Genomic DNA, 72,089 nt, shown 5'->3' with positions numbered 1-72,089 from the left:
CGGAAGGAAATAAAAAATTGTGTTTGCAATGAAATTAAACTTTTATTTGTCTAAGAGAAGTGCCTCAAATTTTAAAAATGATAAAAACTTCCATTTTTACGCAGAAAATGGGTGGTTTCATGGTAAAACCACTATGCAATACTGCAGAACACAATATCTTCAGACTTATTGCGAATGATACAAAAGAAAATAGTTTCTAGTTTCATTAAGGCAAACTGCCACTTCACATGTGTTGCGTGGTAATTAGAAAGGAAAAGAATGGACCTTCTATCCTTCCACTTGAGCCAGGACACTCCAGCATATGACGTACGGCTATCACTCTCACTCACCACGTTTCATGTCGCGGCCTCTTCTTTCGTCGTGTGGTAAACCAATACGCCCATGTCTAACTGTGCCACATGCATACATATTTTGCTGCCTTAGAGGTCATCAGATTCAAACTTGTGAAAAAGTTGTCAAAAACACTTTGTGATTGTCACCAACCATCTCTTCCTTGTAGCCATGATGAATAAGCTGACACAAAAATGGAACATTTCGTTGGATATGGTAAGCATAACTACCCTATTTGCATGGTGGTTACGTTTTGAAACCACCACATTATTTCTATATTGACGCCACATGTGTCGAAGAAATTACAATCTTGTTACTGAAATATGTTCTAAAAGATCGAAAGACAAATAATACTAAATAGAAACTTACGTTAACTGTGATATTTTTAACATACAGCTGAAATAAAAACATGTAGCGAGTCTTCCACACCCCAACTATACACAACATCGGCCATCTTAATGAACAGGCTCAGCAACACAAATATAGGGAAAATAAAAGACAAATAATACTAAATAGAAACTTACGTTAACTGTGATATTTTTAACATACAGCTGAAATAAAAACATGTAGCGAGTCTTCCACACCCCAACTATACACAACATCGGCCATCTTAATGAACAGGCTCAGCAACACAAATATAGGGAAAATAAAATTCTTCTACAGTTACTAGGGATCAGTGAACGCAGCGCAGTAGTTTTGAAATAAAAACCACTCTGTAAGTAGGCGGGAAACTCAAATTTAAAAGGTGGTTATGTACTGTAACCACTGCGCTTCAAAGGGTTAAAAATACAATTACAATTAATACAGTGAAACCTCTCATTTACGGACATCGAAGGGACGTAACAATCTGTCCGTATCTGGGAGGTGTCCTTAATTGGGAGGGAGGCTCCCCAATTTAATAGTAAATGTATAATATGCATTATGTATCCCTTCACGCTTTAAATGAAATATATTACTGTAGTTTAATTCTAAATACAGTATACTTTACTACAGTAAATTCTTTGCAACTTTGAATTACAGTAGATAAGACCGAAAAAGGAAAATACAGTACTGTGCAAGTAATTTTTATTCTAAGTTACAGTTATGCAGTACTGTAATTTACAGTTTTCAAATTAACCTTTACGTTCAGGTGCCATGTCTCTCGAAATAGAACAACCGATTGAAGTGAACAGAATAATCCTATTAACCCTGTCATGTGTCGAATACAAATTCACGATCTCGGAAACCTTGGCCCCATCAGACAGGTTAAATTTTATGATTTTGTTTATTCACTCTCTTCCACCTAAAAAGGGCTGGGCTAGTGGTAGCCTACGAGACTCTTATTGTCTTCTTTCATGTTGAAGAATTTCTGTACAGTTCTCAAAACTAAATTTTCCATTTTTGTAACACATTATGTCTTGAAATCCAAGTTCTGTCCGTAGTCAGGAGGTAAAGCAAGCTTTAGGACTGTGAAACAGCTGTCCGTGTCCATGAGTGTCCGTAAACGAGAGTTAAATTCATTATTATTTCTATATTATTTCAGTTGGGACATAAAAATCTGTCCTTATATGAGGAGTGTCCGTATCTTGGGGGTGTTCGTAAGGAGAGGTTTCACTATAGAAAATCGCCTGCGTTATTGTAGGTTCCATTGCAGTCAATTGGAGCAACTTTTTGACAGTGTGGATAATCTCGTACCTCTCTTAATTTCTTTTCAAGTAATTGGTCTGTTGTGTACAATGATTACATAACGATAGATATTAATTTAACTTATATATAACGTGAAACTAATTTCTTACGGAATCACTCAAATGTAGCTTATCTTCTATACTAGTCTATATCTATATTAGTAATAAATCTATAGCCGAAATTTTTCTGGTAATTTTCGATTTTCCAAAAATAATTGGTCCTAATGTAAATAATTAACCACCCTGAAACCGAAAATCGCATTTTTGAAATTTTTGTTTGTATGTCTGTCTGTACGTTTGTTACCTTTTCACGCGATAATGGCTGAACCGATTTATATGAAAATTGGAATATAAATTAAGTTCGTTGTAACTTAGATTTTAGGCTATATGGCATTCAAAATACTTCATTTAAAAGTGGGGTTATAAGGGGGCCTGAATTAAATAAATCGAATTATCTCGCTTATTATTGATTTTTGTGAAAAATGTTACATGACAAAAGTTTCTTTAAAATGATTTCCGATACGTTTTATTCTTTACAAAATTTTGATAGGATTGATATTTAATGAGATAAATGAGTTTTAAAACTAAAATAACGCCATCTAAGACGTTGCAATGAATTAAGAACAAATGACTTCGTCTATAAGGGGCCCTGGACAACAACAATCGAAACAGGGACCTTGGACATCAACAATCGAAAGCTATTAAACATGGCCTACAGAGAATGTTTCTGTGTTTGTATGAAGTAATATCAGAAGCTAAATTAACCGATTTGTATAATTAATTATTATTTCACCATTGGAAAGTGTAGTTTCTCTAGATGGACATAATGCTATAATGTTATTACAGTAACGTCTGAGTAAATCGAGGACAGATAAGATTAAAATAGCTTCTTATGCACAGAAAATTTGATAGGCTATTTTGTACATTCGTTTTCAGTATTTCTTAAAATAATATTTATGTACACTCATTTTAATCTCAGAGAATTAACGAACGAGAGTGTATTGATTTAGTATGCAGTAATAGTACGTTAGCTTAGCAATCCATTATTTTATAATTCAAATTTTAACTATGCTCAATTGAATCGTGACATAAAATATATACGTAATAAATGCAATGCAAAAAAATTGGGTAATGAGCGAAGCAGATTATCTTGCGCTGTTGTAAAAGGTGTTCCCTGGATCAAACGTCCTATTTTAATTATGTAATTACTTTATATTTATTTCTAACAGGTGCAGCGAAGCGCACGGGTACGGCTAGTAATAAAATAATATATGTACTCTTCATGAAACGCCTTATTTTCGTTTCAGAATTAATCTTAGTGAAGTTTCCTTCGGCTATTTAAAGGTGATTGACCTTATCCTTTTAAAGTACTAAGCTTAACTTTTACCATGTATTTTCGTTGGACAATTTAAAATATTGTGATCACGTCTTAAATCTGTATTTATTTTATATTTTGTGTAGTGCCGTAAATATCAAGAGATGATGCTGATGTGTAAAAATACTGGTACATTCGAATATTAGCAAATGGGACAGCATACCGCAAGGTCTCAGTATAACAGTAAATATTAAAAAGATACTAAATCTTTTAACTATGCGCTGTTCAATGCAATAAGAGATTATAAAAAAAGATAATAAACATTGGTGCCTGCAAATGTAGTGAAGTAAACATAATATTAAATACTATGTAAAATTTTATTGTTGCAATCTAAACATGGGGGCATGAGATAGTTAAAAATTCACAAGGTAAAAAAAAAAATAAAAAAATAAAAATAAACTTTCTAATTAGTCTCAGTTTTCTTGAACACATTGTGTATGAAATTACTGAACACTTCAATTATGGAATTCACCTTTTGAAAAAAGCGTTATTTGCATATTAGCAAACAAAATATTTGTCCCATTCATTATTTAATGTGTTTTCTGTGGCTTTAAGCAATGAGAAGGCAACGTATCGAATTTAGTGATGATGGAAGAGTGGAACGGAGAAAAATTCTCTCCGGCACCGGGATTTGAACCCGGGTTTTCAGCTCTACGCGCCGACGCTCTATCCACTAAGCCACACCGGATTCCCATCCCGATGCCGGATCGAATTCTCTCAGTTGAAGTTCCACCTCTTGGGTTCCCTCTAATGGCCTACCCTCATGCACTGCGTCATAGATGTATAACAGTGGCACAAGGTCCAGAGGTGCACTCGTTATGAGTGACTAAGTGGCCGGGATCCGACGGAATAAGCGCCGTCTTAATCACAAAGTGATTATTTTTCGCATATCATAATATTGTACAGTATTAAATTTACAAATACAATAAAAATCAAAGTACTGAAAGATTAACTGATTAATAAGGGCTAGACTTATTGTAGAAGTTAAGAACAAAGAAAGATTTGTTTACTTAAGTAAACATTAAATCAACTCTACGCAGTAAGAAAATGCTTAATGAGTTTGTTTTTGAACACTGTTAAATTCCGACAGTCTCTGATGTCACTAGGTAGGGTATTCCACAAGCGCGATAGCGAAATTGTGTATGATGATAAATATGATGATATCTTATACTATATGTTGGTATGGCTAGTACGCGTCTATTTTGCTTGCGTGTGACGAGATTGTGATACGATGACACGTAACTAAAACGGGAGGCAAGGTAGGTAGGTGTAGAGGTGTGAAGGACTTGGAAAAGAAGAACAGGAGAATGAACATTTCTACTTTCGTTAGAGTTTGGAAGGATGGGGTAATGTGGTCAGCGCGACGGACATCGCAGACGAAGCGAACACAAGAATTATGAACACATGTTGCACTCCGTGCAGCAATGAAAAATTATCTACGGCGGCGCATGATAATTAATGGAGTAATGGTGGATTGTCCGTAGGGAAAACGGGAGAATTCAGCTCAAACCACCAAATACAGTCTCTGTCCACCAGTCTCTGCATTGTACGTTTTCTCCGAATGCTTTGGCTTCACCTATTCAATGTTCTTCCGTTGTTACTCTATTACTGCTACATTCTTCTTCTTCTTATTTCTCTCAGTTTAACTTCTCCCTTCTAGGTGCATTTACACGACCCACGCCACCCAGGCCTTACAGGGCCGCGACCTGTCGGGAGAGGTATTAAGGGGGGACTGAACTGAAAAATAGGCATACTAAATAGGCCTAAAAATGCGATTTTCGGATAATTTTTTTTGTTCCGGTCCAAATTTTAACTACAATTTTCAATATATATCAGTACATAATTATGTTCATAATTTATATTTATTGAAAGTCTCATGTTGAATTAGGGACAGGACTTGTGGCAATTTCTGAAAGTCCTATGTGTAATAGAATAAGAAAAAACCAAGTTAATACGGGATATGACACGAAGTGTCCTTGGTTGTCTAGTAGTCACCGTTGGGTCTGCCAATGACAATAGAAATCCTAGCATTACTTTCTACGGGAAAGAATTCAAGAATTAAAGCTATGGGTCCCGTGTCGTACATATAAGCTATCTAAAAGAACTCTATCTCTAATACAGGATTCCAAGAAAATTTTGTCGGTGATTTCTCTCCCCCGTTAAACTAAGACTATGAATAATCTCTGAAGTTGAAAGCGGTGTTGCATTCAATACTATTACAATATAAATGCAATTCTTTACTCTTAATTTATCGTTCTATGGATTATTCAGCTGTGATAAGGTGTTACTTATAACTGTAGAACTATATTTAGGCCTACATTATCATATAAGCTACACAGGTTCTAAATTGGTAAATAGTGGTATAATTTAAAATTTTTATGTTCTTTTCCAACTTTAGAGTTCATCCGAAGACCATGAGGTGATAACCGTCATTGAATACATTTCTTTACGTTCCTTTTTAATTATCACTAGTCGACAAATTGAAATTTTTTTGGTGTATCTGGTGTGTAAATGGGTGGATTTACCTAATTTTGGGATGCTGAATTCAGCGGAAAAATCAGTTTCTTTCTATCACGTCACATTTTCTAGATCTTAGTAACACAAAGACAGTAATAACATATTGGTAAATATGGACCATTTTAAATTCAAGCATAATGTAACAATTAGAGTGCCACTAAAGTTTTCTCGACAACAAAAGAACTCTTATAAACCACCAAATGACGTTTCAGCACGCACTAGACTACAGGGCTGACGTCGCTAGCGGAGTCGCTTCTGCCAGGCAAAGCCAGCACACTTCTGTCACAACTAAATACCTCTGACTCTTTTGAAAACTTTTTCCACTATGTATTGCATCAAAATGAAGAGTTTAACCATCATAATTCTGATTTACTATACACTATCCCTGAAAATATGACAACATTAACAATGTAAAGATATTTAAAAAATCCACATAAAATCTAAAATATCTGAAAACCTTTACGCGATACAGCAATTCCCACGGCCGTTTTCGATTCTACAACAAAAATTGATATGAATTCATATTATATATATAGGCCTATTATATTACACACCAGATGCAAAATGGCTGTTAAGCAGTGGTTATACAGACTTCTCATTATATATATATATATATATATATATATATATATATATATATATATATATTTCTCTCACTATAACATAGCTCTAGTAAACTTATATTAAGCTATGGATCACATACATACTTTTTTGACCACAAAAGGACATGGAGGGCCTCCCCGGATGAGGGTTCAGCTCAATGCCAGGGCCACCTCCGATACAACACAAACATTTAAAACATTACACATAATTCATTCACACATATGAAAGGATTAAGGGAAGGATCACCGTCCATGGCCGGACTTTCAAGAGGTACAATCCCGCCATTTGCCTGGAAATAACTGAGGAAACCATGGAAAACCTCAGTTAGGATTGCCGGCCTCTGGGATCGAACCCCAGACCTCCCGAATGCGAGGCCAGCCCTCTACCACGCCGCTAGCCCGCTCGGTTCTATTACTGCTATATAATCGCTTTAATTACAGCGTCAGTGGTTTAAAAAGTCTCACAATCTTGATACTTACTTACTTACTTACTTTTAAGGAACCCGGAGGTTTATTGCCGCCCTCACATAAGCCCGCCATTGGTCCCTATCCTGAGCAAGATTAATCCAGCCTCTACCATCATATCCCACCTCCCTCAAATCCATTTTACTATTACCTTCCCATCTACGTCTCGGCCACCCCAAAGGTCTTTTTCCCTCCGGCATCCCAACTAACACTCTATATGCATTTCTGGATTCGCCCATACGTGCCCATCTTAAACGTCTGGATTTAATGTTCCTAATTATGTCAAGTGAAGAAAACAATGCGTCCAGTTCTGTGTTGTGTAACTTTCTCCATTCTCCTGTAACTTCATCCCTCTTAGCCTCTAATATTTTCCTAAGAACCTTATTCTCAAAGACCCTTACGCCTATCGTCCTACTGCGATAAATAATTAATTCCAACTCAATGGTGTTGCAACCTCAGAAACGGAATTCTTCACACTGCCAGATTTGCATAGACCAGGAAGATCTAAACAACAGTGTCTGGAGGTGGTGACAGGCACCCAACCACAGGAGCCACAAACCATCCCTCTAACCCACAAACCAACGCGCCGATCTATAAATTATCTCGCGAATCCACAAACCAACCCAACCACTAACCACAAAGGATCCTAATCATGATTAAATAATTTTTCCCTTGCATTTATTATGGTCTAATTTTTACAGTTTTAAAGATAGTCCATTTTATGTTGGTTTCCAAAAGCGAAAGAACCTGTGTCGTATAGCCTACGTTGTATAACTTATATTAGTCTTTATAAGCAAGTTTCCAAAACGAAAGCTGCAATTTAACTTAAATATGGAAGTTAGGTCATATTTAATTCGTTTGCATTTCACCAAACTAATACGCACTTAAAATAAAGTCAATTAATTTAATTTCCAATTAGCTAAGTCATCACGGCCTTCGGAATCATTGTAGCTAAAATCGTAATTTCAAAGGTCATGTGCCTTGTTAATGTAAGCAGTGGCAGAGCCATCTTCAGTTACAAGCCGGAGCACGGGTAGGTTTGGCAACGCTGAGTGGAGGCGGGCGGAGGCGAAATAAACGCATGACGGTTGACGTTTTAGTACTTTGATTTCGTTGTCACATGTACATTTTCGACATTAATTGATACAGCTAAGTGCATATTATCAAGATTCAGTGTATTGACGTACGTAATTTATTACGGAATCAGAAATGGTATTTTATTTGAGTTTCAGAATACCGCGTAAGTACTTGCATACAGCCACTTATAACTTAAAAAAAATTAAAAGCATACGTGTTTTTTATTGATGGTACAAGGGAAAACAAATAAATAATTAAAGAAATGTTACTTGTACCAAAAATAAATAAAATAACGACGTACTTTCGCAGTACCCTATTCCAATCAATTAATCATTATGTAGGTACTAAATTGATCAAAGAACAACCTAATTAAAATTATCAAACTCAAAATCATGATATTTCCTAATTTACGTAAATGAATGAACTACTTTTATTCCTCCTATAGTAAATGATTTGTTTGTACAGGGACATCATTTTTATTTGTACTAACATTTTTAATATTAACCTGGCTACACCTTTACAGAACCGGAAATACAGTTTGCTATCACCTTCCACGACTGTAGTTCGATGATACTGACGTAAAACAGAAACAGATCACTCTACTAGGTACAGGAGGGAAGAAAAGTAGTTCATCCATTTACGTAAACTAGGAAATATCGTGATTTTCAGTTCGATAATTTTCATTAGGTTTTTTTAAATCAAAATACAGTACTGTATTAAGAATAAGTGTTTTTACTCACGAACTGAGTTATACATGCGAGCGTATTCATTATGCAGTGTATATTATACTGTCTACAGCACATTAGCGTACAATATAGAGGAAAAAATTAAATTGAAAAATAATCATAATATGAATATTTAAACACATTTTTGAAAATGATGGCCGTTCATTTCGATACAGGCTTCAGTTCTTTTGTGCATATTATCGCACTATAGACTATTGCATCTAATTCCAATTACCAGTTTCGTCCTTCGTACTAGTAACTCATGTTGAGATAATTCTGTATCTACTATATAAAAGAATACCTTACGTACTGTAAATTCAATCTTCACTTCTGCCAGACCCGCACAGATAAAATTACTCAGACATGCTACCTACTGTCCGTCCAATTGGTTATACCGCAGGATCGTAGAAAGGGGGAAATCACGTGACAGTTAATTACTTAACGAGACCCTTTTATTTAAGTTATTTTAAACAGTTGTATAATATTACGTAAACGTCCAATTCCTAAAAGAAATTAATGTTTTCAGAAAAGAGCTAAGAAAGCCCAGCTTTTACAGAGGGGCGAACAGAAGCAGGTGAGGGAAATCGGGATGCGACGTAGGCAAACGGACTGTGCGAAATTTGATTCAATATTGAAAGCTCTTTCGTCACTGGAAAACGCGAACATATTTCTGGAACGTACTATACTCACTAACTCAGTACTGCTTACTATTTGCGGCCTTGGTTCTGTGTGGAGGACAGTTGGAACTTCATTAGTAGAAAGGGTGCGAGTGAAGTACATTAAAAAAACTCAGGTACAATAAAAATTGAAGTAAAAATAAAATTATGTCCCTGTATTTTACGCCAGTATCATCAAACTCCGGTTATGGAAGGGGGTAACAAACAGTGTTTCCAGTTCTCAACCGTTAATCCAAAGGTATAGCAAGGTTAATACTAGAAATCATCAATAATCAATAGCTATCAGGGTTTAGGCCATTTGGCCTGTTCCGTCTCAGGTGAAAAGCTGGTCTCTCCATCGCTTCTTCGGGCGTCCACGATCTCTGTATCCAAGGGGTATGTAATTTAATAATCTCCTGGGTAGTCTATCATTTGGCATCCGTAGAACATGCTCATGCCAGTTGCTCCGATACTTGTGGATTGTCTCTGTAATGGCTGCGATATTTAGTTCTTGTCGGATGTCTTCATTATATTTATGGTCATAGAGTGTGTAGTCTGCTACCGGTCTTAGTAATCTCATCTCAGCTGCTTCTATTCTTTTCAGTTGACTAGTAGTCCAAGTTTCTGATCTATATAGCAAAGTTGGAATGGCCATTGTTTTGTAGAATTTCAAAATTGTGTCTTGCCGGACCTTCTTAACCCTTTCTTACCTATAGATACCATACGGCAATAATTAACTTTATAGCATTTATATACTTGTGTGTTACATATGAAGGTAAATTTTGCTGGATAACTTCTATTTCAATACATTTTCATCAATATAGTTTTGTTTCAAACGTTGCCACTCCCGTAACTTGGTCCTAATACAGCTATTTGTTTCAACATGGTAGAGGTGGGGAAAAAATAACGTAACAGTTATTTTGGAACCGTTCCTTGTTTGGAACTGTTCCAAAAAGTAACAGCACCTTGGAACACTATGTTCCAAAATAACAGTGTTGCTCTGAGCTAGTACGAAATACTTGCGGTTACAAATTCACTTTGGAACTACATTATGACAACGCCTGTTCCACAGAACGGAACATGTTTGGTACTATTCAAAGCAGTGACGCCAACTTTTGGAAAACAGTGCGTGGGCTCAAACATTTGACGAGCTTAAGTTAAATAAATCTCACAACGTGTCACAACACGATAAATTATTGGGTGGGCTCGGCTTCCACGAGCCCATATAAGTTGGCGCCACTGTTTGAAAGCAGAATTGCGAATCCTTTCGTCGTACTGAAAAAAATGTTGGAAACTGAAGTAAAAGATAAATAGTAAAGATACGAAGATAATCTTCAAAAAATGTACACATTATCTTGGAACTTATATTAATTAAGTATAGGATTCTATCAAGTAATATAATGCCTGTATTATAGTAACTACATTGTGAATTTTATCAAGGGAGATGAAAATATATAGGTTATGTTTTATTTCCAAATATTTTACAGTTTTAGTTTCATTACCAATTCTTGAAATTAAATTAAAATCTGTTGAAACATGACTATTATTGAAGTTCTTTTGTTTAAAAAAAAGTACAACGGTAAATTTTCATATTTCATTACAATGAGATAATTATTCTTCATGACGGTACATTATTAATATGAATTTTAGCACGGCCGAAATGATTATAGCTTTTATTTACGCATTTTTGGAGAAATTGAACACTACTGTGACCTTCAGCTAAGCAGAAGAGGAAGAATAGGTTAGGTTTTATTTACCACTGGGATCCATTTCGATTTCGTGGCCAATTTACAAATAATTTAAAATTACATTACATTTCCTGCTTCGAACAAACCTGATCTACGAATTCAATTTAGCATTAGAAAAGATTTCATTTCCAGGAATTCACATCTTCGACTCATTATGACATCGTACTGCATCACATGCCATACAGGGAAGTATGTGATCATTTAGCGTCCGTACATGTTCCTAAATACCACTGTTACGTTACGTACTAGTAGTACGTGGCTCTTCCACTGTTACATTAAATACTCCTGTTACAAAAAATACTTGCTGTTACAAAAAATAACTCGCTGTTACAAAAAATAATCGCTGTTATGGAACTACATTATGAGTCAGGCCTGTTCCAAACCATCACTGTTACATTACATACTAGTAGTACTGTACCTGTTATACAAAATACTTGCTGTTACATGTTACAATATACTCGATGTTATGGAACACGGCCGACTTGATGCTCTCTTCGCTTTCAAAGCTGAAGCGAAGCTAGCATCAAGTTGGCCGTGTATGGAACTACAATATGACAACCAAAGACGTTGACAACCGTTGCTGTTGTGTTATTAATTTAGCGACTTTGTCACTAGATCTGGTTACTTTTAACAATTTTCAGGGACAAAATCAATACCAACTTTTAATCCTGAACTGGCGTCGTGCATAAATATAACGTAACTGGTTTCGTGGTGTCAATACTGTCAGTATGATTTCTGGACTATAAATGTATATATATATATATATATATATATATATATATAATGTAAAAATTAATTTCTGATCCTACAGAATTTATCTGTTATGGTAACAACATGAAGTTAGGCCACAAAGGGAAAAACACTGGAGGAGGGATTCGATCCGGTGCTGTGGAGCGAACTTCGGCGTAGGCTATATAATATATGGTGGTACTGTTATTTTGAAACTGTTATTTGGAACCTAGTATTTTCATGGAACTGGAACAGTTGGAACTGTTACGAGAAAATAACAACTTTTCCCATCTCTACAACATGGATTGCTTGTAAATTTAATTTGGGTTAGAAAGGGTTAAACAGTGTATTTCTAATTGTTCTTAGCAGCTGTTGAAATTTGGCTAATTTATTATCTATATCTCGAGAATGAATATAGGAGAAATTACAGCCAGATAAGTAAAAGCATTTACTTGCTCTACTCCAGAGTTATTGATAACTATTTTTGTTGTTATAGAATTTTTACCAATAAAGACCATGGTTTTTGTTTTGCGTATAGAAGTTTCTAAATTGTACTCTTTTGCTTTTTGATATAACCTATGAATTACCATTTGTAAGTTGTCTTCGGTGTTAGCTAATATAATTACATCATCTGCGTACAGCAGAGTGTTAAGGGGTTTGTTATCGATCATAAAATGTGTGGCCAGATCAATTTCCCAGTCCTTAATAAGTGCATTAATATATATATATATATAAAATAAACAAGGATACAGCGGACAACCTTGTTATAAGCCTTGATTTGTTATCCTAGTCGTTAAACTAATCTTGTTATTAATTTTAATTTTAATCTTTGTGTTTTTGTACATGCTTTGAATGGCATAAATTAAATTTTGAGGTATCCCTTCTTTCTTTAAAATGTTAGTAAAAAATAAAATGATGTCCCTGTACTTCTCAAAAAAAATACGGTATCAAATAATAAAAAAATCATTTTATACAAATATAACTATATTATTTTTCATGATGTTGATATTTTGGAAACAACAAGTCTGTCACTGCAAATTATCTTTCCTACTCTACATTCGGATCTTCTTTTTATACAATGATATAAAGACAATTCTCACATGTTCGCCGTCGCTTATTTTGACTAAAGAACAGAATGAATTCAAACGATATTACTTTACTATTCCGGACAGATCATTTTGCAGTCTTTTGACTGTACACATCTCTAGCATAACATGTTGCCTAGATACAAGTTCGGGTGCGAAGCTAATGATTCCGGAGCTAATTGGGTGTATAATCTTCTTCCACGAGTTTGCGATTAGGAGGCGTTGCAAATGCTATTGATTTCTGATCCGCATCGCTTCAATTATTAGCAGTGCAGACACTCTGGCAAGCCACCAACTTCCTTCGCACTGTCACTCCCTTCGTCCTTGACTCTTTGCACTAGGCTCCAATTAAATTTAATTATGCTTTAATTTGTAGCCTGCTTTCCTACAACAGGAGAAGGGCTTATCTGATTATTATACTTGTGTTTCCCATGCTCTTTCTGCATCCCTTATTAATTTCACACCACATAATAGTTATTCGTTACACCATTTGCATATGAGACCACTTACCAACTGCGTTCAAGAATCTCTACACCTTGCTTTTTCATAAATCCCGAATCGTATTCGGTGATGATTAGATGATAATATGGGCATTACGAAACAACAACGGAATAGAAAAGTGTAAGAAGTTGAATTACGCTGAGGAAATCCTTTCACCGTCCGCCTCTTTTTGTTTTAACTAGAAGCAATATATATTATTTCAATGTACCGAAGTACATATGATATTTCCATGCAGATATTCTGCGTCATCGATGAAAGAGTAATGGAACGGAGAAAAATTCTCTCCGGCGCCGGGACTTGAACCCGGGTTTTCAGCTCTACGTGCTGATGCTTTATCCACTAAGCCACACCGGATACAACCCCGGCGCCGAACAGAATTGTCTCCGATTGAGTTCCAACTCTTGGGTTCGCTCTAGTGGCCGCCCTCTGCACTACGTCATAGATGTCTATGAACATAGGACCGAAGTCCTGAGGTGCACCTCAGCACATGTGTGGACTTCGGTCCTATGTTCATAGACATCTATGACGTAGTGCAGAGGGCGGCCACTAGAGGGAACCCAAGAGTTGGAACTCAATCAGAGACAATTCTGTTCGGCGCCGGGGTTGTATCCGGTGTGGCTTAGTGGATAAAGCATCAGCACGTAGAGCTGAAAACCCGGGTTCAAGTTCCGGCGCCGGAGAGAATTTTTCTCCGTTCCATTACTCTTTCATCGTAGAAGCAATATAGACAGGGTAATAAGTTACAGGTCGAATTAGCAACCTACATTTTTTAATGAGCAAACTGAAGCTTCTTCTTCTTCTTCACTTGATGGATTAGGCGAATTGCCTGTACCGAATTCACAATGATTCCCTCCATCTCTTTCTAGGTCTTCCCACATCTCTTGCTCCTCTTGGTTTATATTGATATGTCCACACCTGTGGAGTAACGGTCAGCGCGTCTGGCCGCGAAACCAGGTGGTCAAGGTTCGAATCCCAGTCGGGGCAAGTTACCTGGTTGAGGTTTTTTCCGGGGTTTTCCCTCAACCCAATACAGCAAATGCTGGGTAACTTTCGGTGCTGGACCCCGGACTCATTTCACCGTCATTATCATCTTCATCTCATTCAGACGCTAAATAACCTGAGATGTTGATACAGCGTCGTAAAATAACCTAATAAAAAATTATATTGATATGCTATCTTGGGCAATCTTGTTTCTTCCATTCTCTGAACATGCTGTTCCCAACCGACGCGGTGTTGTTGAATTTTATCATTTACTGCAATTATTTCCAATTCTCTTCTAATTTCTTCATTTATTATATGGTCTAATTTTGTGCATTCTTTGGTCCTTCTTAGAAAGTTCATTTCTACACTTTGTATTTTACTCAACCTCCTATTATTTGTTACCCAGGACTCGCTACCATATAGAAGCATCGGTATCGCCATTGTTTTGTAAAATTTCAATCTTGTATCCTTCCTTGTTTTCTATCTTAATGTTTTATGAATGGTGCTACATATCATATGGAATTCTGTTAATTTGTTATCAGTATCATTTCCTGTTTCATATCCAGAACACAGTTCACAACCTAGATAATTAAAATTTAACACTTGTGATAGAGGTTTATTTCTAATATTACTTTCGACCTTATGGGCGATTTTTCTAAACAAAAAACCATTATTTCTGTTTTCTCTGTAGAAATTTTAAAATCATAGGCCTACTCTTTACTTATTTCATTTAAACAATGTAGAGAGAATTTTAAGTCATTTTCTGTGGTTTGCATTATAACAGCATCGTCAGCACAATAAAATGTTAAAATTTGTTGTATTATTTAATCGTATTCCCTTCGTAATAATTTTTCTCCAGTTTTGCACTAGGTCGTTAGCAAAAAGAGAGGGCGACATGCTACACCCTTGCCGAACACCTGTATTTGTTAAAATTTCTTCTGTTCTTTTCTGTGCTGTGTTGATTATGATTTTAGTTTTGTGGTATATGTTTTTTACTACTTGTATTAAAATGTTTTGGATAGCCTTGGTTTTCCATTATGAGCAATAATTTGCTTCAATTTAATTTATCAAATGCTTTCTCGAAATGAACGAAAGTAATATGTGTTTCTAAATTATATTCTTTGCGTTTCTCAAAAGTCTGAAACTATTACAGCAATTTTACAGTATTGTACAAGAGTCAAGGAGGTCGATGTACGCACAAACGAAACAAAGAAGCAGCAGTTGTAAGGCTCAACTCACACGGACCAAAACTTTGCGATTATTTTGCAGTTTTTGTGTGGTTGTGCTGTCGGTGGAACCGACCACACGCGGACGTCTTTTTTTTTTTTTTGTCGGCTTAACTCACACGGGCCACAACTTTGAAATCCATATTGACCACAGATAGCTATATCGCAAGCTTAGTACCAAAATAGACTTAGAAGAGGAAGCACTGTTGTGGCTTTTGTTACGTCGTAGAAGGCGGAAGTGTTATCGGAACAGATTTTTTTTTTTTTTTTTTTTTTTGGAGTTCATCCTATTAAAGAAAAATATGAGAGCCAGTTTCACTTGAGGCAGTAGAGCAAGTGGACAGCTTCAAATACTTGGGATATATTATAAGCAGTTAAGTCTTGGCATGCGAGTTGCGAGGTGCGAGGCGGCACAAATCCGGACTACACGAAAGATAGTGAGTCGTTTCTATGACTGCGAGGTACGCAGACTTCGCATCTCGCAGTTATAGAAACCACTCACTATCTACGCAACTCGCATGCGTCGGTTCAGAAAAACCAAGGCTTAACATGAGATGCTTCCGGGAAGTCAAAAGAAGCATAGCAATGGCCAAGGAAGGTTTTAGTAGAAAAAGAAGCATCTTCTGCGGACCTCTGGAAAAAGAACTAAGGAAGAGACTAGTGAGGTGCTTTGTATGGAGTGTGGCATTGTATGGGGAAGAAACAAGGACATTACGACGAAGAGAAGCGAATAGAAGCATTTAGGCTAAGGAGCGTATACATTCCTCAACAATCCACTGCGCTGACTGTACCAGCGGAGTGACTTGGGGAACGCTGAAAATGCCTCCTCTAGGCGTGACGACAATTTTATTTACCAGGCTTGTTCTTACCTTCAGCGGTTTGTGAATGGATTCAAAATATTTTGTCAACTTTTTACTGTAATACACTATTATTTTATTTTTATTATGTTTTTATTTAGTTTTAGAGTTTTTAAAACGACAAGTTAAAAGGTTTTGAAAGAAACATCTTTTTCTGAACAAAATTTGAATATACGAAGCATAATTTAATCTTACTCTCATCATGTTTTCCATACTATATCCATGTAGACTAATCATGCAATAAATAAGATGAAATAATGAAAATACTGTTTGGCAAGATTTTCACAAGCTTTTTAGTGAAAGTTTCCTTGTTTATTTCGAACTTATTAATGAAGTTACATTGTAAAAAGATACAACATTAAACAGTTTTTAAAGTAACAGTAAAACAGTGTATACACACACACACACACACACACACACACACACACACACACACACACACACACACACACATATATATATATATATATATATATATATATATATATATATACACAGGGACATCATTTTATTTTTACTAACATTTCTAATATTAACCTGGCAATACCTGTAGATTAATGGTTTGCTACCCCTTCCACGACTGGATTTCGATGTTACTGGCGTAAAATACAAAAAAATCATTTTACTAGGTATAGGAGGGAAGAAAAGTAGTTCATCCATTTACGTAAACTAGGAAATATCGCGATTTTTAGTTCGATAATTTGCATTAGGTTTTTGTTTAAACAAAATACAGTACCGCATTAACATTAAGTGTTTTAACTCACAAACTGAGCTATCCATTCGAACGTATTCATTATGCAGTGTATATTATACTGTCTACAGCACATTAGCGTACAATATAGAGAATGAAGTTAAATTGAAAAATGATCATAATATGGATATTTAAACACAATTTTGAAAATAGTGGCCGTTCATTTCGATACAGGCTTCAGTTATTTTGTGCATATTAACGCATTATAGACCACTGTACCTATTTCCAATTAGCAGTTTCGTCTTTCGTACTACTAACTCATGTTGAAATAATCTGTACCTACTCTATAAAAGAGTACCTTACGTACTGTAAATTCAATCTTCACTTCTGCCCGATCCGAAAAAATAAAATTACTCAGACATGCTATCTACTGTCCATCCAAGTGGTTTTGTAGCAGGGTCGTATTAAGAGGGGAAATCACGTGACAGTTAATTAGTTAACGAGACCCTTTTATTTAAGTTATTTTAAACAGTCGTATAATATTACGTAGACGTCCAATTCCTAACAGAAATTAATGTTCTCAGAAAAGAGCCAAGACAGCCCAGCCACTAAACTTTACAGAGAGGCGAGCAGAAGCCGGGGAGGAAACCAGGATGCGATTAGGCAAACGGACGACAGTATCTGTGCGAAAATATATGATTCAAAATTGAAAGCTCTTTCGTCACTAGAAAATGCGAACATATTTCCGGAACGTACTGTACTCACTAACTCAGTATACGCGGCTTTCGTTCTGTGTGGAGGACGATTGGACGTTTACTAGTAGATGGGTGGGAGTGAAGTACATTCAAAGACTCAGGTACAATAAAAATTGAAGTAAAAATAAAATGATGTCCCTGTATATATATATATATATATATATATATATATATATATATATATATATATACACACAGTGGAACTCCACAAATAGACACAGCAATGGTCCGTGTGGGGGACGAGGTACGAACGCTGTCTTTCTACGGAGTACTGCGGACATTGGTAAACATAAGGGCTGTACAATGTTTTTATGGCGTGCGGGCCGAAACATAAATAATTAACGTATATAATTTTAAGTAATATATTGTAGTATATGCAAAATATGTAACAAAACAAATCCGTGATTAAGTATAATATATACGTGATACATCTGAAACATAAAACAAACTTCTGGAGGAAAAACTCTCTAAATACGAGTATATCTACATACAGGGCTTTCATTTCAAAACTTCCCACTCTAACTAGTTCATTAAATTGAATTCAATTTAACCAAAAAAACACGTAAATTTAGATATCAAGAGGGAAGTCTTAAACAAGGCTTAATTGCATTTTAGATTTCACCTCCCACCCCCAGCCTCCCACCACTTTAAAATTTCAAATGGCACCCCTATATTTTTAGACTTAAATATGAAAGAGCATTCAGTTGTTTATACACCACATTCATTTGTTTTCGCATCTTTTCTTTTCTATCGTCGCCTGGCAACCTGCATTTTTGTTATTGTTGATTAGAGCCGAAGAGAATAAAGCTACAAACCTTATTGAGCATTTCTTGTAATAGTTGTGTTTGGGTATTAAATTATTTTAAAATGGTGTATACCCTTCAAGAGAGAACATAAATCATCCCTATTGATTAAATTTAGGAAAAACACAAAATAAGCTGTGTTTTCATCCTACAATCAACCGATAATAACAACGCTTCTTATAATCACTACAGAATGCCTCGTAATTAGATGAATTTTGTTTTATCCTATGCTCTGTTCTGATCGAAATGTCAAATTCTTGAGGGATGGCTCTGATTGATTCACCTTTTTTAACCGTTCCAATAATTGTAACTTCTGCTTCAACATAAGTACACATTTTTTGTTCCCTACTTGCTGCCAACGTGTACGAGTATCTGCACACTACTGCACTGGTTCAACTGGTTAGCCCTGTGCAGCACGGGACAGGATGCGTTGACTTTCCTTGTATCGTGATGTATTCGAGAGTGAGCGTCTATTTGTGGAGTTCCACTGTATCTTTAAAAACCTCCATTACAAAAATAGAGAATATGGACTTCAAATTGGTGAATTTCAGAGGCATCCACAGGAAAAAGTTCATAACTCGAGGAAAGGAAAAATTCATAACTGGAGGAAACCAGATTTTAAGACGGAATGAAAGGGTTCATTGCATAAAGCAAGGTGGAATTTAAGTCAGTCTAAACGACTGCACAGCACGTAACCAAGTAGAAGTAACCCTGAGCTCCGAACACGTGGAACCCTCTTCATTTGCATATCTCTTTGACTGACATTGTTATAAGAAGAGAGCTGGAATATAAGCCTAAATTAACAATTTGCGATGCGTTCCGCACCGCCCTACGTGAGCGTCAAAAGATGGCAAGTGCTCACCACCGTTGAATATGCTGAGTTAAATTTTCAGCCCACATTCGTCTTCTTTGTAGGAGAGAAACTGTGAGGTGAGGTATGGTAATACATATACATCATGATATTAAACCTACTTCTCTGTTTTCCTACTTGCAACGGAGAAACTGAGTGGTACGAGATAGTAAATTAAGTAGATACGAACACTTGGGAGTAACTAGAGATTTTCTTCAGAACTTCGAAGTCTAAATAATTATAGTTGAAATATTCTAACACACAATATAAATTGAAGAGTCCACTGTAAGAATGATGCATGTCACTTTCTTGTCGAAAATGAACCCAGACTGTCAATGCATAGCTTAAAACATAGAATGTACATACAGAGTTATATGGCATTAACACTGATAGTCATTGTCCAATAATGATCGGAAAATCACAGTTAAGCTTTGAGCGCTAAGCATTTCAAACTTTCAATTGCTTCTCCTGCAAAATGTATTCCGAATGACATCCATCATTCTTGCAGTGGACTCTTCAATTATCGTGTATAGCAGTATAGTAGCCGTTCTTTTCCTGTCCACACATCATGATTCTGGAAGAATTCATTTTTTGTAAACAAACGCTTCCCTTTGATGGTCGAATCTACAAGAACACGAGTTACAGCTCATGCATTTTGTCAAGACACTCGCGATGCATAGTATGGGAACAACGTTTCTGTTCAGGGGGTAGGAGTATAAGGGAAGGTCGGGCGTGTGTTTACCGAGTTAAAGGCAAAGGCTAACCCATTCCCCTATAATTAGTAAGTAGACTCATTCGATCTCGTGTGCAGCTCTGTAGGAAGAGTGAGGGTGTGTCTGGACATAATGCAAGAGCTGTAGGTCACTAACCTTAAGAATGGAAGCAGCTCTTCTGAAAATCTACCGCTATGGAGTAACGGTTAGCACGTCTGACCGTAAAGTGAGCTTTCACGGATTCAAATCTTGTTTGGGACAAGTTACCTGGTTAAAGTTTTTTCCGAGGTTTTTCTTCAACCAATGAAAGCAGAATTGCTGGGCAACTTTTGGTGCTGGACCTCGAATTCATTTCACCATCATAATTGCACTTTCCCTCTTTCATCATCATCCCCATCAGAGATATAAGAGAGATGACAACATACTGCATTAGCGTTATGTAGCCTATAATGATTACAATTTTTTTTAACTTCGATTTATAGAACGAGCTATGTAAGGGTTGCAAGGTTCTTGCACTGAACCACAGAATTCTAGGCGCTAGGTCCTTAAAAACATATGTTGTAGAAGACAGTGGCGATTATTATTATTATTATTATTATTATTATTATTATTATTATTATTATTATTATTATAGTCATCGAGGATTAGGCACTTTGGAACGGTTTCGTTTCAAAATCGTTCACGCCCTCTTTTTAGAAGTCGACTCACACTTCACCTTTAGGGTTACACTGGACGGCGACCTTTGTTATTCTGGTGTCTGGCATTCCTTTGATATGATCTCTCCAATTAATTCTATTTTTTTTTCATTTTACGGGTTCAGAAGCAAAGGGGTACAAGTGAATTAAAGAATTATTTTTTTTTTTAATTTCTGATTACGAATCTAGTAACTTTTGTTCTAAAGTTGGCTCCCTGAAGTTACTAGATGAATGTAGCGGAGGAGAATTTCAATAAGTATCTATTACATAAATATTCATTTTATATTCAAATCCATTTTTCCTTATGTTTGTTTTTCTTGATTCAACACCAACTTTTTTATACACAATATTAACAAATCTGGATTAAATTTTTACTGCAAATGTTTATGAGATAGTTAGGCATACATGTTTTATGCATCTTTACCTTTCATTACCTCAAACCCGGAACATGTACCTTCTCTCTATTCCTCTGCACAGAACATCCTTCTACTCATCATGTATCAGCATATCTATTCCACTCCTCTGGAACTCTCCCCCTGACCATGTCAGAGACTGTCGGACAATATCAAAATTCAAATTTAAATTTAAAAAATCACATCTAGTTCATGGAATTTGCTTTTTGAACACCTGTCAGGTTGCGCAACTTCGGCTTAACCCATGACATAAAGTAAATATTGTAACTATGCTGTTGTAAAATTGACAATAAATATGTAATGTATTTACTACCACCACCACCACCACCACCACTACCACCACCACCACCACTATTATTATTATTATTATTATTATTATTATTATTATTATTATTATTATTATTATTGTTATTATTATCAGTTATCACTATCATCATTGCTATCTCTGTTTTATTTCTTTTTTTTCTCTTGTATTAGCTCGATGAGAGCTCTATAGTGTTCCTTTGACCCTGTTGACCCTCTATAGCAGGGGTCGTCAGGACAGAGCACGCTGGAGCTAGCGTCTGTTACCCGCAGAAAACGCAGTGTACCATGGTGCACTCCGTAGCTGCTACCGGGTATGCTCTCTATCTCTCCCTGCTGCACGATGGTGCACACGGGACGGCACCGCGTACCGTTTGCACATTTCAGGGAGTGCTGACGACCACTGCTCGATAGGTCTTTAATTTAATTTGTATTATTTTCATCAGCGTCTATATTTCTTTTTTTTATTTAGGGCCTATATGTGTTATCTGGTAGGATGGAAGAGAAGGCCTTATGGCCTTAATCCTGTCAGATTAAATAAATAAATAATATATACGGTATGATTTCTCCTCTAATGTGCCGGAAACAAGGTGCAATCTCATAGCAACAGGAGAAGATGATGGCGATATTAGTAACAAGATAGTAGAACAGTCGTAATGCAATTGAAATTGCTGTTAAATAAAATAAATGACCGATCCTGGTAGTTGGTGTAAATTTGTTGACTTATCCGTGTGAATATTTATAGCCCATTAATCGATTCACTCACTAAATGAATATGCCGTTAACAGTTCTTCACGTGACTGATTTTGAGCGAAACACTGTAAAATGGAAAGCAGTCCAACACAACATAAATTATATTTGGCCAGTATCTAGTGGATACCCAATTCAAAGCAGGCTCCAATAAACCGCGACATTTCTTGTTCAAGAGTACGCGTAATCGTTGATGAAACGCACAGTTCAAAGTGACATGAGCAGCATTCCATCAGAAATTAATATTCAACAGAAATTGCAATTTGCGAATTTGTGTGCGTGATCCGAAGTTTCATGTACATTACAAGCCACATTCCTGGCTATAATTCAGCGTGTCTCGTCGGTGAGTAATGACTCAAGTGCAGAGGAATTTCTGTTTGAGGGTACATGCTTTTGTGTCTGCAGCTTCAAACATGTCTACGGGTAAGGATATCGCGCATCAGTTACTCTCCGTGTGGCAATCGGGATTTGACTCTTCCATGTCCCTCAAAGACTTAAACGAATAAAGAAGGGAACAGAGCACTCCAGATTTCAACTTGTATAGGGGTGCATTCTTCAGCTATCATACAATACACTTTAAATTCCTTAATCCTTTATAATATGTTTGAGCAGTTACACGATTATAAATTACACGAAATTGCACAATCATGGATATGCTTCAGCATTAGCACTATGTTATACAGGGTGATTCACGAGGAAAGGTAAAAAATTTAGGATACGATATCTTAGGCCATTTTGAGTGAAAAAGTTCATGTGGACATAGGTCCGTTTTCGAACGATGGCGGAGCTAGATGCATTTTTTTTTTTGGTAAAACGTCTCGCCCCAATGTGAATCAGACGTTACCATATGCTGCTGACGTGAGACGAGGCGTGAGACAAGGTCAAGGTCGCAATGAATGACGTAACATTGGAATCTGCATTGTGAACGATGTAGATAAGAGGAAGAAACCGGGTGGTGGGGCATTAGAAATGTCCAACCGTCTGCCCTTGTCTGATGTAATGACACAGAACCCGCAGATAACACAAATAGCCTACACTATCATCAATTCACAGCAGTCCAGTCAGCTACCTACAGTACAGTAGTTATACAGGTACAGTTGTCGGAAGTGTTAAGTTGTGTTTTTCAAGATGCCTTATAAATTTTCGACTACAGAATACGCCGATATTGCACATGTTTATGGTTTGTACGATGGAATTCCTTACGTGCCGTCACTGAATATGAACGACACTTTCCGAACAGAAGGATGCCATATCGAAGAGTACTTACTGTCTATGGGGTTGGATGAAAGACTTGGTCTAGAAAAGGAAGGGGGAAACGAGAGAGGCGCTAATCGACCGTATTTTGGATGCGGGATAAAGAACAGTTACGTGCTACTCTCCCGAGCGATGAGCGCGATTCACGCCCGAGCGCAACAGTGCATTGAAGCAGAAGGCGGTACCTTTGAAAATGTGCGAAAACATGGACCCCGACGTCTAGAATATTAGGTATGTACCGATACATGAATAATATAAACTTTAAATTTGTCCGTTATCTGTCTCTAAATGCGAGTTAGTACAATGGAATCTCAGAAGTTTTTGTGAAATCAAAGAGCCATATCTCCGTAACCGTTCGAAAACGGACCTATATTCATATGAACTTTTTGACTCAGAATGACTTCAGAATTCACAGCTTAAATTTTTTACCTTTCCTCGTTAATCACTCTGTATAATTACAAGGAATATAAGTATAGTCACAGGTAAAAAAATATACAAAGTGGAAGTTAAATAACCTTGCAGATTGAAAGAGACGATAGGACACATGTAAATGAATAAAAAACTTATATTACGTTTTGTGATTAAATGCACAATTAATTAGAAAACTAAGTTCGAAGTTTCAGCAGTCCGGCAACATCGTCGCTAAAACACACTACTCGTATACAGATGTAAGAGGTCAAGTAACTCGGTGAGTCTCCATACGTAAACTGCCAAGCTACCAAGATGTTGCCACGTGTTCGTTTCGTGCATTGGCTTGAATTTAGGGGTTTTTTAAATTAAATTTTCAAGAAAACCGTGCAAGTTGTTTAAATACGCCAGAGGGATAAATTATTCTTTTATTAGACTTCCTAGCCGTATTCATTCGTAAGTCATCACAATGATCCGACCGGCTTTTCCTTTTATCAGGCTTGAAAGCAATAGAATGTCCCACCAACTAGTTGTTAGCAAGGAGGTGTCAAGTTCAGTGATGGGGTTGCCATCTTTAAACATCTGGACCTTCTTCAATATATAACATTTATAACCTTTATAAATCAAACCTTATTTCAGTAAAAATAAAGAAAAAATAACTCATTGGACGGAAATAAACTCAGGAGTCAGACAGTTGTGACCTCTCTCCTTTGCTTTTTAACGTTTATATGAATGCCATTGTGAAAGACTTTAGAGAAACAAAACACGGATATATCACTATTAACAGAAATTTAAAATTAGATGTAATAACGTTTGCAGATGATCTTGTTTTACTAGCAACATCTGAAGATGATTTGCAATGGTCAGTACATAATTTAAATTTAATAGCTAAATAATATTCAATGGAAATATCCATTAACAAAACAAAAATAATGGCCTTTTGTGGTAAATACCCAATACCAAGCAAAATTTGTTCAAATAACACAATTTTGGAAAGAGTTAATGAGTTTAATTATTTAGGATATAAACTTTCTTTTGTTGAAAATTTGGATTGTAAGAAAATTGTAAAATTCAACAAATCAATGGGCATCATTAATAGAGTTTTAAAACCTTCATTAGTACAAAAATCAACTAGTACTCGTCTTTATCAAATAATAGCTAGACCAGTCTTATGTTATGGGAGTGAAGCGTGGACTATAAGGACAAAAGATGAAAACAGACTAACAGCTTGCGAGATGAGATTCATGAGCCGAACAGCTGGCTACACTAAATGGGATCGAAAGAAAAATGAAGATATCCTTTAGGAACTTAATGCGTCCTCAATATTGGACTATATCTGCAGATATCAGTTAAACTGGAAGGAACACGTCTCAAGAATGGTTTCATCCAGGATCCCTAAGGCAATAATGAAGTATCGTCCAAATGGGAAACGGTCACTTGGTCGACCTATGCAAAGATGGCAAGAAAATCGCTTTTTTCAGGCCGTAACAGTTCTTTTGTGACTAGTACTTCACAGGATGAGGATGATGATGATGATGATGATGATGATGATGATGATTAGATTTCCTATCGATATGGACAAAAATCACGATCCTACTCGCAATAGTTACCGAATAAGAGATTGTTAATCGTTGAGGGGGGGGGGGGACTATATTCTTTTTTCGAAAAACTATTAACTTTCTACCACTATGATATTACAGTTTTTTGTTACATACATCATGAGCTATTCGCTCTGGAAATCTGCAAGGCTATTTCACTTCCACTCTGTATAGGCCTCATTACAAGGAATGTAAGTATAGTGACACGTAAAAAATATATATCGACAGACATCGGCTTCCGCGTGTCACATTGTGTATTTCTGGGCAAACTTACTCATACGTCACTCGCTCAGTCAAAGGGCTCAGATCCCTTGCCTAGTCCCCTTTTACAACTCGCTTTGCCATTCCTTTTAACACGTCCTGCGATCCTGTCCCGTTGCTGTTTAGCAGTTCTGCGAATTGTACTGTACAATATTCCCCCCCCCCTCTTGTCTTATATCTACTAGGTTACGTTCATTTTTGGCTTCTCTCCTTTAATATTCTCTAATAATAAGTTCCTTGAACGGAATGGCGGGTAATAGAGTGGGACAAGTGGTCAACTGTCTTGGAGCTCATAAAGACACTTCTGCACAGTCTCAAATTTCCTCGCAAAGACGCGTGACAGAATAACTTTTATGTATACTTATATCAAGTTTCTATAATTATCAATCTTAATGACTTAACAATGAAAATATACAAAAAAAAAAGGTTACATAGTATAACTGTTTTTAATATATTTATATAACATTTGTTATTAATTACGAACGTTTTCGCCCTCTTGGGGCATCATCAGGCAGTACAAAACAATATCAAATGTTTTAAAAATCAAATGTACTATGTTGCATATGTTTTGAAAATTGTGTGTACAAATGCAATGAAGACTGTATATGATACTTTCAATCATGTTAAAATGACTGTGATATGTATAACAACCATTTCCTTCTAACATTGTCGATAAAACATGATGAATTTAAATAAGTTAACATCCTTAATGTTGTATTGGCGTTAACATAATTCGATAAAAGAGTAATGGAACGGAGAAAAATTCTCTCCGGCGCCGGGATTTGGACCCGGGTTTTCAGCTCTACCTGCTGATGCTTTATCCACTAAGCCACACCGGATACCCACCCCGGCGTCGGACAGAATTGTCTCATTAAGTTCCAACTCTTGGGTTCCCTCTAGTGGCCGCCCTCTACACTACGTCATAGATGTCTATGAACGTAGGACTGAAGTCCACACATGTGCTGAGGTGCACTCGTTATGAGTGACTAGTTGGCCGGGATCCGACGGAATAAGCGCTGTCTTAAATCACGAAATGATTTACGCATATCATATATATTATTTTAATGTACCGAAGTACATATATGTACTTCGGTACATTAAAATAATACATATGTTGACATAATTGTTTAACAAATACCACAAATTATGGATATTAATTTATGTACACGCGACGCCAATCTATCATATTACTGAATGTAAAGTCCAACTTCTAAACATGGTCATATATATATATATATATATATATATATATATATATATATATATATATATATATATATTATTGTAAGAAGATTGGATGACGATGTTACTTGACTAGTAATCTCGTAAAAAATTCCATATGCTCGATTTTTTTAGATATAATAATGATGAGGACTGTGGTATGTTGTTGACTCGTGTATGTGTGTGTGTGTGTGTGTGTTCAACGTGTGTGTTGATACTACTGGGCGCGTACTGCTCTCGTGTTAAATTATGGATATTAATGTCTGTAATTCACTTTTGTTTCCCCTCCCATTTCCTACTCATTCATTCATTCATTTATTCTGAGTCGGGACTTCACCGAACCGAATGGAATAGCTCCTTTGGTTCCCTATACGTGAAGCAAATCTTTAGAGCGATAATTCTTCGCCCTATTGATTTAAAAGAAAAAGAAAATATCGATGGTGTTTGAATAAAGGGAGATAAGTCTTAAAAATGAGTTTTGAGATAAATGAAAATCATATTTCGGAACCTTATTGCAAAAAACTTTCTACATAAATAAAACACATCAAATGATAGTATTATTTTGTTTTTACATACCCACATGTAGAATTTAACTCGCGTATTCACCTGGTGAACAAAACTCCAGTTGCACAAAAAATGACTTAACCCCTTTACCCGAACACCATCGATATATTAAAAAATATATATGAAAAGTGGGGAAATAATATCAAAATGCCGCAGAAAAGTCTGTAAAGAAAGATTTTGAATGCGGTATAAGCTAAAAGCATGAGCCTGCTTTGTAGCAGACAATTTTTATGATTACTGATATTGATTAGAACATGTCAAAGTAGCGTAACAGAACATTGTCTGCTAATACGAAAGAATTGATACAATATTATTACAGTAATCAGCACATGGCACATTGTAGAAAACTATAAAGGCAAATTGGATCAACTGAAAACGATAGGGCAAAAACTGTACTGATATATCAAATAAAACTGACACTGCAAACAATGGCGAGATAAATAAAATAACCCTTCAATTACGTATCCAAACAAAACCAGATGATTCTCAATTGTACAGAGAGATATCTGTCAATATCCTGAATGGAGATCTCGATGCGTGTAGGTAGAGGATTTTGTTCATAACGAGTCTCATTAATCTACTATAATGCAGGCAGCTCGGATGTGTGGTTAATGGGGCCGTCAATCATTCATTTTGTGATATACTTAGTCTCCGATTAATCAAGTCTCTATGGACAAGAATGACGTTCCAAATTGAGCATACTTTTAAAGCCAAAAACTGTATTTATAATGTTGCTTCTTGCAATCCAAATGATTATTACTTATCATCATCATTATCATCATCTTTTATTTTAGTAGGTTATTTTACGACGCTTTATCAACATCTCAGGTTATTTAACGTCTGAATGTGATGAAGGTGATAATGTTGGTGAAATGAGTCCGGGGTCTAACACCGAAACTTACCCAGCATTTGCTCATATTGGGTTGAAGGAAACCCCCGGAAAAAAATCAACCAAGTAACTTGCCCCGACTGGGAATTGAACCCGGGCCACCTGGTTTCGCGGCCAGACGCGCTAACCGTTATTCCACAGGTGTGGACTCATCATCATCATTATCATCATGGTTACCTTAGGTCTAGCCTATGTCACCAAAATGGCATACACACCAACCAATACTACTGCTACAGCTCCTTCCCAATGCATGCGCCGTAGTACACGTTATGTTATTTTTATTTTATTTTAAACTCCACCACCAACAGAAGCAAGCTTGGTGGCTTACATTGATACATATACAAATAACAATATAAGAAGAAAAAAACAAAACAAACAATACAAACGAAAGAAAGATACATAATAGATGCTAGAATATAATATTGCAGTTAATATAGTGCCAAATGTCAATATAATAATGTAAATTATTTGAAAACTAGAGTGAAAAACATTATAGGCCTAACACACCTATTCATAATTTAAATATCTAAGGAAATACAATTCTTTTTAATATTGTATGAAATTTGTCAACTGTTAAATTGAGAATCACAGTTTAAAGACAGAGAGTTGTAAGTATTACACACAACAAACAATGCAGAGTTCTTAAAGAAAACAGTTCTAGGAATTGGGATAACAAAAAGTTGCCTATGATGTAATTCTGTTCTTTTTACATTGAACGGAAGGAATTTAAGAAAATCACTGTCATTCAATATCGTCATTTCCCAGAAATATGGTTCTTTAACACAACTATGATCCACGATACAACCATTCAAAGAATATTGTAGAAATAACACAGACCATTCGTAGATAGCTGCAGTAACTTGACTTCAAAGTATAGTACAGAAAAAATATAGATAAACGAGGGACTGCGTTATTGAGTACAACATTTGAATGGTTCTATCGTTGATCATAGTTGCGTTCCAGGACCATAGTTATAGGAAATGACAGTATACCGTTAACAGTCTTGTAGAGTAAAATTTGGCTATTTATCAATCGTCTAGATTTTAAAGTTTTATAATTAAATTAAAAAAGTAACTGATTATATGAAATTTGCTTTCCATAAGACGACACGTGATGTTTTTAAAAATATAAGTAACGTAAAATTCTTTTCTGTATCCTTTGTATTTGCAACTGGTGGGACTGGAACTAAGGTGAACATATTATAGACGCATACTCAAGCTTACTCTTAACTAGAGTTTTATATATAGTATCAATATGTGCAATACCAAAGTGACATTAAGGAATTTTAATAACATTCTTACGTTTCAACACCATAGTATAAAATCGGAGTTAATTAAAGTGTCACCTACGCCTGAAAGTAGAAACTATAGCTACAGTACATGGACGATTCAATTATCACACTGGAAATTTTACTCAACAAATTAAACTTACGCCAATCGTATATATTTTTACATTCCACGAATTGTGTGTGATGTGGTACATATAGCTTCACTTTCCTTCCTAAGTAGGCCTACCTTAAGTTATCATTTTCTTAGCCCACTAAATGGCCTATATTCCGATTGAAGAATTTAGTGACACAATCAAATATAATGAAGCATTTTAAGTATGGAACACAACTAAAATACATCGTTCTGCTTATAGAAGACTACAGTACAGGTTCTGACGACAAACGCTACTGTATTCCATAAAGGATTCCTACATAAAATGCAATACTTGGGCTGTGTATTTAACATTCATAGTTGAGTTTTACTGTCCACATAGTTTATGGGTCCGTTCAAACATATTCTAGTAATTTAATTATTGTTTTCATAATTATCCATATTAAACTCAATAACAAACAACTGTCGAGTAGTTAAATGAAATTGCTAATAACAGTAATTGGTCTCTAGATTAATCCCAAGAGATGCGCATTAATCACGTCAGCACTAAACATTGAATCAACATTCTCAGTGCAATTAAAGGAGTTATACATGCATGAATTCGTATACACGTACATATATTGAGTACGTATGTATGTATGTATGTATGTATGTATGTATGTATGTATGTATTTTTTGTATATCAGCATGCTCCATTACATTGTAGTAATACTACATGCTTTACATAAAATATTACAATAATTAGTTACATAATTTATGACGTGAGAACAAGATATTTACAATTTTGATTGAGATCTTGAAATTCTTATAGATACAAGTGTTGCCTAATTGTACTTCTTCTATTTTAGGTTACCATCATTGTTAATATTATTTCTAATTTCAGTTACTGTTACATTTTGGCAAATTCTATGGATTTTATAAATTTTCTGAAGCTTTTGAGGTATGTTGTTGTGAACTGATCAAAAGGTGGAGGCCAGGTTTGACCTGTGCGCATTATATTAGCTCGTAGGATTCTTTCTTTTATCAGTGTGAAACATCTTAATATTATATCGTTGGCTGTCTGTTCTTCTTTTAGTCTGTAAGGGCACGTTGGAGTTGGAATAATCTTGAATCTGTGAAGGTACGATCTTGTGAAGCCATGACCTGTCACAATAGAAGTAAATTCTGCCCAGACAGGTAAATTTATCTTCAATCTGTCTTTAATTGATGGGAAGAATGATTTCATTATTGCGCATTTAGTTGAGATAGCCCACTGCTCTTGCCATTTTCTTAAGGATGTACGTATGTATGTGTGTATGTATGTATGTATGTATGTATGTATGTATGTATGTATGTATGTATGTATGTATGTATGTATGTATGTATGTATGTATGTATGTACGTACGTATGTACAGTATATATGTATTTCAGTATGCATGTATGACTGAGAAGCATCTAGACAAATATCTCAGTGCGCTTCTCTCATATGAAATTTCCTTCTTAAAAAAATCTACCTACATTCGAACGTTTTATGATACTAGAAGCTTTGCATGATTATTCGAGGGCCGACCACTGTACGCTCGCTTATTTGATTCCCAGGCGACTTCTTTGAAAATGACTATGGCAGCTGGTCTCCATCTCCCATTTTAATACGTATGACAAATGACTCACACTATAGTCGCGACGCTGTTATTCCCGGCGTGACTCCTCCTCTTTTCTTACGTCTTAGGAAGTGAAGACTCTATAAAGTCTAGATAGGTAGTATCGCTCGCCATATTTGTTCTTTCGTTGCCGAGTTACCATACGAGGAATCTATTTCCCACACCGTTAAACATTATCATGTCGTAGCTCCTATGATAATAAATCAAACGAACTGTAATTCAGCAAATAATTGAGCGACAAATAACGTCCTCGTGTGCTTTCTGCGAACGCCAACGAAAGAGCCAAAATGGCGGGCGATTATATATTAAGTATTTATCCAGCCCTAGGAAATGTTTAACATCTTCATCAGCGAATCACAAGACGCACGCGTTTCAATGTAGCCGACCTGCAACGCAATTGGCTGCCGGAAATTAGAGCGACGGGACTATACATTTCAACACTTTGTTGCCACGTCTCCAATAGTTTATAAGATCAGGAAAGAATTGTTACAATATAAAGAACAGCAAATAAAGTTTGTCCTTGATTTTTTTAATATAAATACAATTATAATTAATTTGTAGTTAGTTAGGAAGTCAAGTCAGCCAAAAAAAATAATAATTATTACTATTATTTAGACAACTTATATTGACTCATATGTTACGCAACATCTCTCTTTTGGGCGCCATACTAACATTCCTCCAACCTTCAAGACAATTAGGTTATTGTTGCAGCAGAATGCTTCAAAAACTTTCTGATCCAACAGGTTTAAACGCATTAATCCACCATAGCGCATGCACGTACCACCTTAGGTATTAAATCTTTCAAGCCACACCAGTATTCTTCATGTGCAAACGTATTTGAAAATTTGTAACAGATCGAAGTAATGTGCCGGTACGTACAGTCTTAAAAAAAGTTTTGTCGTACAGATACTTTGTATGTCCCAGAAAGAAGGCAGTGAGCATGAACAGAGGACGAGCGGCCTGGTTCACAAGAGTAGGCCTAGTTGAGGTAATAAAATTAGTTTTGTTTCGTTATATGTCTGGTCATGCGCACTGCCTCCTTTGTGGGACTTGTGAAAGTATTTGTGCGACAAAACTTTTTTCTACGACTGTAGGGGACAGTCGGGTAGTATCGGACATCGGGTAATATGGGACAGTGAGTTTCTTTCATCTACCACACGATGATAGTACCTGATTGACATGGTTATGTTTCTGTGATGTCGCATAGAGAAACGTAACCATGTCATTCAGGTACTACCATATGGTGGTAGATGAAAGAAACGCATTGTCCAATACTACCCGATGTCCGATACTACCCGACTCTCCCCTACATAATAATAATAATAATAATAATAATAATAATAATAATAATAATAATAATAATAATAATAATGATTTATTTTAGCTGGCAGAGTTGAGGCCGTAAGGCCTTCTCTTCCACTCAACCAGCAAAAAGTGTATATACATATGCATGAACTTACAAAAAATTCAACAATTTGATTTAGATGAGAGTTACATGTATACAAGGGTTATTTACGAATTAAACAACAAAATACTATGAACTATTAATTAAACACTGAAATAAACTGTGTAGCAGAATTAAGCTAAAATACATAGAATGTTAATATATTTCAAATAATATTAGATGCCGTAATAGAAAGAGATTATTATGAGACAATTTTGAAAATACAGCACAATCAGGATGATGTCTAAAGAAAGAAGTAACAATGTAGTCAGTGATAGTTTAAATCAGTATGATTGGAGTGAAATGCTAATAAGGTTATCTTTTAAGCCAGCCGTGGCGAAAAGGCCATGGTGCGCCGAGCCACTGTGTAAGCTGCAACGTGCATAGCACCTATGGAGGAAGGCGGACAACCGAAGGGGAAGTTAATGTTTAGGACGTGTAACGAAGAAAGAAATGAACAAGAAAACATAGGACACATGATTACAACCTAAAATTAACTGTCTTCAGAATGTCTCTGCGACAAAGTTTCAAAATCAGGAATTATGTCACTGCCAATCGTAGTTGATCACGAAGGTATTTGTCTGTCAGTCGTGATCTAAATTTGATTTTTACTACTTTCATTGTTGAAAATAATTTTTCACAAACGTAAGTTACAGCGAACATGGCTTCAACAGAGCAAGCGAAAGAACGAAGCTTCAAATATTTATTGTTTTCCAAAGATTTGAAAAGTTCAATATCTGTGAAGTCCTTACATCTAGCTTTCATTTAACGTCACATTGTAAATCTGTGAGTTCAAATTGAAAATCTAACCGCATTATTCGTACATCTGCTGTAAAAGAATCGACGTACAGAGATGATAATGATGATGATAATAATAATAATAATAATAATAATAATAATAATAATAATAATAATAATAATAACACTTAACCTTTTAATGTTTCATCAGTAACATATAGTAACTTATAATGCCGTTTTATGTTATACAACCGTTTTCCTAGTAATATTTGTGAATAAATCATACATTTAATATTTTCATCATATTGTAAGCAAAAGAATGCATCCTCCCATCCTACTTGAAACATTCGTTTTTTATAGAGGTACATGGTTTCGAGAGAGATATTGCGACGATACGCCACTCGCAGGTCTGAGACAAATACAAATAGAACGGAATTTGACTCCAGTGAGTAAGAGGGTGGGGGTTGTAGGTAGGAAGCGAGAGAAATGCACTGCGAGCCACAATGTGCTCGTGAGTCGCATTTTCGCCGCGGCTGTTTTAAGCTGTTTTTAAAGGTGTTCGTTGTCTTGCAGCCCCTAATACTTTGTGACAAGGAATTTCATTGACGCGAAGTGGATACTGTAAAAGATGATGAATAACAAGATGTTCTATGAAGAGGTATACTTAGCGTGCCACAGATAAGTGATCTGGTACATACATACATACATACATACATACATACATACATACATACATACATACATACATACATACATACATATTGTACATACATGACATACATAATATAATGTGCTTCGTTATCAAAATATACTCTAAGAAATCTCTCGGACAGCAGAAGTGTTACACAGTGTTGAAAGAAATCACTTCAGACATCTAGCGAGGACTTCATATCGATTCTTCGAGCTGTTGTCCCAAGTCTACCCCGCTACGATTCTCAGGAAATCACACTCAAAGGATATTCAATTACCAAGTCTCTGCTTCCTATAATTCGCTTCGTGCCTTCTTTTGTTTTATCGTGCTCCCGTTTGCCATATTGCGATCTGAACAAAGTGTTGTATTGCAGTGTATATCCTGGTAAGATTTATTCGAAGGGAAGGAGCAGCGGATCCTAGCAAAACGTGTCCCAGAGCCACTAAACCCCTTACATGAAAATCCACTTACCAAGAAATACGCCCTCGCATTCCGCAACTTGTGCTATATTATGCAAATATTATGCAAGTGTTGCAGCCAGGATGAATCACAGAAAAGGCAAACTTGTCCACTTTAAAGAGAATAAAAATTTCGTGGCACCAAAATCTGGGATGACAGTCGTGTTTCGCCAAGTTTCAACTTCAACCTCCTTCAACAATTACTAAAGTTTGAAAGTTTATACAATCTTTCAGGGATGTAGGTATACAATATAATACATCCCACATTGAAGACTCCACATGCCTCTCGATAAATGATTCCAGTTGATGGGAACTCTTTTATAAAGCAAACAGATGTCGCTTTAGCAGAGTTCTTTTCTTGTTTAATAAACGTAAACTGATTCTGCAGCGGATGAAGTTGTACCATTTCCGCTAAAAATCCAGGAAAACAAGGTGATACTCCAGCATGGGATATAAAAATTTATGCTTCTTTTTTTCTCCTTGTGTCCATATCCTTGTGCCGTGTTGTATTTAGAGACGTCCTTTCAGTAGGCCTAGGCTAATCTTACACAAATACATAAGAAAACCTCTAACTTAAGGTATAAGATCAGGAGACTATTGACATTGTAAATGAATGTTATTCCCGCTGGTGTCCGATGGGTAATAAAGATATCCATTATATCAGTAACAATAATAATGCAGCAGCAGTAGCAGTGCAGGAGCAGTCGTAGTGGTAGTAGTTGTTTTCACATTACTCGACAAAGATAATAATAATAATAATAATAACAATAATAATAATAATAATACTTACTTACTGGCTTTTAAGGAACCCGGAGGTTCATTGCCGCCCTCACATAAGCCCGCCATTGGCCCCCATCCTGAGCAACATTAATCCAGTCTCTATCATCATATCCCACCTCCCTCAAATCCATTTTAATATTATCTTCCCACCTACGTCTCGGCCTCCCTAAAGGTCTTTTTCCCTCCGGCCTCCCAACTAACACTCTATATGCATTTCTGGATTCCCCCATACGTGCTACATGTCCTGCCCATCTCAAGCGTCTGGATTTTATGTTCCTAATTATGTCAGGTGAAGTATACAATGCGTGCAGCTTTGCGTTGTGTAACTTTCTCCATTCTCCTGTAACTTCATCCCTCTTAGCCCCAAATATTTTCCTAAGACCCTTATTCTCAAACACCCTTAGTGAGAGTCCAAGTTTCACAACCATACAGAACAACCGGTAATATAACTGTTTTTATAAATTCTAACTTTCAGATTTTTTGACAGAAGACTAGATGACAAAAGCTTCTCAACCGAATAACAACACGCATTTCCCATATTTATTCTGTGTTTAATTTCCTCCCGAGTGTCATTTATATTTGTTACTGTTGCTCCAAGATATTTGAATTTTTCCACCTCTTCGAAGGATAAATCTCCAATTTTTGTAGTTCCATTTCGTACAATATTCTGGTCACGAGACATAATCTTACATTTAGTCTTTTCGGGATTTACATCCAACCCCATCGCTTTACTTTCTTCAACTAGAATTTCCGCGTTTTTCCTAATCGTTTGTGGATTTTCTCCTAACATATTCACGTCATCCGCATAGACCACAAAGATAATAGTAATAATAGTAATTATTATTATTATTATTATTATTATTATTTATTTATTTATTTATATTGGCAGAGTTACGGCCATTGGTCCTTCTCTTACACTTTACCAGATCACGAAGTATACCAGGAGTGAAAATTTAACGAAAAGTTAAAGACCAGAATACTAACATATTACAAAATAATAATAATAATAATAATAATAATAATAATAATAATAATAATAATAATAGCATAAATATCAGTTATATCAGAGTTTTTAACCCGACCAGAGATCGGAAATCCCAGTCAGTTTGTGCCCTCCTATTTGTAATTTTTTATTCAAGTTTTCATGTCTCAATATCTCGCGAAATCTATATTTTCAGAATTCTGTTCCTCCGCGTCGAACCTCGAAGCATTTGATTGATACCTGTGCAGAAACTTGAATTTAATAGGCCTACTTCTTCCAAGTATTAGAAAAATTACGTATGTACTGCTGAATATCTCAGTATTTGTCCTTGCAAATGTGTGAATATTCGAATATTGTTCGGATTTTAAGGAAATGTGAAAGCTAAGGAGATCCTTGTCATTATACGTATGTTAAATCGCATGGCATAGTAGGTATTTGAAAGATCAATTATTTGTAGCCGTATTTCTGGAGGTAAATTACTTGGATTTGCAGAATAAGGGCTAAAGAAGAACTGCAACTTAGTTTGGATCGTTTTCACGTAGTGTGGATGAACACTGCTTTCCTTAATAATCTAATGTTTTCCACATATTAAGCACAATATGTATATCTCCTCCGTGTTTCATACATAGAACATAATGCTGACTGAAACTTATTGTACGCCTAAGTAAAGATTAATTTTTGGTCCTACAGAACCTTTACGTAGATTCTCCGCTCAGCAGTGCATAATACCGTGGAATCCCGGCCACCAAGTCACTCAATTGAGTGCGCTCCTTGTATATGGCAGTTGACAATATGTCAACATATATATATATATATATATATATATATATATATATATATATATATGTCGAACTTGGAGTCAGGCCACAAAGGAAAAACACCAGAGGAGAGGAATTCGATCCGGTGCTGTGGATTGAACTTCGGCGTAGCTCAACGGGTAGAGCAATTCGTACATAGAACCAAGGACCCGGGTTCGATCCCCGGCGCCGGAACGATTTTTTCTCCTCTAATAACCATTATTGTACACCGTCTTCCGTGTCAAAAAGTAAATATGTACCCTTTCCTCATAACTACAGTACTTTCTGTTGCGACGTACACACGTGTTCTAATTATTGTGCATAGGCCTACGTGTTGTGTGTCGCTGATGACGTCTTGCTGTATGATCACAGTCCTGTTACTATCTGTTATTGTCTGGCGTCCGTTGATAACCTGCACAAGATTGAGGACAAGACGGGTTAAAAGGAACTACTGTCCGTTACTCAGGAGAAGACGAGGAGCAAGAATGTGACCTTCTTGACTATCGCTGTTGATTATTATAAACATCGCTCAGATAAGCATCCCAGTATCCAGGTTATTACTCGTGCAGGAAACATGAGTAACAATGCGAATGGAAATTAAAGCTAAGTTGAACAGAAGGAGACCTAATGTTTCCGCTTACTACATTATAAATATTGACGTGTTGTCGTACGTTATCTGTTCATATCCCTTGCCCCTCAGTCCGCTCTCGTCTTCTCCTGAGTCACCGACAGTACATTTTTAAAGGTAGCCTACATGGTAGGTAAACTTAGCTATCCCATAGGCTACTTATTATTGGAATTACTTCTGCACCGATCTCCTTACCGTGAGTATGTACCAGTTGGTGTTTCTACGAGACAAAGGGGAATTTGTGGTGAACGAATACAGCAGCAGTATGTTCGAGCCACTCTCGCTTCCTCTGCAGTCGCTTCACTTATCCTCCATATTCATACTGTCATAGTAGAAAACAACGGAAAACTGTAACATGTTCTCTTCCCACAAAGCCAATATTATGAGATTCTGCGGCGAACGTACGATGAATAGGAACCGCAGGAATTTGTATATTGGCTCTCTCCTTTGGGTCTACAGGTACTGTACAAGGAAATGAGAGATATTTATTTTACTACTATAGTCGCGTCGCTGTTATTTCCGGCGTGACTCCTCCTCTTTGCTTACGCCTTAGAAAGTGAAGGCTCTATAAAGTCTAGGTAGGTAGTATCGTTCGCCATTTTTGTTCTTTCGTTTCCGAGCTACAAGACGAATCTATTTGCCGCACCGTTAAACATTATCATGTCGTAGCTCCTTACTTACTTACAAATAGCTTTTAAGGAACCCGGAGGTTCATTGCCGCCCTCACATAAGCCCTCCATCGGTCCCTATCCTGTGCAAGATTAATCCAGTCTCTTTCATCATATCCTGCCTCCCTCAAATCAATTTTAATATCAGGCTATCGTCTCGGCCTCCCCAAAGGTCTTTTTCCCTCCGGTCTTCCAACGAACACTCTATATGCATTTCTGGATTCGCCCATACGTGCTACACGCCCTGCCCATCTCAAACGTCTGGATTTAATGTTTCTAATAAAGTCAGGTGAAGAGTACAATGCGTGCAGTTCTGCGTTGTGTAACTTTCTCCATTCGCCTGTAATTTCATCCCTTTTAGCCTCAAATATTTTCCTAAGAACCTTATTCTCAAACACCCTTAATTTCTGTTCCTCTCTCAAAGTGAGAGTCCAAGTTTCACAACCATACAGAAAAAACCACTAATATAACTGTTTCATACATTCTAACTTTCAGATTTATTGACAGCAGACTAAATGACAAAAGCTTCTCAACCGAATAATAACAGGCATTTCCCACATTTATTCTGCAGGTCGGAGACATTTAAAACCTGTGCTTCTTGTCTTTCGCTGCTGATGACGTTATGCATTTCCTAAGGCTCGATAAATACTTAATATAATCGCCCGCCGTTTTCCTTCTTTCGTTGGTGTTCGCAGAAAGCACACGAGGACATGATTTGCAGCTCAATTATTTGCTCAATTACAGTGCGTTTGATTTATTATCATAAGAGCTGCGACATGATAATGTTTAACTGTGTGGCAAATAGATTCTTCGTCTGGTAGCTCGGCAACGAAATAACAAAAATGGCGATACTACCTACCTAGACTTTATAGAGCCTTCACTTCCTAATGCGTAAGCAAAGAGGAGAAGTCACGCCGGAAATAACAGCGACGCGGCTATATATCCTAATCTTTTTTTCGGTATGTACCGTTCTTTGAGACAAATCCGAAAATTTTAAGTTTATTTACAGTACGTGTGTGTAGGCCTATATAGGTAAAATATATCCTATATTCCAGTTTGCTTAACAACTCTCTATCTTTCTACTAATCCACAAACTCAACCAGCTAGATCTCTCTAGGATTCTCCAAGAAGAACTGATCAGAGTGATTTTGTAATCTCAAAAAAATTGATAATGCTAATGATCTCAGTAGATCAACATCCGATTTTGCTGCATATATCGGGTTGAATGGAACGTCCAACCACACTCAACTTCATCTTGTTTTACTTTTGTTAAAGAAAAGCTGCATCTAGGCTGTCATTTTTCTGATTGAAAACATCGCGTTTTCTATTAACTAATTTTATAATTCTGGATGTTTCCTCGAATATTAGCCCTCACTTCTTCCAGTCGATAGCTGAACCTTATCAGAATTTATCGATTAGCTGTTTGATAGGAGCTTATGATAAAGTATTTTTCCGGTCCACCTAGACACTCAACATCACTTTCTTAAAATATGGATCAGTTTCCAATATGGATAATGACGCTTAACCTTCAACATTGTTATATGTGCCCTATTTTTCATCACCTGTCACTGTTTGTTTAAAAACCGATACGTTTTTATTTCACCGCCACAGGAAGTAGCGCATAAAGATGCAATCCATTATAATCCTGCAACAAGAAGGAGCCCCTGCGCATTTTTGTGTCAGTGTGCGAGAACGCATTAATAAACTGTTTCCATACGGGTGGATAGGAGGCATTATGAACAGTGGCCTGGCCTGGCCTGGCCTGGCTGGCCACCAAGAAGTCCTGACTTGATCCTCCAGGCAACGATCTGTGGGATTTAATTAAGGATAAAATCAATCAGTAGCGCTACAGAACAACGGCTGAACTGCGGGCTACCGTCACATAAACTTTCATTAATATCACAAGAGATTTTCTCCGCAAAACTTCTCGCCGAACATGACAGCGTATTCGGTAGCTATATTGTGTTACGATAATGATGGTGTCATATGAATATTCTGGAAACATAATGTTCAATATACAGGGTTTATCATAATATGTGAGCCCACTTCACCAGCTTGTAAGAGACATCAAAACAAAGAGAAAAGTCTCCATAAACTTGGGTCCAATTGTACCTCGTTTCCAGTCATCGTTAAGTGCTTTTACTGGTGGTTGTTAGTAAGTGGTGGAAAATACCTGTGCACATCAAGCCACACCATACTCCGTATCATGTGATTTGTGGGCTAGATACAATATGTGGGCCATTCCAGAGTGTATGCTCAACAAGAGCAGTTGGTACGGTGTGACGAGATGGATGATTCAAATCAGAAAATGGCAGAAATGCATTTGATATATGGGCACGCCAAATGTAACATTTCCACCCAAAATAGTCTCCACGTTCTCCAGACTTAAATTAATTTTTATTTGTGGTCCTTTGAAAGAACTTGTTTATTCAGAACCCATTTTCACCATTGAAATACTTCGTCAGTAGATACAAGATGGCTACCAACGAATCCGACAGATATTTGCTACGTTCGAAAGAATACGGGATTTACAAGACGGCGACTGCTTGCTTGCATTCAAGCCGAGGGTGGTCATTTTAAGCATCTCTTATAAGGATAAACATGTCTACTATTACTGCAACAGTACTGGAACGATAACTCGGAAACGCGGTACAATGGGAAGCATGTTCATATAGAGTTTTCTCTTTATTTTGGTGTCTCTTATCTTCTGATGAAGTGGGGCTCACATATTACGATACGGATTGTATATTATAAGGCAAATGGAAATATCTATTGTACGTATGTAATAAAGACGGTATAACTTATGGACTATTTCGAATTAATTTTAAATATATATTAGCAGATATATCGAAATTTAAATTTAAAATCGGATTTTTTAAGTAATTTTTCCTCTCACTCTAATGGTTTTATCTACATGACTTGAACTAACAGCAATAACACCACGATATGTATAATACTTTGACACGAAACCGCGATGTGTGTATTGCGTCAATTGTGGAGCTCGGTCTGCATCTGACGTTATTTAAAGTGGAGTACTTCGTACAAGCAGGTTGACAGAATCGATAATTTAACGTCATAATATTATCACACTGAGAATCAGTCGCCTACGATTAATTCGTGGATACTGTTTTCCTCTGTATTTCTGAGAAGTATGAAATAAGCTCCTTCGAAAGTTCGGTGCTAAAGCGAGGGATTAAATTATTATCACTCCACAGATAACAATCTGTCTTAATATTAGCACACCAACAATACTGTAGGTATATACGTAGACCCACTAATAAAAATTTAATAATTTTCGTCTGCTGCTGAACTGCAGAATATAATTAATGAATTGTGTAACAATTGTATAGTTTAAACAATGAATTTAACATATATAACATAACATGTTTTTACATAGATCAGTGATGTCAACAAGAGCGCAAGCGTGCTTCATCGCCCGTATACGCTGTTCAGAGCATGTACGGCACGCAGGTACAAGTCACTGATGAACACAAGGGTTGTACATTACACATTGAGGAAGAAGTTTTTCAGTAAGTTTTAGGCTGACTGGACTCCTGACTTCTTAGGAGTGAAAGAGGAGATAACGTTCTTTGTCTCATATAACCTCTGGATAGCAATTAGTTACAAAGAGAAGCAATGTGAAACGCCAGAAATTATTAATATATGTACATAATGATGTACTGAAATTTTGTTCTTTATTGACATTAAATAGTAATAATATATGTTTACATGTATTGTAGAGGTTCTTCCGCACTGCATTACATTTAAGTTTGCACAATAAAGTACAAAAACAGCATGATGCTAATATCGTAGACTCGTTACGAATTCTGTCTAAAAATTGTGAAAATTTATGTCGTCCACAGATTTTCAGTTTGAAAATCTTCCTTGCCATTGTGATGTCCTTTGGTTAAGCCGAGGAAACGTTCTCTCTATGTTATTTGAATTGCGTGAACAGAGCCAAGTTGAAAGTTCGCTTTGCCGGGTTATATATCCAATGTACGAATATTTGCGGCGCAAATTATTTATATATTTAGCAGTAAGCACGTACGTGAGCAATTTTCCTCACTTATGAACCTCACAAAACCAAGACTAACACCAAGACTATCAGATGATAATAAGCATGCTATGCGACATCATGCTGCAGTAAACATAATTTCGCCGGACTTAAGAAGGTTGGTATCGGAAAAAACAAGAAAAAACACTTCTGTATTAGACGAGAAGTCAGTAATTTAAGTTTGTTCCTAGAAATGTGCTGTTCATATAATAAGTACATTATTAAGGTGTAACAGTTACATAGACATTAATTAGGTAGGCCTCATTATCTAAAACCGCTAAGATAAAGAAAATATACTATGTGTATTATTTGTTGCAGGCCTATTATTTCATTTTTCTTTATGCACAATGTCCTGTAATATCTTTTACTTTTATATTGGCAAGTTTAAAAAAGGAAAACAGTGTTTTTATGCTGTTGGATTATTAGATAATTATATTCTAGCTATTATCCGAAACTATATAACTTAAGGAGAAGCTATGTATATTATTTATTGTAGCCTACTATTTTATAATTCGTTGCATTTATTAGAGAGGTACACTCTACAAAACAAGTTCTGATTTCTTGTTGTATTGTATGAATGTAACTATTTATTATTTAAAAACAGTTTAACTCATCTTGCAGTGATAGGTCAATAGAGTTTACTTTGCTCACATCTTCTTATTCGCTGCTGCTGCTGCCTACAGAATAGATTCATTGCAAACAGTGAGCGCTTGATCGCACATAGGACCGTCTACGTGCTCTTGACCTTGACATCGCTGACATAGAGGAAGGATTTTCCTAGCTTCCTGAAATATTACATTGTATTACCGTACCACAATTCTGAACCTAAGTTAGTGCTGATGTCCGTACTGAAGTTTATGAATAATTTCAATGCTATTAATATGCACTAAACTGTTTACTTATCTATAATTCACCAATTTTTCCTAATCACATAAGCAATTACATTTATTTATCAATGTTTCTCCTGCAATAATACTCCAGTTCATGTGGCTTCGGTTACCAAATGGATAATCACGTTTCATATTTTCCGTTGACTATATTATTTTTACGCGGTCGTTATTATCTGTAAAACAGAAAAAAAAAAAAAAAAAAGAATCCGTAACTATCACCATATCCCTGATTAAATATTTACATTTCGTGCTAAAATATTGGAAGAGAGCCAGATTTGCAAACAATGGAAACTCCGAAACGCAATCCCAGCTGTATTAGCTGTCCGTATATTTATATGTACACAGTTATATCGTAGGATCACTCAGTTTCGCTGTGTGTTTAAGGTAGAATGTAACATATAGGTACTTCACTGATTCTAAAATATTAGAAGAGAGCCAGATTTGCAAACAATGGAAACTCCGAAACGCAATCCCAGCTGTATTAGCTGTCCGTATATTTATATGTACACAGTTATATCGTAGGATCACTGTTTCGCTGTGTGTTTAAGGTAGAATGTAACATATAGGTACTTCTCTGATTCTAACATCGTATTAATAAAGGGAAATAAAATACCGGTGACATAGTGTTTCTCTACATCACTTTCTTTCTACTGTTTCACACTGTGAAATCAGGCTTTACTCCTACCTCCAAGGACTCCGTACGGTTAATAGCGCTCTGGAACGCAGAAAATTTTCTAGACTTAAAAAATCTAGGTGTGTTAATTATAGCCTTGACTTAATTATTTATAATTTCCTTTAATTCTGTTAGCATTATCACTTGCTTTTTCTTCGTTTAGTTATTTAGATTAATAATATTAACTTTGTTTATAGCATACATATTTAACCTTTTTAATGTTTTTGTATTCTTGTTTTAGTTTTGTGTTACTGCAATGTAAACTTTCTTGTTCTATGTGTATCTTTTGCGTAACTATCAATTAGTTTCTTTGTTGTTGATTTTAAATTTTGTACATGTACACATTTCTGGTGGTGTGGAAGAGAAGACCAGATACCCTTAAATCAAACAGAATAAATAAGTAACAAAGTAACTCGGTCAGTAACTACGTAAGTTGGTATCGTAATTAAGTAAGTAGGTAAGTAACAACTAAACAACTAAATAAGGTAAATAAATAACTAAACAAAAAAATAAACCATCAAATAAATAAGTATAAATAAACATATAAATAAGTGAATAAATAAATAAGTATAAATAAATAAACATACAAATAAGTGAGTAAATAAATAAATAAAGAAATAAACGCTCAAATTAAATAGGTATAAATGAATAAATAACCAAATAAATAACTGTAAATAAATAAACAAATAAATAAATAAACATACAAATAAGTGAATGAATAAGCAAATAAATACATAAACAAAAAATAAACAATAAAATAAATAAGTATAAATAAATAAACAAATTACATACAAATAAGTGACTAATAAATAAATAAACATACAAAAAGTAAATAAATAAATAATTAAAGAAAGAAATAAACCATAAATAATAATTATAAATATATAAATAAATATACAAATAAGTGAGTAAATAAATAAGTCAATAAATAATTAATTAATTAATTAAAACTTCCACTACCTTCCCTGATGATGCATCAGACAAGTAGCTCCGAAACGTTGGATTTCTCTACATCTAAAACACGGTACAGATACCCAAAAATCTCTGACTACGACGCAGATCACCGTGAAACCTACAAGTCATACATTTTTAAATAATTGAAACATTCAATTGACTGAAAACTCTTTAACGAAGAGCCTAATTGAAGAGTCCACTGCAAGAATGATGGATGTCATTTGGAATACATTTTGCAGAAGAAGCAATTGAAAGTTTGAAATGATTAGCGCTCAAAGCTTAACTGAGATTTTCCGATCATTACTGGACAATGGCCATCAGTGTTAATGCCATATAACTCTCTATGTACATTCTATATGTCTTAAGCTATGCATTGACAGTCTTGGTTCATTTTCGACAAGAAAGTGACATCCATCATTCTTGCAGTGGACTCTTCAATTGTTTCACTCATCTACAAAGGCAACAGAACGTTACGTAATAAATGGCTCCATAAATAAACCTGATTAAATGATGTGCCTATAAGAATATTAAATGAAAGTGTTGAAAATGGAAGACAAGTTTGAGAGGAGCTGGAAACTTCCTTTGCAGCCGACACCTGCAGATTGCGAGGAGAGAGTCTGCTACTTGCAGGCAGGATATCCAAATTAACACGTGAAATCTCCGCAGATGCCGCATCCTCCCTTAATGTAGTGTACGGCGTCATATTCATCATCTGAACATCACGGGGGAAGCTGTATCGATCGCGCGGGGGAGGCTTTCGGGGTTAGTGTGTCTGAGCGGCGATAAAACACAGCGGGGGGCCCGTCCCCCTCGCTCCGCGCCTAATTCCGGATAAACGGCTTGACATCCACATTAAGCTGTGTGCTGCAGGTGGGCTGCGAGTCAAAGGCAATGGAGGCTTCCGAGTTTAAGACGGTGCCGCGATATAATAGTAATATGCGTTACAAGAGCGGTATGTTGACGTTTTCATGTTCGAGGAAAAGATTGAAAAAGCGAAACGTAGTTGAGCTTTTTTAATTTCCGAGAACATGGAAACAAACATACCGCTCGTGTATCGTACATTATTTTGTACGAAGATCGTTTATTACATACCTCAAAGACGAATTTCTAATTAGTTGCAATGAAATCTCCATCTTGGTTTCTGTTCAATGACGGCAACTTTGGAAAACAAATATATCTATCTTCAACATTGTTCCTATAAAATGTTTTCTGTGTTTACTATACTCCAGCAGGCCGTGATATACGTCTGTCTTTTTTTCCGCCCAGTCTATGTTGAGTCTGGAATCTTGTTGATTTTTTCACGGCTTCCTTAATGTTACTTGCATTACAAATGCAGTAACTTTTGTGGTGTTGTAGAGTTTACTTAATTTTTGCAAATATTTAAAAACAATAATTAACAGTGCAATTTAGGTGAAATTGCAGTGGTAAGTTTCCAATTTATAATTATTACTATATTGAACGTCTTTAAAAATAATATGTTAAAAGCCTAAAGCAATAAAATGAATATGACGCTTAAGCGGTAAGAATAGGGAAATTGTTATGTATGTTACGTTGGGAATACTGAATGTGGTATTTCACACTTACCGCGTATTGGTTGTGTGCGGAAAGCAAGCAAATACGCACGATCTCGCACAAAATTAACTTTACCATTAAAATAACAGTCAGTCGCCTCATCTTACGTCACAATATCCAACAGGTTCCCTAGACTGATTTCAACAAACGGTTCAACAGGAGACACTGTATCTGATAGCGTCTACTCTACACTTTCTGATCTAGAACTAAGCCTTCTTTCTCACTAGATATGGATACGGAGTAACTTGGGCTTTGACCATCAAATAAAAATGCAAGCTCCTCACTCGTTCTCTTTGTCTTCTGTTTTCTCCTTGCTCTCTTTTCATTCCCTTTGCTCTCCTTGTATCCCCTTTTCCTTCTTCTATTCATCTTTATATTGCTTCTATATGCGGATGACGTGAATATGTCGGGAGAAAATCCACAAATGATTAAGAAAAACCCGGAAATTTTACTTGAAGCAAGTAAAGCGAGAGGTTTGGCACTTATTTTTTTAGTTGGTTATTTAACGACGCTGTATCAACTACTAGGTTATTTAGCGTCGATGAGATTGGTGATAGCGAGACGGTATTTGGCGAGATGAGGCCGAGGATTCGCCATAGATTATCTGCATTCACCTCACGGTTGTGGAAAACCTCGGGAAAAACCCAACCAGGTAATCAGCCCAAGCGGAGATCGAACCCGTGCCCAAGTACAACTTCAGACCGGCAGGCAAGCGCCTTAACCGACTGAGTCACGCCGGTGGCTGGTTTGGAAGTAAATCCCGAAGGACAAAGTATATGATTATGTCTCATGACCAGAATATTGTAAGAAATGGAAATATAAAAGTTGGAGATTATCCTTCGAATATTTGGAAAAATTCAAATATCTTGGAGCAACAGTAACAAATATAAATGACACTCGGGAGGAAATTAAAAGCAGAATAAATATGGGAAATGACTATTATTATTCAGTTGAGAAGCTTTTGTCATCTAGTCTGCTGTCAAACAATCTGAAAGTTAGAATTTATAAAACAGTTAAATTACCGGTTGTTCTGTATGGTTGTAAAACTTGTACTGTCACTTTGAGAGAGGAAGAGAGATTAAGGGTGTTTGAGAATAAGGTGCTTAGGAAAATATTTGGGGCTAAAAGGGATGAAGTTACAGGAGAAGGGAGAAAGTTACACAACGCATAACTGCACGCATTGTATTCTTCACCTGATATAATTAGGAACATTAAATCCAGACGTTTGAGATGGGCAGGGAATGTAGCATGTATGGGCGAATACAGAAATGCATGTAAAGTGTTAGTTGGAAGGCCGGAGGGAAAAAGACTTTTGGAGACGCCAAGACGTAGATGGGAGGATAATATTAAAATGGATTTGAGGGATGTGGGATATGATGATAGAGACTGGATTAATCTTGCTCAGGAATAGGGACCGATGGCGGGCTTATGTGAGGGCGGCATTGAATCTCAATCATAAAGCCATAAGTAAGTAGCCTAAGTAAGCAAACTAAAGAAAGAAAAAATGCATAATTCTAAGTATATAAATATTTAATTAAAGTATATAACATTACAAGGTCCACCGCTGTGGAGTAACGGTTAGCAAGCCTTGCCGTAAAACGAGAGGGCCCGGGTTCAAATCCCGGTTGGAACAAGTTACATGCCTATGGTTTTTTCCGGGACTTTCCCTCAAACTATTAACAGCAAATATGTAACTTTCGGTGCTGGATCCTGGAATCATTTCGCTGGCATTTTAACCTTCAACTCATTCAGGCTCTAGATAATCATAGCAATCGATAAAGCGTCGTAAAATAACCAATTAAAAACATTACAAATTATTTGAAATTAATGCCTGATAAGTATTTATTAAGAAGTAAACTATTCAATGAATATCGTAAATATTTTTTTTTTTTAATTATGTGTGTAAATGTATGACCATTCGTGTGTTCGATAAGGAAATTTTTCGTGACACTAATATATAATCTTGGACCTTGGACTTTGTGTTCCTTTTGTTCTCTTGACTTCACAATATGGAACATGCAGTGTGAGTCAATTTCCGAGGCAACAGCATATCATCGTCGTTTTTATGAAAACTTGTGTGTGACAATACAGAAAATATTTCAGGAGGAAGAAACAATTAATTAAATATCAATAGGCCTACACTGATCCTCGATGATGTCATTTCTGTTCGTCATATTCACCAACGTTTTCTACCGAATTATTTCATATTTTAATGTATACACCCATTGATTTTAATTAATTTTTTCTTCCTCCTCAAAAATTATTTTCTGTACCGTCACAAAGGAGTTTTCATAAAAACAACGACGATATAAACTACTGAGAAGTGTGGCGCATATTCTCAGAGATTGGTTTATACCTGAATAAACACCACTCATTTATAAACAAAACTGTACTATTGTTTTCTATAAACTTACTTCCTAACAGAGTTTCAGAACTTTCAAATCTTTCGTGACTTTTGAATAACCCAATTTAATTTTCATTTTCATGTATTATTATGACATTGAAAGCAAGGGCATTGTGATAGCCATCACCTACTATAATATAACTCTAAAATCGCGTATTAGGAGATTCCATCAATCAAAAGTCATACAGGCATTATATTCAGACATCTCTTTTACATGAACAAAAAGCGTCCTAGCTTGTCACTCATCTTATATTCAGACGGCGTAACAAACGAAACGAAGATGAAGCTTTTACAAAAGCGACTCGACTTCGTTCATTGCAGTCACTTAATCTCCATTTCTGTTATTTCCACATCACTCACTCTGCTTTGAGACAACAATAAAACAATGGAACAAATCTTTTGATACCCGTTTACAAGAAGTATTATGTATTTCAGAGGGAAAACGACATAAACACTAAATAATATAAAGCAACTGCCTTCTGTTAATGCACATGAAAGAGAATTGCCGTCTGCTACGAATATACTTCTACAATTTAGGAAAGAAAAGAAAATTATATTAACTGCGATTAAGAACGCAGTGAGCTACAGGACAAGTGATAACACTACTAAAACTAGACTTTGTCAGGGTGCGTTAGAAACAGGAAGCCCAGTAAATCATGACAAAGAATGCCCGAATTAACATAACATTTCTTTGTACCTAAATAATTTTCAAACAATCTTCTATAATACAACAACATACCGGTAAATTAGAATTTTTAGAAAATTACTATTAAAAATATACAGGATGGAAGTGAAATAATCCTGCAGATTGAAAGAGGCGATAGGGAACACTTAAATCGACAGAAAACCTATATTGCGTTTTGTGATTAAATGCACGGATAATTAGAAAATTAAGTACCTAGTTACAGGAGTCTGGCAATATCGCCGCTAACATAGGCCTACTCCAATTTCTTCTCGTAATACAGATATAAGAAATCAACGAATGCGGTCTGTCTGCCTTAACGAACTACTTCCCATCTCCCTTCTTGGCTACAATTTGCTAGCTAGTTGCAGTAGCTTCAAATTAGTTCTTTTTTTTTTAACAAGTTTGCACGAAAACCCTCACGCTATTGAAATACGCCAGAGGGATAAATGATTCTTTATAGATTTTTCTATTGCTATGGACAAAAATCACGAATTTACTCGCAATAGTTACCGATTAAGAGTGTGCTAAACATTAGGGGAAAAATTCTGAGAACACTATGAACTTTCCACCAATGTGGTATTACACTTTATTGTTACATACAACATGAACTATTCTCTCAGAAAATCTGCAGTTATTTCATTCCACCCTGTATATAAATAAGATGAGAATTGAAGCTCGTATGACTTTGCTGTTCCAATTTTTATCAGAAGAACAAATATATTAATTTAGTTTTTAAATAATATGACGCAAAGTTATGTTCTTACATCCGATTTCGCTGTAGCTATACCATTTGAAGAGTTCGCGGGAAAAACGATGAATGTCACAGTTTTGTTAAGGTTGATGTCATTATCTAGGGGTAATTCAATGGATCACTACGAAATTTAATGTTGTTCTTATGAAAAATGGTAAAAAGGAGAATTATCACCACGAATACAGTAATCCTTTCCTTTATTTTCTATAGAAACAGCACTACATCTTGCAGTTAGACTCAATTAGATCATTAATCCTTAACAGAAATGTGACATTCATCGTTTTTCCCGCGAACTCTTCATTTTGTATACGAAGTCTCTACAAAAAGAAAAGCTAAGTAACATTCCTATCATTGTAACAAAGGCAATATGCAGCTTTACAGCATTGGATTTTAAACAAGATTCGAGTATTCTTCTACTTCATTTTTGTTAATGACCTGAAAACAAACATATGGTACTTCATGCTTTTATAATTTGAATCAGGATGAAGAGTGCAACAAATGTTTAGTTACGCCAAGGGGTGTTCGGGTTAGTCACTCGCTTGCTTTCGGAGCGATCGGATGTCATGTGTGCGGTATAGCGTTGTGTTTCCAGTACAATTAAACTGTACTATATTTCTTTACCGACCGCTCGCCCTTATCTCTACTCCGGAACTCTCCCCACTACTCCTATTACTTCCACTCTTTCGCGTCGCTGAGCTGTCAGGACTAAATAATCGGTCTGTACATAACATAACAAACATGCATAACTACATAGCATACATACATAACCTTAAATTACATGCGTTACATGCATGCATACATACACACAAATAATACACACATACAATACATAACATACATACATTACGTGTATACATACATACATTACGTGTATACATACATACACACATACATACATACATTTTTTTTTTTATTTTATTTTATTGAGAACATCAACTGCGTGCCCCATTATATAGTAATATTACATGCATTATACTGAACAATTTACACATGGTATTACAATAATATGCTACAATTTCCTTTTTTCATAATATGAGAGTTGAATTTGCCCATCACCTTAACTAATTTTAATCCTCTACTTATAATCTTGAAATTTATATATATATATATATATATATATATATATATATATATATATATGCCTTGGGTTATTTACATTTAAAATTAATATTCCTGATGATTATCTTACATGTTTCCATAACATGAAAATGAGTACATCCTATCTTTTCCAATTTTTATCATTTATAGCCTACCTAAAAAAACTTGAAATATCTACATTATACATACATACATACATACATACACACATACACATACGGAATAGGTACCGGTACTAAAATAGTGTTGTACAAAGTATTTAAAAGATTCAACAGTAGCATAGATGTTAACATGTTGTAAATAGTAAATTTAGGGAAAGTAGAATAGGCTAGCAATAATGTGTATACATTGTATTCGGAAGAGTTAGCAATATTGTAATGTGTAGTCTATTAGCATGTAGTATTGCATTTTTGTAATGGAACATGCTTGTAAAGGATTAAAATACATACATACATACATACATACATACATACATACATACATACACACACACATAAATACATACATACATACATACATACATACATACATACATACATACATACATACATACATACACACATTCATGAATGCTCTCAAAATGCATTCAAGTATCGAGAAAGTCTTCCTGATGCTCTACTATAAACTTAGTTGGCGCTCTCTCTCTCTCTCTCTCTCTCTCTCTCTCTCTCTCTCTCTCAAACTAACTCTAAGATTAATGCAACCAAGACAATCAAACCGAGATATTTGAAGCAGGCATAGGATTTCATTCCTGTGCAAGAGATTATATTAAAACGCAGCTTTCATAAAAGATTTTATTAATATTTTAAATCTGTTATGAAAACAGACAGTCTTCGCTACAACAAGACGTTAGGATCTCTACTAGTAAAAAATTGTTCATATCCTCTCTCGGAACTTGACGATGGAAGACAGCATAAAGAACTTTTGACGTTCCATATTCTCTTATATTCCATACGCGGATAGCACCAACTGCTACTTCCGCGCCTCACCCCCCCCCCTCCGACTCGCCGCTCAACCTCTCTAGCGGGCCTGTTTCGACTACTAACTCAACAAAAATGTACGCTGAGCTTGCACACAACACAAAAAATTGCTTACATTTCAAATTTTAGCACATTCTCAATTTCTTTGCTTTATATTTCCGTTGTCAGCTTTCACAAGCACTTAGGAGTCGATGATTTAGCAGCTGCAATGGATACATTTCTGAATTCTATGCGAGAAAAGCTAGTTCGTACCTGTCAAGATTTCACTCGCTGCTCACTAAAGTAAAGTAACTCCAAGACGGGTACAGAAACGCTCATTACCATAATTATATCTTATTCTCTTACTCGCCTTTTTGCAGTTTCTAATTTATCTTACACTTTTCACTTTTTTTACTCTTCTTGTCTGTTCGTTCACTGTTTCCTCTCTCATATTCCTTCTGCCTTTTCCTCCGTCCCCTCTTTTATGCAGTTATTTGGTTTCACACTTGTGCACTTTCTCCACCTTTCCTTCCTCTTTTTTACTTACTCTCTCGTTAGCGGTGTATAAAGTTTATCAAATGGCATTCCGATAAAGTTGGTAAAAGTTCGATCAGAACAATTGTTAGAACTCTGCCTTTAGGCTTATCTTGTTCCTTTAGAAAACAGAAGTTAGGCCTAGCTTCTGAATGGTTAACAGCATATATCTTAAATATTTATATAAAAAAGTGATAATAAGAAAATTCCCTCAAATTACAGGGGATGTCACAAACTCGATTTCAAGATTAATTAGAATTAATTACAAATTTAAAAAATAATAAAATTTCAACTTATCCGTGACAAAAATGCAACTCGTTGCTTTAAGACATTGTGAAACGGTTGCAGCAGAGAGTCTCTACCATATTAAACTGTTTTCAGGTGGATTGAAGCCTTTCGGAAAAGAAAGGAATCGAGTACACACAAACAGGAGCTAGTAGACAGATTGCTTCAAGTGCAGATGTCCATGTTGTCACAGTGACAAATCTATCGGCAATGTAAAGTTGGGAAGTCCTCTCATATCAACCTAATTTATATACTTTGATTATGTAATGTGGATTTTACACCACTAATAAAAAATGTAAAATATTCATTACGCAACTAGTTAGGTAATGACACTTCTGTTACGCAACTAGTTTGGTAATGATACTGCTATTACCTAATTGGTTGGGTAAAGTGAATCATACATTATAGTTATAGTATAGTTACCGAATTTCGATGGTACTAAACATTCAATTGCAGAATTTTCAGCATTTTCAATATCTGATTCTTCGTTTGAACTCATTTTAACAGTATTTGTTTATTTCTCCTAGTACTGATGTTCATCTGTTATAAACAAAAACCTATCGTATTTAAAACTAATAAAACAAACATAAACGAATCGTCTCTCGCAGGAAGAAACTAATAATAATAATAATAATAATAATAATAATAATAATAATAATAATAATACAATCCCCTTTCCATAAAATATATGTTCAAAACTAATAAAAATAATACAATTAATTTCATTGAGCAATTAATTTTTTATCAAAGTGAATAAAACGTTGTACGATATACTTATCGTAACTTCATATTACAATATTCGACTGGTTATTCAATCTTGTACTGTAATATGAAACGGTACGTATCGTAAATAATTATCAGACATAGACACATGTGATTATAACCTATTCCCGAAAATAATAATAATAATAATAATAATAATAATAATGATAATGATAATAATAATAATAATCATCATCATCATCATCATCATCATGGGCTAGGTCATGCTGATTACAAGGAAATTTTTCTAAAGTTTAAAATTGATTCCTCCATCGTTTCAATGGTCTCTTTGAGGTTTTTTTCTTCTGGTTTATAAATATAGTCTACATCCTTTTCGGAATTCTATTTTCTTCCATTCCTTTTAAATGTCCAGCCATTTATTTTGATATATTCCGATTCTATAACATATTCTAATTGGATACAATTATCTCCTGATATAATCATTTCATTTCTTGGTAAATTGTTCTATATCCTGCCACAGCTCTTAAAAATACATTTCTGTAATATGGCTTATAAAAAAAAATTACGGTATTGCCATTAATACTGCAACATCGTTGTGAACTGAATATGAATTCGATACAATTTAGAAACACCAGAATTGAATATAAAATGATTTTATGTGCTGCAGGAGGTCACATTTAAAATTCCCAGAAATTAATAAAAAATGTATTTAATATATTCCATCATATTTAATAATGCCGACTGTTTTCAACAATTCTGAATTTATTCGGAACATACCGTAACAAAATCTGACGCATAACCTGTAAAAATGCTTATTTATAGAACATTTTTCATGCATGGCATATTACTGCAATGTGTAATAATTTATTTTCTCATATTTCCATATTAGCAGTTGCAACTGTTCACACAGACATCGCAGTCTGGTTTCAACATAAACTTTCACTCAGCAATAAAGATGAATGAATGATTGGACACGCACAGTATTTGCTCCATATATACAATTGAAAATATGTGGGAAAAATAAATTTCTATTCCATGTCATGTTCTCATCAATCACCCTGTACATCCAACAATTATTGTTTATTAATTAATTTATAACAATTATTATTTCAACTAATTTAAAGAAAGTGACATCTGAAATAAACTTCTTACTTTCTTATTAGCTTATTACATATACCATAGAAAGAATCATCGTGATTTATTATATTATTACGATGTACCGAAGTACATATGATATTTCAAAGCAGAAATTCTGAGAAGATTCAATCCGACATCGGGATGGGAATCCGGTGTGGCTTAGTGGATAGAGCGTCAGCACGTAGAGCTGAAAACCAGGGTTCAAACCCCGGTGCCGGAGAGAATTTTTCTCCGTTCCACTCATCCATTAACATATGATGACGCAGAATAGCTGCACTGAAATATCATATGTACTTCGGTACATCATAATAATATATGATATGCGAAAAATAATCACATTGGTGATTTAAGACGGCGCTTATTCCGTCGGATCCCGGGCACTTAGTCACTCATAACGAGTGCACCTCTGCACCTGTGTAGACATTGTGCCACTGTCATACATCTATGACGCAGTGCATGAGGGTAGCCAACTAGAGGGAACCCAAGAGGTGGAACTTAAACTGAGAGGATTAAATCCGACATTGGGATGGGAATCTGGTGTGGCTTAGTGGATAGAGCGTCAGCACATAGAGCTGAAAACCCGGGTTCAAATCCCGGTGCCGGAGAGAATTTTTCTCTTTTCCACTCATCCTTCATCATCGTGATGCTTTAAAGGAAATACAGCCTAGAAGATGTTCAAATATTGTTTTTTAAATCATCAAAAGAGATGCATATTTTAATGAGACAAAAATTAGAAACACAAAAATGGCAACCTCACATATTTCCATTTGTGAAATAGCTCAGTCATGTTAATGATTTGAAAATTATATCCAGCAGTTGACAACCTCGATCGGCGACCGATATCAACCATTATACATCTCAACGTCTCAATAGGAATGGTGCAGATTTTCGTATGCATATCGTTTCTTAATGATATGTGGTCACACTTTGATTTTCAGGTGTCTCAAACAAAGCTATCACCAGGCTTCGAGACTTTGGACCCGATACAATAAGTTTACTGTGCATGTACTATAGGTTGTTGATTCGCTGCAGGTAGATAGAGATGTGTTGAGGTAACAACGTTGCCATTTAGAGTGGAGTACGGTAGTATGGGGAAACACACACATATATGGACATTCTGAAAGTAAATATACATTACACAATGATAATGTCAAAAGAATGTGAAAAGCATTTATTCTCCTGTCTTTTATAAGCATTTGTGTTTCATTATACACAGTGTTAATGGTGGAAATAAGCACGTGGCAATTTTAATTTTTTCATTTATCCTATTGTTCGTCTTTAGGAAGTGCAGTTCAGTACCGAATTGCAATGTCCCTACTACAAGATACATTCTCAGTGTCTCAAACGTAAATCTTTTTCGGTTATCTGCCAAAGTTTGTACTGTAGAAAGCTGCGCTCTACGTCGCATGACGTGATAGAAGCAAAACGAAAAAACCTAACATCGCTGCAGTCTCTAAGAGACAGTCCTTTATTCACGGGTGACTCTATATGTCCACTAATTTGCTGTTTATGTTACACAATGTTCCATATCCGTTATTTTTACATAAAATTGATTTCCACTTCTGTTGTACACGTTCAGTACCCGGTGTACTTGGTGCCTCATTAATTCTCTGTGTCATTTCCTCAACTAATTTGAGGCCTTCCGGCATCTCTTGCTCTGACTTTTCTAACCCCGTAATAGTTTCAGACACAGTTTGTATGAAAACCAAATTATTCGTCAGAACCTTCAAATCCAGAGTGTTTTCCTTTGCGTATTTGTTGGCATTCATTCTACAGTACCTTCTCCCACTGTACGCTTTACCACTATACTCAGTACGCCGTTATGTGGATTTCCCACTGAACTGCTCTATTGGGTCCGAAGTCTCGAAGCTTGGCTATCACAAACGGTTAAGTCAGGCGATCTGGGTAGCCAAACAATGTCATCATTCCCGAAGTGACGTAGATGACGAAAATGTGACGCACTATTTGCATGTAAACTCTCGCTACATGTGACGTAGGCCAGTCTTGCTGGAATCAAAATAGCTTATCTTTAGAAAATCTCGCAAGTTCTGGTGTGAGGACTGTGTCTATCATCTTTGCGTCTTTGCACGTAGGCCTATTACGTAGTTGTTCGTTCCTTACCGATTATCGCCACTGATGGCACATCACTAATTTTAGCCAAAACCTCAACACTGAAATGCATTCCCAGTTCAAATCACCCTCATTTAAGTGTTGGGCAATATGTATTTTCCACGATTGCTAATGAACATTTGTAAAATTTATAAACTAAAAGTATTTTTAAGGTGACTACACTATTTGAATCGTTGATGTTACATAACCAGTTTCAGTCATAAAAATTATGCACGCATTGACAACTAAAAGTTTAAAATTTAATTTAAACTTAAACTCATTAGTGATACCACAGTCTAGTATATACAGTCACGAAGCTTGAGTTCTGAGGGTGCTAGGAATGAAAGACTGTCCCGGTACTATTTCGCATTGTCTGTAATGAGGCGATATTAGCGATCCTAGTGGTCAGCAACTATCTATGGATGCACATTTACTACGTATTGAGCTTCGTGACTATATATTAAACTGTGGTGATACCATGTTCAGAAGAGAAGTCTTTAAACGGAATACAAGTATTGGCAATCTCTTTGTTAATTAGTCACTCGTATCAATGACATGATGTTAAGAGAAGAATGCAGAGTCATACATCGGAACCATCTCATTGAAGCGTTATACTGTATGTGATTAAAAATGACTTAGAACCACACCTTATATAATTTTAAATTGGTTTCATACATGTTTTTAACTTGGTTCATAATAAGCATATATGTTTCTTCTTATTTCACCTATGCTCAATTTGTCATTTTATGTCTCCCCACCTGAAGGTGATTTTTAAAAAATCGAAAATATTAGTAGAATTATAACCTTGTAACGTGAAATAACAGAAATAACAGAAAATTGCTTCTATATTAATTGATAAGTTGTAGACGGAACCTATAAAATAATTATTACTTTCAATTTGCGTGACGTACAACATTTTATTTCATATTGCGTCGAATGTTACCATTTATAAAAAATGAATATTAACATGTACGCATTGAACAACCGGTAGAAAGGGACACCCTCAAAATATGCTCATAATGAACTAGCCCTTATGTATTGAAGTTGGTGAAAGAATTAAGCTTATTACGGGGCTGTCCATGGAGGAACACTTCACGGACGTAAAATGATGGAGGGAGATTTAAATAGCGATTTTGAAGTAAGAAAAGAATTATCAGACAAATGTAACAAGAGATAGAATGATCCACGAGGGTAAATATTTTGTAGAAATTTTACAAGGAGAACAGATTAGAGATGTCAGTATATATTTTCATTAATAGTCTTCCTCGTATGTAATCGTGAAAACTTTGTAACTAATTCAACAGTTCATAGCATAAATACACGTCAAAAAAATGACTTTCATACTCCATCGGCAAGTCTATCGTGCTATCAAAAAGGAGTGCGTTATATGGCAGTAAAAATTTTTAATAGCCTCCCTATCGATATAAAAAACGAAACTCAAAACATAAAATTATTTAGGGCCAAATTAAAGAAGTACCTAATTTCTCACGCCTTCTATTCTGTAGGTGAATACATGACATTCAATAACACTTCATGAAATTGATACTAAAATTATGTGTTGTACTAGTAGACTATATTGTAAATCTCGTCTGTATATATTTCATCTAGACTGTGACTATAAATTAAGATTTTATAATAGTATTAAGTTTTTTGACTTTTTCCATATTCTAGCTGTAAGCATGTATGAATACCATGGAATGTTAATAAATACAATACAATGAACAAAACCACACTCTAGTATATACAGTCACGAAGCTTGAGTTGTGAGGCTGCTAGGAACAATAGATTGTACCGATACTATTTCGCATTGTCTGTAATGAGGCGATATTAGCGATCCTAGTGGTTACCAACTATCTATGGATGCATATTTACTACGTATTGAACTTCGTGACTGTACATACTAGACTGTGAACAAAACTAACTGCCGCTCTCGCTCGTTGTATTAGTTTTCGAGTCTTGTCTCGTCATTCTCGTGCGCTTCGAGTCTCGCTCATCATTCTCGAAATAGCATTTGGTCGGCGTGGAAAGATTTCGTAACTAAGAAATAACATACTTCATTGAAATAAACAACATTATAAATGTTTAAATGAGGCAAAAAGACAAAACAGAAGAGTATCTTAGTTATCAAAATGTTCTGGTTCCATTATTTGATATTACCTATGGTTATATAAATTGGAAGAAAACAATTCTCAAATAAATTTGCATGTCTAAGAAACATAAAACATAATGTTAATAACTTTTTACTTGAGATTACACACGTGATCTCAAACATATGAAAAGAAATTTCCAAGCCTTTTATAATGACCTAGTAATTAAATAAAGGCTGGTGAACGGATTATTCTACACTGAAAGGTAGAGATGATATTTCAAATAGGCTAAATGATTGTTTATACATCAGTTGCCAAAATAGATAAAAGTTCAGTCAGGTATAAACAACTGTGGCGATTCAAGGCTGCTTGACGTTCAGGACTTCGGGAGTGATCAATCTAGGCGTCTTGAAACACAAGCAATCTTTACGTCAACGACGCGACATATAGAACATTGCCGAAAGGCTTTGCGGGCGCTGTTAGTCTTGCTTTCTCGATCGTTGTTCATCTCTAGCAGGTATGTATGACTTCCACAATCGATAGAAGTAATATTCCATCGACTTTTTAATGGATAATGTGAACTGCACAATAAATATAAACTTGATGCCGATATAGACTCAAATATCATTTACTAATTCCTGTATTATTTATTTATTTATTTATTTATTCATTTATTCATTTATTTTTTATTTGTTATTGAACATAAGAGGCAAAGCCAAATTACATAATTGTTGTTATTATAAAGCCCAATTATTCTATAGTGTTGTAGACCAATTCTAAAATATTGCAGTATGAAATGTTAAAATTTAAATATTAGCTTATTTATGTGGCATTTATTTCTTAATAATAATGTTTAAGTTATTGGAATGATGGCCATTGCGGGGCCGGACATTGAACAATTGATAGAAAAGTACACACCTAAAATATGCTGAGAATGAATTGCCCGAATTGTATCAACTTTTGAAATGTGATAAAATAACTTGGAAATAAATAGGGAGGATTTGTCGGTATAATTTCTATTGAGCACCTTCACTTTTTATAGTTTTGAAGTTATTAATTAAGTTTGTCATGGTTTATTCATATCTTAGTGATAGAGGTGTCCTGACCATAAAGTAGTAAAATGAGACACAATAATCTATCAAATAAAAACAATAAAGAAACACGTTATTGAGAAAAGCATGACATAGTAGCACAGTCCAGTAAATAGTCACGAAGCTTGAGTTGTGAGGGTGCTAGAAACAATAGACTGTAACGGTACTATTTCCCATTGGCTGTACTGAGGCGATATTAGCGATCTTAGTGGTTAGCAACTATCTATGGATGCATATTTACTAAGTATTGAGCTTCGTGACTGTATATACTAGACTGTGATAGTAGCCTCCGTGTTCATTTTCATAATACCGATTACTTCATTGTGAGAGTGATTGCTGACAAGTGAAGAGAAGTTTCGGTAAACAGTGAAACTTTGTAGAACATCCAGCATCGATCAGAGAGGCAGATACCACTCATGAAGAAGAGGGTTCCTCGCCGGATGCAATCACTTCGTAAAGGGAAGCCATCAGAGAGTAATTGCAGCCAACGGGTAATTACAGGTTTCGGTTTTGGTGGGTGACATCAAAGTGTTCTCCAAGTGAAAACAACGACACGAAAAACACATCTCGCACCACGCTGATCTGAAGACTTCCAAAATATGCCATCAAACGTGAATTTATTGTATTGACACGTTGAATCAATCATGGCAAAGAGCTACATCTTTGTGTGTGTGTGTGTGTGTGTGTGTGTGTGTGTGTGTGTGTGTGTGTGTCTGTTTGAAATTTACTTGGGATAAAACTGAAAGAAAGACGAAAACTTCACACAAATGATGAAAATATTATTCTTCTGTCAAAAAGTGTACACACTAATAAATCTCTCTATCAATCCAAATTAAAGTAAGTAAGTAAATAGTATTTCTGAAGACGGTCGCGGTGAATACAAATTTTATGATGTAGCTCTAGCACCGCATGCAAACGGCGGTCTTCAGTTCGGATTCCGTATCACGACTGAACGATCTTGAATTTGTTTTGGATTCTGTATTCCTTCAAAATTTTACTAAACATTTAACATAGACTGAAGCCCAAAGGTGATTTGTCGAATTGTGGATTGCGGGATTCACGACTTTCTTTTGTTTGGATTTCGTTTCTTAATACTGTTGGATTTTAACATAATATTTATTTTAATGATTCAAAAGAAAAGCACTGTTACATTTTACGACTAATGATTACAAATATGACAACTATCACTTTCCTTTCTATATAACAATACTCAACCCAACACACCACCATTTTATCTATACTGATCAAAACAGATCATGGTAGCGGATCTGCAGTTCCCCTGAAGAAACCCCTCGGCCTCATCTCGCCAAATACCATCTCGCTATCATTAATTTGCCAGAGATTATCTGGCATTCGTCTTACGGTTGGGAAAATCCTGAAAAAAATCCTACTAGGTAATCAGCTTAAGGAGAAATCCAACTCATTCTCGAGCGCTTTATGTACTTTAAATTTCACAAATTTGCTTACAGAGTTACGGATCATTATGGAAATTATATTAAAATCCAGTGACCAGTATCTTTGATAAATACAAGTATCTTCAGATGGAGTTTGGGATTGTTAAGGAGACACATATGATTTTTAAGAATTCACGGTGAATCTTTCGCATTTTAAAATCATATACGATAAAATAAATACTCAATATCATACGTGGTTACAAAAGTCTTATTGTTCTTACAACCTTTAAATGTTGTCATTATCTTTGATTTTCCTGGACTTCTGTCAATCCCTCAATGTCAAATTAAATTTTGTGTTGGTAACATATGGAACCTATACTCACGGTGTTTTAAAGGTAATTTTCAGAGTTATTATTCAAAAGCAGAATTCTTTTAAGGCATTAAATCTATGAAACGTCATTAACCTTCCAAGGAAGGACGTGCTTAAGGTTTTCATATTCCGCAGAAGTCCATTGTCTTCAGCCAGGTCTAATTGTAAGGTTCTCTAATGACAAACACTAGACTTCCTAGGATACTTATAACACAGCACTATATTTTTTAAATTTTAATGTTACGCAAAATGAATTATATAAAAGACAAAGTCAGTTTTCAACACTAAAAATTATAAATACGGTACCTAAAGCGATATGAATTACGAGTTGAAATATATGTGACCTCTGGAAGCACGCTTTATAAATATTTAGAGTTTGTAGAAATTTGAGCAATGTCCATTCGAAATATCGAATGTACATATTCTTGCATGCATGCGATTGTTTTGATCACGCAAGAAATATTTATATAACCAGATATCGTGAATAGCTCAAATATTAACAAACAAACCGCCTATTGACCCACACATTCGAACTTTTTATTCTATTTTAATCATTCACCTTCCAAAGCCAGTATTAGTCAATTTGATGTATGTGTGGGATTTAATATTTCCGACATTTTCAAACTACTTTCAGGCTCCAGCATTAGTTCTGAAACGTCGAAAATATGCAATCTCGGTATATGGTTGAAATCCTTAATGCTTCATAACTTCCATTAATATATGTGAAATTCCTTAAGAATTTAGTTACAGTAAGAATTTCCTAGTGTTTAAATGAAAATTTAGTGATAAATTACCTTATTTCACTAGTATCTACTTCTTGTCAGTCATCTTCAGAACTAGTGAGGTCATTGCTGCTTCCCTTCTTCAGTTGTTTATGTTTGGTAATATGAAGTCAAATAGGGTATGTGTACTCAAATTTAATTGTGTATTGAGGATGTGTTGTGGGTGTGTTTTTGTGTGTACTTTTCGTACTGTTCTATAGTATTTAATTTCTGGTTTACAGGTTGCATATGTAGATTTCCGTATCTGTTTCTATGTTGCTGTAGTTGTGGTTGGTGTTAGCGATTGTTCTGCTTATGTGGAGGTATTATACATAATAGCCATAACCAAATCACACAATACCTCCACATACGCAGAACACATCACAAACACCGAACACAGCTACTACAACATAGAGACAGACATGGAAGTCCCACATTTTCAACCGAAAATCTAGAAATTATATACACTAGAACAGTACGAAATATACGAGTATAGACACACAAAAACATGCCCAATATGAAATTACTTAATACAAAATTAAGTTTCAGAACACAAGCCTATTTGACTTCACACTATCAAACTTAATGTAACCGTCAGTAAAACAAATGATGAACCCGGAAGAAGCAATGACCTCACTAGTTCTGAAGATGACTGATACCAAGTCGAAACTAGTCAATTAAGGTATTTTACCACTTAACACTAGAAAGTTTGGAAAACGTATTATGTGTCTTTCACGTGTTAAATTTTATGTTACCTTGTTAACATGTTTCGGCCTGTTATTGTTCATAATCAGAACTGGTTGTTGCTGGTCTTGGCGGCTTTTGTTTTGTTTCAACCAGTTCTGATTATGAACAATAGCAGGCCGAAACATGTTAACATGGTAACATAAAATTTAACACATGAAAGACACATAATACGTTTTCCAAAGTGATATAGTGTTAAAAGCTGTGTAATCAAGTAGTATACTAGAAAGTTGTTACTATAAATAAATTTTTACTCGAAATTGTCATCAAAGACCTAGACTTTCGCATTTTATTACTTTTTCGAACATTTTTAAGTGAAACTCCTTTAGACTAGGTACGATTCGAATGCTGTGAAACAAAGTCTGTAACAGAAGTTTTCAGAGGGTTTTGGGCTTGTTGCTACGGATTATGTACATTGCGTAAATAAAGTTGTTAATGTTTGAGGTTTTCCATCAGTTTAAAAAAGTGTGGAATTGAGGCTAGCGACGGTGCGTCTACTGTGCAGTGTTATGACGTCATACAATGGAAACAAGTGAATCAAATTACGTTGTTGAGAAACTTTTTGCTAGAAAATATGAATGAATGAATGAATGAAAAAATGTTATGCTTTATTTAACGACGCTCGCAACTGCAGAGGTTATATCAGCGTCGTCGGATGTGCCGGAATTTTGTCCCGCAGGAGTTATTTTACATGCCAGTAAATCTACTGACATGAGCCTGTCGCATTTAAGCACACTTAAATGCCATTGACTTGGCCCGGGATCGAACCCGCAACCTTGGGCAATGAATGAATAAATGAATGAATGAAGTGCATTTATCAAGATCCTTCGCACGAGCCTGTACAGCCATTCGTGCTATAACTATGCACAGTTTGCATTTCCAAAGAAAACAAAAAATACTACTAATAATAAAATATTAAAACAACAATTGTTATTATTACTACTGTTATCATTGATTATCATTATCATTATCACAATTACAACTAATCTAATTTCATACCAAATTTCACGAAAATAAAAATAATAAAAATAAAATAAATGTAAGATATGAAAAAAAAACACACACAGTGAAACACATATATAAATAATTCAATCCAATTCCTTATTAAAATTGCCATAAATAATCCAAATAATAAATATAAATGTAAAACATAAAAAACATACACACGCAACAAAAACAAATTAAAAAACACACAATAAATACAAAACGAACATTATCTTCTAATTACCTTATTTGGGCTTAGTGTTAATATTACCCATTGCAACACTAATAACTTTTCCCCTTATTTCCTCAGCCCTCTCCCCCTCGGCCAGTTCCACCCTCAGCTGTCGAACTTCTGCCATAAATTTCCCCACATTCTCACAGAATTTAACGTTATTTAATATATCGTGTGTTGCCAAGGGCCCCCTGCTAGATGTAATGAAGGACACAGGCAGGAATCGTTTTCTCAGAGTTTCTTGAATCGCAGCTAGAAAATATGCAGAAAACAGGCCTGAACTAAGGAAAGCATGAAGTGAAAGAAGACGTGAAAATGAAAAAGTCGAAAACAGAGCTAACCACGAAAAAAATAGACAGGAACGAGTGTGGGAATGAAAGGAAAGGAAAAAAAATACATTTTCTAACCTATCTTCAACAGTTCAGTTACAAAGTGTCAACGGTTTAGTGAATCAACGAGTATAATGTCTGATCCAATCAATGTCAGAGGTTTAGAATTAAATCGTTGTTCATCTTACAAAAACTTTAAATCAATTAAAGTGTCCATAAAATATTTGAAAAACAATTGGACAATTTAGTTTTGCATTCTTCATTTTTCATATATTATTTTATCTATCATAAATTAATTACTTAATTTTTAAATTCTGAACAGTATTGAGAGATAAAAGTATCACATTTAACCTAAATATATCGTATCTCATTGCACAAACATTAAAAAAATATGACTATAATTTACAGTTTAATATTTTTCACTTCTTCTGCTCGTAAAGACTACAAACTCGTTTATTTTAATCCCTTATAATGGAGTTTAACGGTCACGATGGCGCCATTTCATCCCAATTTTATTAAAAGTAAAATATCCGCCTACATGCCATTGAGACGCATGGATGATAGAGCTCACTTCATTTGTTTACCACGTCAGTGGAATGTAGTTATCAGCACGCATTGAAATCTTTTACTCTCGGGATTGATTCAATTTTACATTTCATTTACGGCATTAATACGAGTATTTTGCTATATTCACACAAGTTCTTTTATATTAAAGGACCCGTGATCGTTTTAGATAATTAGATACGTTGCCAGGTTTACAACATTAATTTTTCTGCACTTCTTGTTACGTGTACGTAAACGTCAATATGACTGAGATATGAAAGATTATTTGGGATTTATAGGAATCCCGAATTAATATACAAGAATTTTCCGATTTTTGTACAATGTCACTGAAGTTGAACAATGTATCGTTTCGAAGATACATATTAACAACAGTCGTTACTCCTTCTTACTTTGAACTATGTAGTGCAGGCATATCAGAAATCGGACTCTGAATGTGCAGTTACGTGCGCGGATCGCCGGTCTGTGCGGACTGCATCATTCAAGGGTTGCTCTTACCAGTTCTTAGCTGGAGGGGTGTACAATCTATTCTACGCTTCTAGTGTTGGATTAAATAGGCATTTGGACATTATAAATACACTTAGCAGAAGGAAAAAACACGGTTATTATCAGTGTTTATACTTGACAATTGTAATACAAGAAACTTTAGGCTTACTCAGTTAGGTATACTTGACAAAGTAGTGACTTGTAAAGCGTAATTTATTAATATGATTTTTATATAGTATTTGAAGAAAAAGAATATTGCAGTAATTTCGAAACAACAAAAACGAACACAGTATTTCATTTTACGTAGTAGGTACTAATTATTTTAAATAATGGACCCTATTCTTTCATTGTTCGTCAAGCATTATTATTTATTGTGACCATTGGTACACAAATGTTAAAGAAAATATATTCCCAACTAATTACATGCAGTAGGACATTGTGAAGTTTTTACACTTAAATAATTTCCTTGCTATATGTCAATATAAGTTAACATTAATATTAATAAATGATATAAATTAAACTTAGAATTCAAATTCACGTATAGTTTATTTAGAAAACGTTGAGAGCAAGTATCGACAAGTTGGAAGCGTTACTGAAAGAAATTAAAAGTGTAATTCACAAGCTGTAAAGCGATGATATTCTATTTATGTCAGGTTTAAAGATTTATTAATGTAAGTATATTAGCATAATATAGTGACGTGAGACGGCAAATTTGCCATTATATATTTCTCCAGAAAATTTTTCCGCCTTGCAAATAGTTGCTTACAATCTCAAGAGGCTTAATGTATTCCTCACAATATTCTCATCACTTTCCAGCTTATGAAATGAAAGTCGTAAGTCGTCTAATCTTTGATGGCTGTGTTAGTACATACTCTAAAACAACGCCAATGTCAAGTTCGGTTTGCCGTGAGAGTACTGATTAACTTTACTAATCTGATCTAAACTGTCACAACACTATTATCTCGACATGGGCTGATCAAAAACTTTCATTTTAAAATAATTATTGTTGGCTGAGGAAAACATTATAACAATTATATGATTCATAAATTCCTTTCTTCGTTATCTGTGAACTCCTCACTTTATTTATAATAACTCATTCACAGACAGCCAAATCAGTACCCGTACTGAAACTGAGTTACTGAAACAAAAGCTGATATGTTCCTGCAGGTCTGTATAGCCCTGTCGCGTTCCCCTCCAAGGCGATTCACTCCCTCCAGGTAGGGGAATAGAAAGTGCACATCGCACAGAGACTACTGCACAATGTGCGCGACTGCAAAATGTGCAGGGTTTTGACATGCCTAACATGTAGTGTAATCGTACGATTACGAACTTAGTTATCTATAAAGTTAGTATATAAATCAGAAGTGGAAGAAAATTGAATCATTCGAGAACAGACTGATCTGTGCAAAGATATACTACACAAAGTTAACATAAGTTAAGGGAAGACTCCACTGAAAATCTTTAAAATTTTTCCAATTTTTTTTGGCTATTTCACTTATTCAGAATTTATATTTTCATACCCCAAATGGATTCAGCTCAATTCTGATTACAAATACTCGTATGTTTACACTTTTTAAATTAAGACTGGAAGGGGCGTGGAATTTAAAGAGCTGTCAAAATTGTTTTTCATCGAAGAATTCTTTTTTAAAATTTCTGATTACAAATCTAGTAACTTTTTGTTGGCTCCCTGAAGTTACTAGATGAATGTAGCGGAGGAGAATATTAATTTACATAAATATTCATTTTATTTTCAAGTCTATTTTTCTGTGTTCATTTTTGTTGATTCAACACCAACTTTCTTATGCCAAATATTAATCAATCTGGATGAAATTTTTACTGCAAGTATTTATGAGGTAGCTGCATGTTTCTATGGATTTATTTTTTTAGAAATGCTGCTAGTTTATTTTATTAATATTTTTCTTAAAAATATTAATAAAATAAACTAGCAGCATTAAGCAAAATATTAATAAAATAAACTAGCAGCATTTCTCACAAAATAAATGCATAGAATCATGGAGCTACCTCACAAATACTTGCAGTAAAAATTTCATCCAGATTGATTAATATTTGGCATGAGAAAGTTGGTGCTGAATCAACAAAAATGAACACAGAAAAATAGATTTGAAAATAAAATGAATATTTATGTAAATTAATATTCTCCTCCGCTACATTCATCTAGTAACTTCAGGGAGCCAACGAAAAGTTACTAGATTTGTAATCAGAAATTTTAAAAAAGAATTCTTCGATTAAAAACAATTTTGACAGCTCTTTAAATTCCACGCCCCCTTCCAGCCTTAATTTAAAAAGTGTAAACATACCAGCATTTGTAATGAAAATTGAGCTGAATCAATTTGGGATATGAAAATATAAATTCTGAATAAGTGAAATAGCTAAAAAAATTTCAAGATTTTCAGTGGAGTCTTCCCTTAAAGCGAACAAAAGAGATAAAATGTAATAAACATAATGATAATAATAATAATAATAATAATAATAATAATAATAATAATAATAATAAAATAGAAATCCTGCACTCAATTTTACTGCATATGTAAGAGAAGAAAGCTTATTTCATCTTCTTCATGGCAAATAAAAGTCTGAAATATGAAGTTCTTATTCTTTACGTTGTTATGTATGGTTATGAAACTAGCTCCGCCATTCCGTAGAAATAATAACAGTAGAAGATATATGAAAATAGGGTGAAGAGGAAGGATATTACAGACAAGGGAAGGTTTGCATTTTCTGTCGCATTCTACAATTAAAGCTTCCATACCTAGATGCCTGCAGACCTAGCGCAGTGAAAATCTATTACAACTGCTCTGAATTTCTACATCGCGCTCGACGCTGGCAGTTTAACAAAAGTGACGGGAGTTTGGCTACACTTGTATTGTAAATGCTCTCGCACTGAAGAAACTCGAGCTTTAATAATTACAGCAATTTTTCAGAAAAAGCTTTCTGGAATATAAATGAAAAGACATTTGGCTTTTTAACAAAGAAAAATGAATGTCTATTGTTTATACGTCAGCATCAGGCCGCGTATATAATATCCGAGGGCTGCACATTAGGGAGAAGCTGAAACGCGAAAGGCGGGAAGCCTTCATATGCGGGTGCTGGGATTCTCTTCTTTCTTTGCCCCAATACACTCGGTGTGCTCGTCTGCATAGATCTAATATATAACTTGCAAATACGACAAAGACATAGTTCACCCGTGGGCGCGATAGATGAAGCTTAAATTTTCCTGAAAGGAGGAAGTATAGTGTGAGTAGCACCGCTACATGACTGAGTTCCTTAAGTTTGCAGCAACAACGAACCTGCAATATTCCTATTAAAAGTGGGAAAATAAATTTAAACTACAACTTTATATCAGAAATTATCTTATAACAATATTATAAATGCAAGTATTTTGGAAGAATTAAAAACATTACCAACATCGCTTTCGTAGATCAGTTGGCAGCTGGCTTATAAGACGATTGCGGATTCGAGTTCAGATTCCTGCGACAGCAGAATTATTTGTGATGGACAAGACCAAGGTTTTAAAAGTTTTTCTCGCAACTCGTTTTTCTATCGTCATTCCACGAACACTCTTCACAATTCCCCTTTAATTGTATTTTCTGTTTTGAAGGATAGGTTACCGCTTGTGTTTATACGACGCCAAATCGATCGTCCTCCATGACTGGTGTTGCTTGCGGTTTGTCCAAAGATTGATAGATGGCAGTGACGGTAGATTCTAGATGACCGAAACTCCCAAGATTTTTCCCTTCTTCTGACGAGAATATGAAGACTCAAAGTACATCTTATGTCGTACTGCACACCACGAATAGAGGTACAGCGCATGCGCTTCCAGATTAAATTGTCCACTTCGAAATGACCAGAGGAAAAATGGCCACAAATAAAAATGTCCAGAGCAAAATGTCCAAGGGAAAAAGTCCAGTAAAATATGTCAACAACAAAATGACCAGTATAAAAATGTCCACATACTTAATATGTCTACAACAAAATGTCCAGTATAAAAAAAGTTCGCATTCAAAAATGCCCATAAAATGTCCATAATTGGAAAAACAATTCATAATATTTATTTACAGAAGCATTAACCAGAAGACAGACTACAATGTAAAATGTTTTATTGAGAGTGCTAAGCGACATACCAAATTTTTAAATCAAGAGTAACAGAATGGCTGAAATTATACGTTCACAGAAAAGGAAAAACATTCTAGTACAAAATGGCTTTTCGTATCACTTTAAGTCAAGGACCAAAAATGATAATAAATTATATTGGAGGTGTATGGAAGGAAGCACCTGTGATGCGAGATGTATGATCAATGCTGATATGGATAACTTACATGTAGATAAACCAAGTGGACATTTAATTTTATGGACTTTTATTTAAGTGGCCATTGTATTTGTGGACATTTAATTTTTATGGACATTTATGTAAGTGGACATTTTGCTAATGGATATTTCTTTTTGCGGACATATTGAAATGGACATTTTAACCTCCAACCGCGCATGCATTATGTCCAGACCTCCTCCACTCTTTCTACAGAGCTGCGCAAGAGGTCGGATGAGTCTACTTACGAATTATAGAGGAATGGGTTAGTTTTTGCCTTCAACTCGGTAGACACACGCCCGACCTTCCCTTCTACTCCTACCCCCTCCACTTTAACCTTGTTCCCGTACTGCACATCGCGAGTGTCTTGACAAAATGCATGAACTGTATGGTATACGGATTTGACAACCCGGATTAAAAGCGTGGTGTGGCGGACGGTAGGACCGGCTTAGCCAGGCAGCACAATTGGTACGCAACTCATGTCATAAAGGAAGAACTTAAAGATGTTCCATGTCCTGCCTGATATGTATCTCCACCTCTGCCACGAGCACAAGCAGACCAACGTCGCGCAGTACTGATGTCGACACATTGATCATGATAAACAGCCTTAATCTCCGATGAATGTTTATCGGGGCACATTTTCTGCTGTTAAAAACTGTATCACAGCACGCTGCTTTAGACGCACCGACATAGTGCAGGTACACGCCGCCATGTTTCAAGCTATAACCCTAGATCATATATGTAACAGATGGCTCATCCCTATGTTAAAATCGGCAGAACTTTGAAAAGAACAACCGCCACGATCGCCACCAGTCCTCCGTAAACGAACACGAGATAGCAGTACAGTCGCTAATGCAATTCAAATGGGAATTATGACGTGACTAACTATGTAACAACTAGATGGCAGCTTAGTAAACCTGACAAAAGTTGTTACCGTCAAAGCCTTTAAGGCCGAGCTATCTGGATATATATGATCTAGGCTATAA

The sequence above is a fragment of the Periplaneta americana genome, chromosome 16, assembly GCF_040183065.1.
Source record: "Periplaneta americana isolate PAMFEO1 chromosome 16, P.americana_PAMFEO1_priV1, whole genome shotgun sequence".
NCBI lineage: Eukaryota > Metazoa > Arthropoda > Insecta > Blattodea > Blattidae > Periplaneta > Periplaneta americana.
Note: the sequence above shows the minus strand (reverse complement) of the source record.